Genomic DNA, 72,089 nt, shown 5'->3' on the forward strand with positions numbered 1-72,089 from the left:
GAAAGTCATGCAGATACGGGGAGAGAGTGCAAACTCCACACAGGCAGTCACCCAATGCCGGAATTGAACCAGCAGTGCCAGCCACCGTGCCACCCACAGAGGTTATAAAATAAGGTTTATTTATTGATGCACTATCAATTACGACAGTCAAGAGTAGAGAGTAATCGAGGCTTTATTACACAGAGATGTGTGGCCTACAGCTGCTGCCGATATGGCTGCAGTTCGGAGAGCACACACATTTTTACTCCGCCTACTGGCTGGAGCCAGCAGGCAGGGATCTACCCCCGTACCTGGAGTACAGGGGCCTTACCATAATACCCTCATATGCAGTGCAGTATATACAATATAATACAACAGTGGTGACTACCACATTTATACCACTGTCATCAAAGAAATATGAACCTTCAAGGAAAAGTGTAACTCCAAGAAATAAATTATTTGCAGAGAATATTTGCTGCTGATCCTCCAGATCCCTGTCCCATTCGGGGCCTCGGCTCATCAATGCACTCACCACGGGTGCCCAGGCTTAGTCTGCTACCTAGTGTCTGGCTGCAGTTCTGGTCGATCTCTCGCTCTCTCTCCCTCCCTCTTTCTCGGGCCTCAGGCTTCAAGCTGCCCCAGATGCCTGTCAAACTGCCCCTCACTAGCCCTGAATTAAGTCATTCTGCCTTCTCCCTCACCTCATGGCATCTGCTTCAACCATCAGCTTGTCAGTGAGATTGCTTCCTGCAAGGGGGACACACAGGGGCCAACCAGTTCACCTGCTTCTTGCGCTTCTCCAATACGTCTTCCAGCCATTGCAGCTCTGTGCCTGGAGGGGCTGGAGCTCTGTTGACCAACGTGAGCATAAAATGGCAGTGGGCCTGTCGGAGTCAGTGGGGAAACGTTTCCCATCAACTCTCAGGATGTTGACCAGCGATCGTTTGCAATCCTGAAAATTAAACCAATGACATTCTGAGCCAAACTACTTAACAATTTAAATCATTTTTGATTCTGATGTGCTTTCGAGTTGTAAGCTCAGTTGGCTGGACATCTGGTTCATGAAGCGGAACCATTCCATCTGCAGGGGTTCAATTCCCATACCGGCTGGGTTATCCACAAAGGAACCGCCTTCTCAACCTTGCCCTTGCTTGAGGTGGTGACCCTCTCAAAAATGAGAGAGCAGCCTATGGTCCTTGAGGACTATGGCGACTTTCATTTCATTTTCAGAGTTGATCTGATGACAATATGGCTGCATGTTTACTACCTCATAGAATCATAGAATTTACAGTGGAGAAGGAGGCCATTCGGCCCATTGAGTCTGCACCGGCCCTTGGAAAGAGCACCCGACCCAAGCCCACACCTCCACCCTATCCCTGTAACCCCACCAAACCTTTTTTTGGACACGAAGGGCAATTTATCTTGGTCAATCCACCTAACCTGCACGTCTTTGGACTGTGGGAGGAAACCTGATCACCCAGAGGAAACCCACTTAAACACGGGGAGAACATGCAGACTCCGAACAGACAGTGACCCAAGCCGGGAATCGAACCTGGGACCCTGGAGCTGTGAAGCAATTGTGCTAAACACTGTGCTACCGTGCTGCCCAATGCTACCTGGTTGCAGTGCTTAGTTCTCTCCAATTGTGAAAGTAACAAATGGGTTATTCTTGGCAATTAAGGCTATAGTTTCCTGCTTAATGTAATGCTGCATCTCTTCAATGTCAGCATTTTTTTCATCTTGGGGCAGTACCTCAGGGTTGAGGATGACTTGCTTCCACTCCGGGAGGTGAGTTCTACAGTGGCTAAATAGTACAATCCTGGATCTGCAGCCTCTGCCACAGGTTTTGCAGGTGGTGTTTGATGAGGTGGGTGGGATGCTCTGGATTATTCACTCTCTTTCCACTTGGCCTCCACGTGCTCCCCCCTGTGATGCTCGAGGTGATTGGCGCCATTGCAGACGCTTCTTTTCTAACTTGAGCGTTCTAAGAAAAGTGGTTACAACTTGTCGATGGGAATGTTGCATTTATTTAGGGAGGCTTTCAGAATGCCCTTGTAGGGTTTCCTCTGCCCTCCTAGTGACCAATTGCCATTACGGAGCTTGGGAGTAGAGTAGAGCTCTGAGTCTTGTGTCAGGCATGCGGGCAATGTGGCCCACCCATCGCAACTGGTCAAGCGTGATCAGCGCCTCAATACTGGGGATATAGGCCTGGGAGAGGACGCTCACTTTGGTACATCTATTCTGCCAGTGGATTTGCAGGATTTTGCAAAGGCAACATTGGCGATAACTCTACAGGGATTTGAATTGTCTGCTGTACATTGTTCATGTTTTGGATGCATACAACAGGACGAGAACCACGGTTGCTCTGTAGACCATGAGCTTGGTGCTGCATCTCTCAAATGTCACCATTACTGGCCTTAATAAGAGCCTGCACAAAATGGTGTCAATCACACCAGGGCGGTCGAATGCAAGATATTGCAGGCTCCATGTTATCACTGCTTGCCTTCCTGTTCAATCATGCAAGGTGAATTAGGTCTCCACCAACATGTTATTGCAGTGGAGCCTGAATTGAATGACGCAACTTGGCCACCAGGGGATGGTTACCAGGCAGATGTCGCAGCAATGCATCTGCTTCTCCCTCTCTGGGAATCCTTTATCCAAATTCAGGATAGCCCAATGGACTAGCCATGGTCGGCAATGTTTACATCGACAGAGGTGAACTGGTGAAAACAAAAATGCTACTGCAGGAGGTGTGGACTAAAATGAATGTTAAATTAAAACAAACACAAGCAGCAGGGACTGGTGTGACCGGGTGAGGGGTGGGTGAGAACAGCATTGGTAGCAACGCACAAAGTTCAATTCATAAATACACAGCAATCAGAGTATAAGTCACACTAATAAGACAATATAGCTTTAGGTGGTGGATTTCTTCACAAAGATCTAGCAGGCCTTCGGCACCCATACCTGGGCTCAGAGAATCAAGAGCTGCACTGCACAATATCATCAATTCATGCAACATTTAAAGGACTGATGTACCAGAACGTAGACAAAATTCAGATTCAGAATCTTTTAAAAATCTTCTCACAGAATCAGAAGTTCAGCACCAGGTGACCAAGCCATACTGATCTAATCCCACGGGCTATATATGTTGTTGACAAGGAGTCACTGCCTGAGTGCATCACTGTGAAATCAGCCCCAGAGCCTTTGGAATTCAATGGAAGAGCTTAATTCATTGATCTGGGCCAAGTACTTTGAGTACCTGCAATGGATAGCAATTAATAGATTGCCCAGTCAGCTATTGAAGACGCTAATCCACAGAATGACAGCAATGAGTCTACATTCTGTCATCATTACCATATTAAACCCTCTTGTTTGACAGAAAGCAAAGCACAAATGCATATTAATAGACTTGACCTGCCAGAGTGAAGTGTGTATTCCTGGCCTTCACAGAAAAAGCTAATGGAAATTAGTATTAACCTTGACTCTGAAATTTTGATAAGGGCCAGGGGACGAAGCATGTGTGACTGGAATTGGAGGCAGAATCTGCTTCTGCTCACTTTTTTTCAACTGGTCATTTGGCAGTGGAAGAAGGGGGAATAGATGATTCCTCCATCCGTGCCCCAGCGTTAAAATCTGCGGAGGTTTCTCTTCCCACTCCAGTCTTACAAGATTCAGGCAAACTCTTATCACCTTTGAACTCATGAGAGACCTACTGAGCCCCTAATAAAGGCCCAAAATGCTTACAGAAGAAATGTAATTGATTTTGTTAAGGCAGATTCATGTCCGCACACCCACTTAAACACTCAAAGTGGGAGGTAAATAATTGAACTGAATGGACAGATACAACTCCATCCTCAGTTATGGGAATAGAATTGTTTCAAGAGCAAATCAATCACTCTGGGGGGAAATCTTCCAAGACATTTTCTCTACCTTTAGAGCAACAAGACACACTCCAACATTCCAGTTGGTGGTTCAAGGTGTGAAGTACTGAAATGGCCTTATTGGTGCAATGTGCTAACCTCCCATCTTTAAAAAATTCCATTCCCATAACAGAGGATGGAGTTTGTATCTGTCCACTCAGTTCAATTATGTATCCATTCTGTCAACTTTCTGTTGACAGAATATCCCTGTGGTAAAATTAAGATCCTTTTTTACTACCCTCTATTGTAAAGCGAAATAATTCTTTATTCACACCTCCCACATTGGGTGTTTGAGTGGGTGTGCAGACATGAATCTGCCTTAACGGAAACACACAAAGACATTGGGCAGGATTTCGCTGATTGTCTCGATTTCTGGTTGTGCGGCTGCACATGTAGATGACAGGACTTCTGCAGTCATCTTTCGATATGGAGTCATTTATTGTCATAGCTGCCGGAGGGCAAAGCAAGAAAAGGGTGGAGGATGGAAGCTAATGTCGCCAAGAGCTGAAGTGCACTGTTTTTAAATGTGTATCTGCAGCATTCCTAGTGGTTGCCCAGAGAGAAGACTGCAGAAGTGGAAGCCTGAAATGTAACTCGACACTCCAGTTGTATCTCCCTAAAGTGCTCATGGCAGTAGGTATGGAAAGAGCAATGGTACGGATGATTTCCCAGGAAGAGGGGGCGGGATTCTCCCCCCCCCCCGCCGGGTGGGAGAATCGCCGGGGCGCCGCATGAATCGCGCATCGCCGCCCCGACCCCCACACGTGATTCTCCCCCCGCCCCCCGAAACCAGCGCCGCGCAAAACCAGCGCCGCGCGAATCGCGCCGGGCCACTCAGAGAATCGCCGCAAACGGCAAGCAGCGATCCGCCGGCCCGGATGGGCTGAGCGGCCGGCGAAAAAAAGGACAGTCCCGTCAACGCCGTTCTAACCTGCTGTCGGGCCGACGGGACCTGGGGCCTCAAGGGCCGGGAGCGGCCTGTGGAAGGGGAGGGGGGGAGGGGGGTTCCTACCCCGGGGAGGCCCTTCGGAGTAGTCTGGTACGCGATCGGGACCCACCGGCGGGCCGGCCTCTCTGTCGGCGGGACTCCTTTCTTCCGCCGGTGAGCCTGGATCCCTGTGCCATTTTTGTGCAGGGCGGCCTGGGGTGGACCGCCATCGCTCATGCGCTAGTTGGCGCTGGCCCAACTGCACGTGCGCGGGACCCAAGGCGCCGCATCTTTTACGCGGTGCCAGGTCTCTGATGCCGCACTGAGGCCCCGCCCCTGTAAATCACACGACGCCCCTGCTAGCCCCACGGAGGGTGGAGAATAGGGGTCTACGAACTGGCGCCGATGCCGGAGTAAAACACTCCGGTTTTTACTCCGACGTCGGCACTTAGACTCCCGTTGGGAGAATCCCGCCTCTGATGCCAGCCAGCCTCATGAAGAAGACCTGGCTCGAGGTGGCCGAACTAGCTGCAGGAATGTGGCATGGACATGTATGAAGTGCCAGAAGCATTTCAATGACATAGTGAGAGTTGGCAAGGTGAATGACCTGCATGTATAATATGGTGGCTATGATGCTTGCACAGGACTGAACAGGAGCTACTGTGTACATTAAGACAGAGGGTAAGGTCTGTTGCTAATTGTGTTTCTCCTAATTTGGCTCTGAAGATGGCGGCCAATATGGTTGCCTTCCTTAATTCTAATTACATTTCCTCTAGAGTCACCAGGTATCTCTCTATACCGCCACAAGGTTCAAAACCGAATACTGATCAAAGACTCGATGCACCAGTTAGTAAGTTCAAACTCAATGCTCATTTATTTACACACAGTCAAATATACTCATGCATAGAGCTCTACAAACTAAACTATCACTACTGCTAAAAGTCTATACTTAGCTTCGGGCGCCCACTCAGTCAGAGGAACAATGGCCGTTGTTCAGTTCTGAGGCTGCTGGGGTCGAATTGGTTCGGAATAACAGCTAGGAGCGTCTGACTCGTAGCGTGTGTTGACCTTGGACTTACTTGTTCTGATGTTGCTGTTGGGCAGGTCTCTCCTTGGTGAGGGCCGGGGCCACAAGAGAGCGACTCTCTCTTGGGGATTCTTCTTATACCCAAAAGGGGCATCGTGTGCTTTTGCCGGGCCTTGAACTTGGCCCCAATTAATTGGGCCATTTCCCAATTGTTCCTATCGATTTCCCCCAATAAAGGGATGGGTGCCCTGATGGCTGGGCGTGTCCTAGGTGGCCGTTGCCTGCTTTGTTCTGGTCTCCTCTGGCGCCGGGGTGTCTGTCTTGGTATTGTTTACTTAAATGTTACCTTTTGTCCCCACGGATGGTTCATTAGTATGGTAATGGTTTTGCAGTATCGGTCTTGTCTGGGAGCATCGGCTCCAATCAACAGACAAACTCTGCACCTGCTTGCTTTCTCAGTGCTGTACATTTTCCCTGCAATCTTTGCAAAGTGTCCATTTTGTAATCGGTAAGTGGCCAACCCAGATGGCTACAGGTCACACTAGAGCACCATGACCAATCATTTAGCCTCACTGCAGTGCCCAAGCATGGATGAAAACATGCAACAGACTGCCCAGTGTCACAATGATTGAAAGTGGCACAATTGTATGAGAATCGCAGGGCAAGGTTAACACTATATCTTGGTGTTATTGTACGGGAAGAGATTGCATAATGCTAAGCAGTGGAGATAATGAACAAAGAACAATACAGCACAGGAACAGGCCCTTCGGCCCTCGAAGCCTGCGCCGATCATGTGCCCTAGCTTGACTAACAATATACTCACTTCGAAACTCACACTGTTCATGTGCCTATCCAGATAAGCCTTAAAGGTCGCTAATGTATCTCCCTCAACCACCTCACTTGGCAGTGCATTCCAGGCCACCACCACCCTCTGTGTAAAAACCATTCCCCGCACATCGCCACTGAACCTGTCCCCCCTCACCTTGAACTTGTGGCCCCTTGTAATTGTCATTATCGCCCTGGGATAAAATCTTCAAATGTTCACCCTATCTATACCCCTAATAATTTTATAAACTTCTATCGTGTCGCCTCTCAGCCTCCGTCTCTCTAGGGAGAACAATCCCAGTTTATTCAATCTCTCCTCATAGCTGATACCCTCCATAGCAGGCAACATCCTGGTAAACCTTTTCTGTACTCTCTCCAAAGCCTCCACGTCCTTCTGGTAGTGTAGTGACCAGAATTGGATGCAGTATTCCAAATGTGGCCTAACCAACATTCTATATAACTGTAACATAGTTTTCGAGCTTTTATACTCAATACCCCATCCTCTGAAAGCAAGCATGCATATGCTTTCTTTACCACCATTTCCACTTTGCTGCCACTTATAAGGATCTGTGGATCTGCACGCCCAGATCTCTCTGTGTCTCTATGTTCCTGATGGTTCTGCCATTTATTTTATAGCTCCCACCTATATATTTATATGTTCCTTTTAAACCAATAAGACAAATCAACTAATTAACTAGTTGCAATCCCTTTAAGGGGCCACTGTAACAAAAACACAAAACATAAAAGAAAATCATCAAATTAAATTAAAATGTTGTCCCCTATTTATGTTCTATTCTTAAAACAAAAATCAATAAACAAAAAATTTATAAATGAGGGGGGTGCCAGCTCCTGGTGGGGCACTGTAACAAAAATCAAAACACCCGGGAGAGAAGGAATTTTCATACTTCTCAAAAGTACACAAGGTATTCACTTCTTTGCAGTGAGGAAATCGGTGCTTCCAGGGATTACGGGGACAGAGTACTCCGCGATCCTTATCTCTGACCATGCTCCACACTAGAGGATGTGAGGTTGGAGACAGGCCGGGCCCAGCGCCCCACGTGGAGGCTGGACATGTACCTCCTGGCCGACAAGGTCTTCTGTCAAAAGACATCGCGGGCCATAGGCGATTACGTGAGTAACAACCAAAACGGGGCGGTCTCACCCTCCACGTTCGGAGGCACTGAAGGCCGTGATTAGAGGAGGGATCATAGCCTACAAGGCAAGCAGAGATAGGGAAGAGAGGGTGGCCAGGCAACAACTGGTGGACTCCATCCTGGAAGTCGACAGAAAATACTCCGAGGCCCCGACTGTAAAGCTGCAGGCGGAGAGAAAAAAGTTGCAAATGGACTTTAACCTGCTATCCACTAGGAAAGCAGTGTACCAACTCCGCCAGACACGGGGGACCTTCTACGAACACGGACACAAGGCTGGCCACCTATTGGCTGACCAGCTGAGAAAGCAGGCAGCCACAAGGGAAATAGCGCAGGTAAAGGATAGCAGAGGCAGACTGGTAACAGAACCAAAGGAGGTCAATCAGGCATTTGAGACCTTCTACCGAGGACTGTACATCTCCGAGCCCCCCAACGGGGACGCGGGGATGAAACTGTTCCGAGACGGACTGGAACTACCAGTTGTGGGGGAAGACAGACGGGTGGAGCTGGAAGCACCGATAGACCTGGGAGAAATCATGGAGAGCATCAGCTCCATGCAGGCGGGGAAGGCACCGGGACCCGATGGGTTCCTGGCGGACGTCTACAAAACATTTGCACCAGTCCTGGCCCCACACCTCAGGGACATGTTTGCGGACTCATTGGCAAGGGGCACCCTGCCCCCCGCGCTAGCGCAGGCCACAATTTCACTGATACACAGAAAAGATAAAGACCTGACAGAATGTGGATCGTACAGATCCATTTCACTGCTGAACATGGATGCGAAAAAAGGACCTGGCCAAAAGGCTGGAGGACTGTGTACCAGAGGTGGTCACAGTGGACCAAACGGGCTTTGTAAAGGGTAGGCAGCTCACAGCAAACATCAGGCGGCTGCTGAACGTAATAATGACCCCCTCCGGGAGAGAACACCAGAGGTGATCGTCTCCCTGGACGCAGAAAAGGCCTTCGACAGAGTCGAATGGAAATACCTCCTCGAGGTACTGGAATGGTTTGGGCTAGGAGCGGGATTCACTGCCTGGGTGAGACTCCTGTAGAACGCTCCCAAAGCGAGCGTCCGAACTAACTCCACCAGCACTAAATACTTCCAGCTGCAGAGAGGAACAAGACAGGGCTGCCCCCTGTCACCACTCTTGTTCGCGCGAGCCATCGAACCCCTGGCAATAGCCCTGCGGGACGCGAAAAGCTGGAAGGGAATCCAGAGAGGAGACAGAGAGCACAGAGTCTCACTCTATGCAGATGACCTGCTCCTCTATGTCTCGAAGCCACAGGAGGGACTGAAGGCAATACTGCAAATACTGAAAGAGTTTGGAACCTTCTCAGGCTACAAACCTAACCTGGGCAAAAGCGACGCCTTCCCAGTGAACCCAAACGGGGGAGGGAGAGAGCTGGAGGGGCTCCCGTTCAAAACAGCCCAGAACAGATTCCGCTACCTGGGGATCTAGATAGCCAGAGACTTGTCACAGATCCACAAGTGGAAACTGACCAGCCTGGTGGAGGAAGTAAGAAGAGACCTTCAAAGGTGGGGCTCACTCCCACTCTCCCTGGCGGGGAGAGTGCAGACGATCAAGGTGAACGTACTGCCAAGGTTCCTCTTCCTGTTTAGATCCATTCCGATCTTCATCCCCAAGGCCTTTTTCCAAAACGTAGACAGTCTAATCATGGCATTTGTGTGTGTGTGTGGGGGGGGGTGGGGGGGGGTGAGAACCCGAGAATCCCAGAACAGACACTGCAAAGAAGGAAAATCAAAGTGAGTTTGGCTTTACCAAACCTACAGTACTACCACTGGGCAGCAACGGCAGAAAGAGTGAGGGGCTGGGTACAAGAACCTGACACAGATTGGGTACAAATGGAGGAGGCATCCTGTAAAGGAACGACCCTTCGGGCCCTGGCTACAGCAGCACTCCCATCCTCCTCAACAAGGTACACAGCAAGCCCAGTGGTAGCGGCCACACTGAGAATATGGACCCGGCTCAGACAACACTTCGGGATAACTAAAATGTCCCCCATGGCCCCCACCTGCGGCAATCACAGATTCCCCCCAGCCATGCTAGATACCACCTTCAAAAGATGGAGGCGGGACGGGGGCACATTGAAGGTCGGGGACTTCTACGTAGGGCACAGACTGGTGACACTAGACGAACTGACGAGGAAGTGGAGGCTAGCAAAAGGACAGGAAATGAGACACCTCCAAATAAAACACTTCCTCTGCAAAGAGACAGTGGGGTACCCAGGGGCCACAGAAAGCACACTACTAGAGGATCTGATAGTCAAAGCAACGAGAAGGGGGGGCTATGTTGGAAAATATACAGACAGCCACTGGACAGAGCCCGGACTCCACTGGACGAGACCAGACATAAATGGGAGGACGAACTGGGGACAGAGGTAGGGTGGGGACTCTGGAGTGAAGCACTGAGCAGGGTGAACTCCACCTCCTCCTGCGCAAGGCTGAGCCTTATGCAGCTCAAAGTAGTGCACAGAGCGCACCTGACCAGAACCCAAATGAGCAGGTTGAAATGAAAATGAAATGAAAATCGCTTATTGTCACAAGTAGACTTCAAATGAAGTTACTGTGAAAAGCCCCTATTCGCCGCATTCCGGCGCCTGTTCGGGGAGGCTGGTACGGGAATTGAACCATGCTGCTGGCCTGCGTTGGTCTGCTTTCAAAGCCAGCGATTTAGCCCTGTGCTAAACAGGTTCTTCCCGGAGGTGGAGGACAAATGTGAGCGGTGACAGAGGGGCCCGGCCAACCACACTGTGATGAACGGTTACTGTATTACTGTACCCTTATCATCATGTAAGGTGATATCCCCTTTAAGACCGGGCTTGGAACCCTGGGGGACTCCGCCTCCGGCCACCCGGGAGCCGTATATAAGGGGCCGCATTGTGGGCAGCACCCAGTAAGCACCCGTCTCGGCACCAGGCTAGTTCTTAACTTATTAAAGCCTTCTTTACCGTTTTACTCTCTAAGCGTCGTTATTGAGGGTACAACAATTTAATAAGCTAAACTACATCAGGATGGACGCAGGCCTAAAACCAGAGAAGCTCAATCTGGAAGCACGGACACCGGAGGCAAAGGAAATTTTTAAATACTGGCTCCGATGCTTCAAGGCCTATCTGGACTCCTAGAGACTCCCATCCTGGGGCCACGCAAGCTGCACCTACTCCACGCCCGGGTGAGTCACAGAATCTCCGCCATGCTCGAAAAGGCAACTACCTACTAAGAGGTGGTCGAGTTACTATGCAAGCGGTTTGTCAAACCCATCAACGAGGTACATGCCCCGCATCTACTCCCTACCTGCCGGCAGCAGGGGAATCGATAGACAAATTTGTCAAAAAACTCACCGCGCTCGCCAGGGACTGTGACCATCAGGATGTGACAGGGGAAATCCATATGAACCTGCACATCAGAGACACTTTTGTGTCTGGCATCCGCTCGACCTACATCTGGCAGCAGCTACTCGAAAACGGGGCAAAAGATCTCCAGGACACGCTAACGCTCGCCTCCTTGCTGGAAGTGGCCCGACATAATTTGGGCACGTACCCCGTGGACCCTGCGAGCCCCCCTCGGACTTCCCCAGACTCGGCCACGTTACGGGCCTGTGCCACACGGCAACCCACCCAGACCGGGGAGCACACCATGCTACTTCTGTGGGCAGGGCCAGCATCCACACCCACGCTGCCCAGCCCGCTCCGCCATCTGCAGCGACTGCGGGAAAATGGGGCATTTTGCGAGGGTCTGCCTGGCCAGGCCCAAGGCCCAGAAACACAAAGAACAGCAGGCCCGAAAATCAGGCTCGCAGGCCCGCAGGCCTCGCAATGCAGCTGCGCATCGACCCGACACGCCCCCTTCTGACGCGTCATCCGCCTCGTGCGAATCATGGGGGCGGCCAACTTCTCGACCCGACACGTGCGATCGACGGTGGCGGCCATTTTATGAATCCGACTCGGCTGAGCACTCGGACTACCCGCAGCTTGGAGCGATCACCCTCGACCAGACGCGGCCAAAACATCTGCAGAACTCTATGTTGAAAGTCCGCTTAACAGGCGCGACACTCCTTGCCTTTTCGACTCCGGGAGCACGGAGAGCTTTATTCATCGTGAAACGGTAAGGCGCTGCTCCTTGCACACCCATCCCGTGTCCCAAACCATAGCCCTCACATCCGGGTCCCACTCGGTCCAAATCAAGGGGTATTGTATTGCGGATCTCTCGATCCAGGGCGCCGAACACACCCGTTTCAAACTGTATATCCTCCCTCACCTCTGTGCCCCCCTGCTGCTCGGACTGGATTTCCAGTGCAGCCACCGAAGCCTGACACTGAAGTTCGGCGGACCCTTGCCCTCCCCCCACGGTATGCAGCCTTGCGACACTGAAAGTTTCACCCCCCTCTCTATTCGCGAACCTCACTCCCGACTGTAAGCCAGTCGCCACCAGGAGCCGGCGGTACAGCGCCAAAGACATGACTTTTATCAAGTCAGAGGTCCAGCGTTTACTGGGAGAGGGGGTCATCAAGGCTAGCAACAGATCTTGGAGAGCACAAGTGGTGGTAGTCCGGTCCAGGGAAAAGAAACGGATGGTCGTGGATTATAGCCAGACCATAAACCGCTTCACGCAGCTCGATGCATACCCCCTTCCTCGCATAGCAGAAATGGTAAATCGAATTGTCCAATACCGGGTATTTTCCATGGTCGATCTCAAATCCACCTACCACCAGCTCCCCATCCAACCGAAAGACCGCCCCTATACTGCCTTCGAAGCAGCCGGCCAGCTCTTCCACTTCCTCAGGGTCCCCTTCGGCGTCACAAATGGGGCCTCCGTCTTCCAAAGGGCAATGGACCAAATGGTGGACCAGTGCGGTTTGCGGGCTACATACCCGGACTTGGACAATGTCACCATCTGTGGCCATGGTCAGCAGGATCATGACGCATTCCTCGAAAAGTTCCTCCAGACCGCCCGAGCCCTCAACCTGACCTATAACAAGGAAAAATGTGTTTTCCACACAACCCGGCTAGCCATCCTCGGCTATGTCGTGGAAAACGGTGTCCTAGATCCTGACCCCGACCACCCCGTTAAGGAAAGGAACTTCCCCTCCCCCGCAGCATCAAGGCCCTCAAACGGTGCTTGGGGCTTTTCTCCTATTACGCCCAGTGGATCCCCAGATATGCGGACAAAGCCCGCCCACTCATAATGACCACGATATTTCCCCTGTCGGCTGAGGCCCGATCAGCCTTCAGCCGCATCAAGGCCGACATCGTCAAGGCCGCAAATCACGCGGTGGACAAAACTATCCACTTCCAGGTAGAGAGTGATGCGTCAGACATTGCCCTGGCTGCTACCCTCAACCAGGCAGGCAGACCAATAGCGTTCTTCTCCCGGACCCTCACCGCCTCCGAGATTCGGCACTCTGCAGTCGAGAAGGAAGCATAAGCCATTGTGAAGGCTGAGCATCACTGGAGGCACTCCCTAGCCGGTAGGAGGTTCACCCTCGTCACCGACCAACGGTCGGTAGCCTTTATGTTCAATAACGCACAATGGGGCAAAATAAAAAAACGATAACATTTTGAGGTGGAGGATCGAACTCTCCACCTACTCGTACGATATCAAGTATCGTCCAGGGTAGCTCAAGAGCCCCCAGATGCCCTGTCCCGCGGCATATGCGCCACCACGAAGGAGGACCGCCTGCAAGCCATCCACAATGACCTCTGTCATCTGGGGGTTACCCAGCTCATCCACTTTATCAAGTCCCGCAACCTACCTTACTCAACTAAGGAGGTCAAGGCCATGACCAGGACTTGCCAGATCTGCGCGGAGTGCAAACCGCACTTCTACCGGCCAGACAAGGCTCATCTCGGGAAGGCCTCGGGCCCCTTTGAGTGACTAAGTGTGGACTTCAAGGGCCCCCTCCAGTCCACCAATTGTAATGCTATTTCCTCACCATCATCGACGAGTTCCCCCGCTTCCCATTCACCATCCCCTGCCCCGACATGACCTCAGCCACCGTGATAAAGGCACCGTACAGCATCTCCACCCTGTTTGGTTTCCCCGCTTATATCCACAGCGACCGGGGTACATCATTCATGAGCGATAAACTGCGTCAGTATCTGCTCAGCAAAGGCATCGTCTCGAGCATAACGACCAGTTATAACCTGCGGGGAAACGGGCAGGTGGAGAGGGAGAACACGACAGTTTGGAAGGCTGTCCTTCTGGCCTTACAGTCGAGAAATCTCCCAACAACCGGCTGGCAGGAGGTCCTACCTGACGCCCTATACTCCATTAGGTCGCTCCTCTGCAGGGCCACGAATGAGACCCCTCACAACTGATTGTTTGTCTTCCCCAGGAAATCCACCTCCAGGGTCTCGCTTCCACCCTGGCTGACGGCTCCGGGACCTGTTCTTCGCCGGAGACACGCGAGGAGCCATAAAACGGACCCCCTGGTCGAGAGGGTCCGATTACTACACACGAACCCCAGATACACCTACATCGAGTACCCCGACGGCAGGCAAGATACGGTTTCCCTTCAGGATCTGACATCCACTGGTTCCCCCACTACAGACGCCACCTCCCTCACAGCTCCCCTGCGGGATCCGGCACCCACAACAACCCCCCCCCTCAGTCCCACTCCCCGTCGGTGGGCACCGACCGCGCGCGCCCGCTAGCGCCCCCCTCTACACACCCCGCCGGCACCGCTACCCCCAGCCCCAGCTATTTCCCCTGCGCCCCGATCCCCTACCCCAACCCGGATCAAGGCTCCGACCACCGTGCTCCCGGACGTACCCTCAACTAAGACGTCCGTGTCCACCGCACCACCGCCAGAGCTGAGGAGGTCGATGTGGACGATCAGGCCGCTGAAACGAATGGACTTGTGAAGGCACTTCACCCCCGCCGGACTTTTCTTTTAAACAGGGGGTGAATGTGATGAACGGTTACTGTATTACTGTACCCTTATCATCATGTAAGGTGATGTGCCCTTTAAGGCCGGGCTTGGAACCCTGGGGGACTCCGCCTCTGGCTCTGCCCACCTGGGAGCCGTATATAAGAGGCTGCCTTGTGGCCGGCACCCAGTAAGCACCCGCCTCGGCACCAGGCTAGTTCTTAGCTTATTAAAGCCTTCCTTACCGTTTTATTCTCTAAGCGTCGTTATTGAGGGTACAACACACACCCACATGTTTTGGGCTTGCCCCAAGCTTGCTGGGTTCTGGGCAGCCTTCTCCGAGGCAATGTCCAAGGTTGTGGGGGTGAGGGTGAAGCCATGCCCAACAGTGGCAATCTTCGGGGTATCGGAGCAGCCAGAGTTACACATGGGGAAGGGGGCCAATGCCCTTGCTTTCGCTTCCCTAACCGCACGCCGGAGAATCCTGCTCGGCTGGCGATCGGCAGCACCACCCACAGCTGCAGACTGGCTCGCTGACCTCTCAGAATTTCTCCACCTGGAGAAGATTAAGTACGCCACCCGAGGGTCAGAGGAAGGCTTCCAGGATACTTGGGGCAGTTTGTCGGTCTGTTCCAAAACCTGTTCAAGGTCAGCAACAAATAAGAATTATTTTTTAAAACACCAAGATAGATGGGGTACCAAAAGACTGCAACCTTGGGGGGTGTGGGGGGGGGGGGGGGGGTGGTAGGAAGGTGGGGAAACCACGAGAGATGAGGGGGGGGCTACTCCGCCCTTTCTTTTTTTTTTCTCTCCACTCTGTCCGGAAAATAAAAGAAAAGTACAGCCGAAGTCAGGTGGTTGTCATGATATCCACATTAACATATCATGGTGCAATCACACACACACTGATGGACAGGTAGTTGGACCAACCAACACACACACAACATCGCAGCCAATCACCAGAGAGAGCACACGCATTATAAAACAGGGAACACCACAGTTCCCGCTCATTCTACCAGGAGATAGCTCAGAGCACAGAGCTCACAGCGTGCCACTCAGACATACACCATGTGGCGAGTGCCTCACTAAGATAGTGCTAGGGCTGGGTCCACAGGTTAGCTGGTGAAGTACGAACCACAGCCAGAAGTTAATAGTTATTATTGTACAGAATAATAAAACAGAGTTGTACCATCTACAATCGTGTTGGTTCGTTAATGTATCGGAACACCCAACATGACGGGGGGGGGGTGAGAGGGGGGGGGGTGAGGGGGGGGTGAGGGGGGGGGTGCAACGGGGAAGGGGAGGAACCATAGATCAATCCAGAGGACAACAAAATGCACATAGGGTCAGTTAAACGACGGACAAGCTAAACCTCTCTGTATAATAAAGGAAATTAGCGCGGGCGAGAAAAATGTGATGAGTATATATACAACTGTTTATAAATATGAGAAATGCCAATAAAAAGATTTTTTTTTTTTTTTAAACGGCAAAGGAATTTTAACTAATTAAACCAAATATCATTCCTTGGGTGACAATGCAACCCCTTGTTCATACCCTCCAAAACAAAAAGATCAATAAATTAAACCAAAATGAGAAGGGTTGACTATAAACAAAAAAAACCTAAAACAAAACATCAAAGAAATTTCACTAACTAGACCACAATATCATTTCCGGCAGTGAAACTGCACCCTAGCCCTTGCAGCGGCCACTGGTCCAGGAAATGTCCCCCATTTATATATACTGAAAGGCAATTAATACCCATCACCTGTTTCCCTTAACTTTAACAAAGTAAATGAGATTACAAACCGTACCAATGTAATTGACAAGAAATCTTCCAGATCCTCTCACTTGATGGGGCCTGCAGCAGTGTTAGACCGGTGGCACCAGCAGGTGAGCATGGCATGCACACGCAAGAGCAGATCACAGAGGCAGTGACTGTTGTGGTCAGTTCCCATTGGAGGATTAAGGACAGAGCCAACAATTTACAACTTCACACAGGTGCTGCGATTCAGGGTCAACATTGAAATGGGCGCATATAAAGTAGCACAGGGAAATGTATAGACATCTGTCTGAGTTTCCAGAGGCTGTTCATTCCCATATACATATGACAGAGGAGATGCAGCACATTTTTTGAATCTCTCCCTCTAACTCTCTTATCCTCTGATGCTCCCATTCCCCCTCAACCCGTCCCTCCACCTCTGCTGCTGATGTCACCAGTAAGCTGTCTGCCCAACGAGCTGAGATCACATAATCTTAGTCTAGGCTTCTATAGCAGCACTCAAACATTGGGTTGCGTCTGCTTGTGGTGCAATGGAAGCTGAGATATCTGGAATCAGATGCTGCCTTACAGCATGTGCTGTCATGGAGTTGGTTACTGTTTGCATGATAGAAAGAAGGGGTCCATCTCTTATTAAATGCCCTTTGCAGAGTTAGAACTGAATTACTCCATGCTCCTTGAGGCATAGCCTCAAAATAAGGGGAAGTAGATTTAGGACGGAGTTTAGGAGGAACTTCTTCACCCAAAGGGTTGTGAATCTATGGAATTCCTTGCCCAGTGAAGCAGTAGAGGCTCCTTCATTAAATGTTTTTAAGATAAAGATAGATAGTTTTTTGTAGAATAAAGGTATTAAGAGTTATGGTGTTCGGGCCGGAAAGTGGAGCTGAGTCCACAAAAGATCAGCCATGATCTCATTGAATGGCGGAGCAGGCTCAAGGGGCCAGATGGCCTACTCCTGCTCCTCGTTCTTATGTTCTTATGTTGACAGTAGCAGCAGGCTCACTGGTAGGCCAACAATGCATTTAACATCTCCTTGTGCGTGCCCCATTAGCTTTTTTCTGTTGCACCTAATCAAAGTCCTCATCTGAGTCCTCTGCAGCAAAACGTGTCTGCGAGCTTGGCCTCGGGAAGTTGGTACATGCACTATGCCTTCCCACAAGCCACTTGTGCTCATTGATTCACCATGTGCTGATCCGGTCTTTATACTACCTTCTGAAGTATGCACAATGGCAGTATCTAAGCTGGTGATTGCGAGTGTCTGAAAAAGTGACGTGTGCTTCTTGTCCTTCATCACAAAACTGCCCTGGTTGGCCAGAGGGCAGTTGTTGCCTATCTGAAAGTAGAAATGCAGAAGGGGAGGATCAGGGTGAGGGTAGGTGGCTGGGTGAAGTGGGGCAATTGAAATAATTTGATAGTAATAGCTTTAAAGTAGGAAAATGTAGTCATGAGTGTTAACAGCTTTAAAATAAGTTACTAGAACCCCTCTTCAGCTTGCTGGTATGGGAAAGTAGCAATCTCAAACATAATTACCTTAATGGTAAGCATAAGTGTGATAAGAAGCACAGACATGAGCCCTCAGTTAGTTAAATTACAGCTGCAGCCAGTATAATGCTGCTCATTAGGAGTTATAGTGTAAGGGTGATAACTAAAAGATGTAAATATATTACACGTGTTGGTACCAGTCAGACATTTTGTAGGAGCAGTGCTATGCCTCTCAAATATGTTTCTGAATAAAGTTTCAGTTACTGTAACTTACAGACTTGAGCAGTTTTAATCTTTGGCCACAACCATTTGGGAAAAACAAGATGTGTATGATCACACCATCTGCATCTAATACCTTGTATCAGGTGAGAGGTTAGATAAGGCAGTAACATATTGTCATCCTGGATGGTTTCACCGAAGCTGGTTTCAACAGCATTTGTTGCACTGCTGTGCCAATTATTTGGTGCCATTAGAACATACAGTGCAGAAGGAGGCCATTCGGCCCATTGAGTCTACACCAATCCACTTAACCCCTCACTTCCACCCTATCCCTGTAACCCAATAACCCCTCCTAACCTTTTTTGGACACTAAGGGCAATTTAGCATGACAAATCCACCTAACCTGCACGTCTTTGGACTGTAGGAGGAAACCGGAGCACCCAGAGGAGACCCACGCAGACACGGGGAGAATGTGCAGACTCCGCACAGACAGTGACCCAGCGGGGAATTGAACCTGGGTCCCTGGCGCTGTGAAGCCACAATGCTATCCATTTGTGCTACCGTGCTGCATCTCCTGCAAGTCTTTAGGAGAGAGAGGTGTGCTTGTCCTCGGCCGATTCTCTTCTGCTCCTTCCTGTCATGTGTGGCCTTGTCCAGTAGAGAGACGGAAGAATGTAAGTGAGTGTGTTGCAATGTGTTTGGGTCTAGCTGTCATAGCTGAATTTCTGAGGCTGTCAGTGTCAGTAAGTGGGTGAGGTCCTTGTGGAGCATTTGAAAATTAGGCATGGGTCGCAATTGCTGGAAATTGCTGATGGATTAATCATGAGGTATCATGCATTGAGCTGTGTGAGAGGTTAATGGTGCAGAGGGTCAAAGATGGCATTGAAGATGCAGTCACAGACCTTCACCATCCACACAAGCTCATAGAACTTTTTGCAGCACTGTAATCTGGCCCTTGGGGCCAGATTCTTCGCCTTGATCTCCATAGCTACCAACTCCCATTCCCTTCACAAAATGTCCCTGCACAAATATAAGCCTTCTCCTCCTTTCGATCTCCTGGACTAAGATGTCCAGCATGGCACCAGAGAACCAGAAATCCTCCCTCTGCCCTGCTACTCCACTGTTACTCTTCATTCCCTGTGAGAGACTGTTCCGCAACTGTTGCAATACTTGCTGCTGCGAGAATCCACTTCCCATTTAATAGGGGTGTTTGGGAACTGGCTATAGCTAATTTACAGCCCATTTTTATTTATTAATAATAATAATCTTTATTGTCACAAGTAGGCTTACATTAACACTGCAATGGAGTTACTGTGAAAAGCCGCAAGTCGCCACATTCCGGCGCCTGTTCGGATATACAGAGGGGTAATTCAGAATGTCCAAATTACCTAACAGCATGTCTTTTGGGATTTGTGGGAGGAAACCGGAGCACCAGGAGGAAACCCACACAGACACGGGGAGAATGTGCAGACTCTGCAGTGACCCAGCCAGGAATTGAACCTAGGATCCTGGCGCTGTGATACCACAGTGCTAACCACTGTGCGACCGTGCTGCCTGGTAAATAGACCAAATTATTAACTAACATGTTTTCCCCACCTCGCATACTCTGCTAAACTTACTCTTGGTAAGTTAAAGCACTAAAGGAGCCACAATCCTGAAATTGCGAGCAGCTCCCCCCATCAGTGTAAGTGTGACAGAATGGAGTATCTGCCTGCCCTAGTGGCAATTTAGAGACTCCATCCAAAATCCTGTGGATAAGATCATTTGCACAATAATGGTGGCCCGTCTGTCCACAAAAACAAAACCAGTGGTGACATCCTCAACTCAACCAGATCTGCCCTAAGTGACACTTGGCAATCCTGCTGAAATCTCTTTGAGCCCCACTCGACCAAATAAATATATTTTCGTTAGTGAATCATTGACCACTGGCACCACTCTGATGGGAGAAGGTAATCAATCCCTTCCAGGGTTAATTATCTCATTCCAATAGAAGTTTGGGAGCTTGGGAGCACCTCAAAAGGAGACTCCAATTGGCATGAATTCAATTGAGGTCTTACAGGACGGTAAAGGAAGGAATTTCCCTGCAAAGCCGAGGAACTTGTCCACATACAGGTATAGGCAGAAAATCTTACCCCAAACTCATAACGGGAATTAAAATCTAAATGGAATGTATTCCCATGGGATCTGAGTTCTCTCCCATATTCCTTGTTCCCTCTGAGCAGAAAACAAACTTACTCCCTCTCCTAATGTAAGAATTTTAGGGACTGCATTCTTTTTCAGTGAAGAAGTTATAAGGACAAACCTGTCACACTGCAAAATTGCATTTTAATTATGAGTAGCAAATATATTTTAACTTGTACATTTTCTAGATTAAGACAATGCTTGCTTGAACTCTGCCATTAATACATTTTTAGGATATTAATTTTAGGATTCTTAAAGATAGCCTAAGGTTGCTAATTAGAGACAAAATTAATTTGGTTCAGTAAGTACATTTTATTGAAAACTAATACATTTTAAATAGACTTTATGAATCAGTAAATCATTTTCGCTCTATTGCAGGTGACCTTTACGAGCAAAAAAAAATATGATTAAGTCCTTTATAAATGTTGGAGGCTTACAGTGTCAAATCACCATACACTATTCATTCTAAATGTTAGCAACAGTCTGCAGCGAACTATGGGGAAAATCTACTCATTGGGGGGGAGAGGATCCACTTTTTAAAAATTAGGATGGTTTAAAAGTTGGTAATAATTCCTTTTTTGTGTTTCAGTCAGCAAATCATTCAACAATAATTGAGAGCTGAAAATATCCTTGTGCATTTGGGTTACAGTATGCACACACACCCTTGATCTTTCCCATCTAAAGTAGCAAATAATTAAAAAATACTCATCGCAAATTGTACAATCAGCAGACGGAATAAGATTGATATAGTAGAAAGCTTTCAGTTAAAAAAAACAATAAAAGTGCACAGAACAGGCTAACATAAGAAATATGAGCAGAAGCAGGCCTTTCACACCTGCTCTCTCATTCAATATGATCATGGCTGACTTCTATTTCAACTCAATTATCCTGCTTAATCCCAATATCCCTGATTCCCTTAGTGCCCCAAAAATTGTTATCTCAGTCTCTAATATACTTATCAACTGAACATACCCAGCCTTCTGGGTTGAAAAATCCAAAAGTTTTCAGTCCTCCAAATTAAGACATTGGGCGAAATTCTCCCGAAACAGTGCGATGTCCGCCGACTGGCGCCCAAAACGGCGCCAATCAGACGGGCATCGCGCCGCCCCAAAGGTGCGGAATGCTCCGCATCTTTGGGGGCCGAGCCCCAACATTGAGGGGCTAGGCCGACGCTGTAGGAATTTCCGCCCCGCCAGCTGGCGGAAACGGCCTTTGTTGCCCTGCCAGCTGGCGCGGAAATGACATCTCGGGGCGGCGCATGCGCGGGAGCGTCAGCGGCCGCTGACAGTTTCCCACACATGCGCATTGGAGGGAGTCTCTTCCGCCTCCGCCATGGTGGAGACCGTGGCAGAGGCGGAAGGGAAAGAGTGCCCCCACGGCACAGGCCCGCCCGCGGATCGGTGGGCCCCGATCGCGGGCCAGGCCACCATGGGGGCACCCCCCTGGGGCCAGATCGCCCCGCACACCCCCCAGGACCCCGGAGCCCGCCCACGCCGCCTTGTCCCGCCGTTCAAAAGGTGGTTTAATCCACGCCGGTGGGATAGGCAATTTATCGGCGGGACTTCGGCCCATTCGGGCCGGAGAATCCAGCGGGGGGGGCCCGCCAACCAGCGCGGCCCGATTCCCGCCCCCGCCGAATATCCGGTACCGGCAACTTCGGCAACCTGCGGGGGCGGGATTCACGGCAGCCCCCGGCGATTCTCCAACCCGGCGGTGGGTCGGAAAATGACGCCCCTGATTCTTCAACTCAGTCATAAATAGTTGCCCCTTACCCTGAGATTTTACCCCTCAATTCTAAACTCTGCAGCTGGGGGGAAAACAGCCTCTCATCATTTACCCTGTCAAGCCCTTATGCATTTTAAGAATATTACCTCTCCTAAGCTGAAGAGAGTACAGGCTCATTCTACTCAATCTCCCCTCATAGGACAGCACATTGCTCCATTGAATCAACCTAGGAAACATTTGTTCAAGACAAGAGAAGTGTATCTTTCCTTAGGAAAAGAGAACAAAACTACACTCCAGATGTCGCCTCATCAAAATATAATTACAGCAAGACTATTATTTTGATACCCCCATCTTCTTGCAATAAAGGCTGCATTTGTCTGCACAAATGTTTGTTGTACCCACAACTATCAGTGACCATGGAAGGTTTTGATCAATATTTATACCCTTTTTGGTGTTAATTTTCTCATTCCATCCCAAGTAAAGTAGATTTTGTTTGGAGATAATTGGACAAACACAAATCACAGAATCACAGAATTGTTATGGTGCAGAACGAGGCCATTTGGCCCATTGTGTCTGTATCAGCTCTGCAAACGAGCATCATGACTTAGCGTCATTCTCCTGCCTTTCCCCATACATCTGTACATTGTTTCTATTCAAGTAATCATCTAATATCCTCTTGATTGCCTCAATGGAACCTACCTCCACCGTTCCACCGTACACACCGCTAATGCATTCCAGACCCGAACCACTTGTGTGAAAACGTTTCTCAAATCGTATTTGCTTCTTTTGCAAATTACTTCAAATCTGTGCCCTCTTGTTCTCAATCCTTTTATGAGTGAGCACAGTGTCTCCCTATCTACTCTGTCCCTCCCCCTCATGATTTTGAACATCTTTATCAAAGGTCCTCTTCGCCTTCTTCTCTCCAAGGTGAACAGTCCCAAACTTTCCAAATTATCCTTATAATAGTTTCTAAATCCTGGAACCATTGCTGTAAACCTCTTCTGCACTCTCTCAAATGTGTTCACATTCTTCCTACTGTGCAGTCCCAGAACTGTACACAATGTTCCAGCTGAGGTCTAACTAGTATCTTGTATACATTCAGCGTAACCTCCTTGTTCTTATACTTTATGCCCCGATTAATAAAGCCCAGAATTCTATATGCTTTATTAACTGTTCTCTCCCCTTTCCTGCCACCTTAAATGATCCATGCACATATACACCCAGGTCCCTCTGTTCCTTCACCCGTTTAAGATTTTATCCCTTGTTTTATATTGTCGCTCATGTTCTTCCTACCAAAAACCTCACCGTTTGCAGTGGTGGGATTTGACCACAGGTCCCCGTGGTTTCCTGGATTGGTTGCCTAGTGACAATACCATGCATGACACCATCACCACCTCACTGTAAGGAGGTCAGGAGCTGAGTGGCCTTGGTAGAACCAAACTGAGCATCTTGTCCAACAAGCCAGAGGCATAGGTCATATAACCTTACTTCTCCACGATATTTTCAACAAATGATGTTTATCCAGTATTTGGAAATTGCCGTGTTCCAGGTTGATAATGTCTTAGCCAGTATGGGTTAAAAGGAATGTTTGAGAGGCCATTGTCTTAGTAGATGCTCTCTCCCTGGCCAGCCTGGGTTGTCAAATACAAATTACCTTGATGTCGCTCCCTTTGAAGCTGGGTTGTGCAGTCCGCAGGTTGTCATAGTGTCTCCTCAGAGATACCAAGGTGGGAATTTCTCTGAAACTGCTCCGTGGCTAATTTTGTTCAAGTACCATGGTTCAGGGCAGCATGGTGGCACAGTGGCTAGCACTGCTGTCTCACAGCGCCAAGGATTCCGACCTCGGGTGTCTGCATGGATTTCCTCCCGGTACTCCGGTTTCCTCCCACAGTCCAAAGATGTGCAGGTTAAGTGGATTGGCCATGCTAAATGTCCCAATTAGTGTCCAAAGGTTAGGTGGGATTATGGGGTTACAGGATAGAGGACCAAGGCAGGGTGCTCTTTTGGAGGGTCGCTGCAGACTTGATAGGCCGAATGGCCTTCTTCTTAGCCAATTTCCCATTTGCTGGGTAGATGCCAGTGTTGTATTTATACTGGAACAGCCTGTCTAGGGGCATGGCATGTTTTGGAGCACAAATACTATTACTGGAATGTCAGGGCCCATAGCCTTTGCAGTATCCAGTGCCTTCAGTTATTTTGTGATATCACATGGAGTGGACTGAACTGAACTAGCTGAAGTCTGGAATCTGTGATGATGGAGACCTCCGGAGGAAGCCAAGATGGGTCATCCACTCAGCATTGCTGGCTAATGATTGTTGCAAGTGCTTCAGTCTTGTCTTTTGCACTGATGTACTGGGCTACCCCATCATTGAGGATGTGGGGCAGCCTCCTCCTGTTAAGTTGTTTAATTATCCACCACCATTCACAACTGGATGTGGCAGTACTGCAGAGCTTAGATCTGATCTGTTGGTGATGGGCTGTCTTAGCACTATCGCATGCTGCTTCCACTGTTTTGCGTGCAAGTGGTCCTATGTTGTAGCTTCACCAGGTTGAGAGCTCAGTTTTAAATATGTTTGGTGCTGCTCCAGGCATGCCCTCCTGTACTTTCCATTGAACCATGGTTAATCCCCTGTTTGATGGCAATGATAGAGTGGGGGATATGCTGGGACATGAGGTTACAGATTGAGGCTGAGTACAATTCTGCTGCTGCTGGTGGCACACAGCGATTCATCAGTGCCCCGGTTTTCGGTTGCTAGATCTGTTCAAAATCTATCCCATGTAGTACGGTGGTGGTACCACACAACACAATAGATGGAATCCTTAATGTGAAGATGAGACCTAATCGCCATATGAACTGAAAGATGGTTACTTCTGCCAATACTGCCAATACTGTCATGGACAGATGCATCTGCAACAAATAGATTGGTGCGGATGAGGTAAAGTAGTTTTTTCCTTCTTGTTGGTTCCCACACTACCTACAGCAGATCCATTCTAGCAGCTATGTCTTTAGGACTCAGCCAACAGGATGGTGATGGTGGTGGCCAGGACATCTGTAAGGTATGATTCCATGAGTATGAATGTGTCAGGCTGTTGCTTGACTAGCCTGTGGGACGGCTTTCCCAATTTTGGCACAAGCCTGCAAATGTTAGTAAGGAGGCCTTTGCAGGGTCAACAAGAGCTGTGTTTGCTTTTGTCATTTTTGGTGCTGAGTTCAATGTTGGGCGATCCATTGAGTAAATGTGCTAATCCTTCTCAGCTGCACAAGAACTAACCTCCTCCCCCAATTTAGGATACTTAAAGAGATAAAAATCTAGCTTACAGATTTAATGCTTCTGCCTTTGTAAAATCGTTGATTTATCCATTTACTTATTTACATACAGATGGCTAATGGAATATTGTTAATGTTTAGGATATTCCCTGGGGTGTAGATAATTTAGGAGGGATTGTTTTTCGTCCTTGCTAAGCAGGTCATGGAACATCTTAATGGGAGGAGACTGGGAAATGTCTTATGCTTGGGATACAGATGATATAATTAATGGGAGGAACCAGGTCTGCCTGTAGTTTTGCAGTCTGCTATTGGATTTTAAGTTGAACAGTAGCATCTGACAAGAAGAAGTCTCTTCTGGTTGTTCCTGAAAGGGTCTCTCCAAAGGTCTGCTCAGAGAAGCAAGTAACCTTGATTGTTAACTTTATTGATAAGTGGCATTTTAACTGTATTTGATTGCTTAATTGGAATATACAGTGGCAGATGTAGATTGTGCATTAAAGTTTTTTTCCTTTTAGATAAAAACTGTTGTAATTGTTAGTTATAACCAAATTTCTTAGTTGCTAATATGGTTTAAATTAAAGTTCAAATTAAAATTTGTTCTATCATAAAAGATACATTTTGGTCAGTGTTTTCACTCCTGTGGTTTAGTAGTCTTCACAGTCTTACAAATGCAAATTGGTGGGATTCTCATATGGGATCCTCACAAATGCATTTGAACTTTGTTCTAATAAGCTGGTGCATCTGTGCACGAAAGACAGCAGATTTGGTCACCTATCCATACCAATTTTGCACCAGGTATGGGGGTATGCCTCTTGGTCTGCAACAAGAGAGACAAATGGAGAAGAGGCTGAAAAACGGAGAAGCTCGGCAGAGAGTTAGGAGAAAGAAAGATATCTAGCTGACATTTTGCAAGATTGACATGTCTATCACTTTCCTGAGCATAAGTTTATCCTCTTTGAGTCGGCTTTCTCTTACCTGAGAAGCCTCATATGCCTAAGAGTGTTCTATTTTAATCAGATCATCTTTCACATGATTCAGCAAGCTGTGTTTTGAAGTCACATAATCATCTGTGGATTCTGTTTCACCTTGAGTTCTAGTATTAAATCCAAAGCATTCATAAGTAACATTCAATTGGGGTTCTAAGTATTCGTTCAAGGTTTTCAAAATCTTTACTGTTTTCCTTATTTGGTCAGTTATATGTAGGGTGGTGTATAATATGTAGCAGTCCCCCCCAGCAGTGTTGGAAGTGTAGCTACCCTTAGTGGTTCTGGCCTGTTAATTAAGTCTGTTGAAAGCTTGTAGTTTTCCCATTGCCAGTGGAAAAACTGCCAGTTGCCACATATCACCTTTCATTTCTACTGGAGCTGGGATTGGAAAGTTTAGCGTAATGTTCACTTATCGAGTCTTTCACTTTACATGCAGCCTTTAGTATGTGTTTGCTTTTCTTTATCCTTTTTTAGCAGCTTTGAACATTTTTAAAAATTTTTTAGAGTACCCAATTTATTTTCCCAATCAAGGGTCTACTGTGTGGCACAGTGGCTTCTACACACAGTAGCACAGTGGCTAGCACCATTGCTTCACAGCTCCAGGGTCAGGATGTGGGGGTGGACTTGGACATGGGTGGAGGTTTTCAAAAATGGGGGTTGGGGGGGGGAGGTTTAGACATTCAGGGGAGGTTCTGACATCGGGGGTTTCTAAACATAATGGGCACGATTCGGAAATCTGGGTGGGGGGGAGGCAGGCGTGGTGGTGTGGGGATTCGGGTATCGGGGAAGGTTGTGTGGGCAGGGGCACGTGGTCAGGCTGGGTTGTGGTTGTTTGGGTCGGTGGGAGGGTGATCAGGCCCAATCGGATCCAATGGGTGGGAGGGGTAGGCCAAGTGGACTGGGGAGGGGTGTGGAGAATCCCGTGCGGGTGAAAAGGAGGGGGGGGGGGAATACCATGGGGTGTGGGGTGTTTAGTTGGGGGCTGTAGAGTCCCTAGGGGAGTCAGGGTGTGGACATGACCCATGTGGGGCTCGGTCTAGCTCTTTAAAATAGTTACTCCAATGTTAGAAGTATTATTTTGTCTGCATACTCTTTCAGACTAACTATTAGTGTGAAACTAGCAGAACTATAGGATGTTATCGGAAGTTAGCAAGGTAGCACAGTGGAGAGCACTGTTGCTTCACAGCGCCAGGGTCCCAGGTTCGATTCCCGGCTTGGGTCACTGTCTGTGCGGAGTCTGCACGTTCTCCCCCTGTCTGCGTGGTTTTCCTCCGGGTATTCCGATTTCCTCCCACAAGTCACGAAAGACGTGCTGTTAGGTAATTTGGACATTCTGAATTCTCCGTCTGGAAACCCGAACAGGCGCCAGAATGTAGCGACTCGGGGCTTTTCACAGTAACTTCATTGCAGTGTTAATGTAAGCCTAGAGAGAAATTGCTGGAAAATTTCAGCAGGTCAGGCAGCATCTGTAAGAGAGAGAAAAAAGCTAACGTTCTGAGTTCAGATGACCCTTTGTCAAAGCTAAAAGACAGAGAAAGTGGGAGATATTTATACTGTGGAGGAGTGAGAATCAAATAATGTAAGCTTACTTGTGACAATAAAGATTATTATTTATTATTATTATTAAATGAAATTGTCAGATGGTTCCCAGTGCAGCGCTTCTGGACAATTGCCGGGTAAACCTACTTACTTGGAAATCTCTGAGAGGGATTCCCCCATGCATCTTTGAGGTACCTCCCAAATCCAACACTGAGGAGGCAGGAAGTTATATTGTGATTTGTGTTTAAAAATGAAGTGCTTTCTCATTGTAAAGACATTATTGCACTGATTGTAAGATGGCAGCTTATAGAAATTCCCGCATGGCTGTGGCCATACTACTACAACAAGCCAGAGCATCTGTTTCACGTCAAAACCTAAGCACTTAGGTCGGAATTCTCCAGCCAATCGCTGGCGGCGGGATTCTCTGGTCACACCGGCAGCGTACCCTGCCCGCGGGTTTCCTGGCGGTGTGGGATGGCTTCAATGGGAATTCCCATTAACAGCAGTGGGAATAGAGAATCCCGCCACCTCCCGCGACCGCAAAACACACAGCTGGGAAGCCGGAGAATCCACTGTTAGTATGTGATCCTGAGGCAAAGAGAATTATCTTCCCTGAATATGCGAGTCTGAAGAAAACAGCTGCGAAGCTCTTTGGAGGTTTCCAAAACTAATCACAAGGGCAAATGGAAACCAGTCAGAGACTAATCAATTGCTTTCCCAAATAATTAAAGCCTGACAAATCAGGCAATTAAAAAAGTCTTCAGAAGGAAGTTATTAAATATGGGCAAATGGACGGAGGTAGTTTCACTGTTTGATAACAGGCCTGGAGGGTCATAAGTGAAACACACAGCTCCCAAATGATAGTTTAAAAAAGTAAAGTAAAGTCGCTGTGGTCGCAGATAACCATAGGCTGCTTTCCCCTCTAAAGAGGAGTGCTGACTGGTGGTGGTTTAACATGAGGATCAGCCACTTCCGGGTGCGGCTATGCAGAGCAAGGTCGCATGTTCGGTAGCTCCCGCTTGGAACGGACTTTTGGGCTCTCTACAGGGCCCCACGGCATTTGTTCAACATTTCCCGGTGTGGGAAGAAGACTGCAACATTCCCCCGACAGTGTCCCCCAGGAATGGTATGTCTCTTGGTTACCAGACCCGGCAGAAACAGTAAAAGATTTGGCTATAACTGCAGGATAAACAAAGCCTCTTCCAGCATGCAGGCGGGGGAAGGGCAAGCTTAAAGGCTGCAAGCTGACTTGAGGGCCTTTATTAAAGGTGAATTCTAGCAGCAGAGGGAACACTGTGAAAAGATCTACCAAGGCCATTGAAGAAGCGGGGACGAGGCTTCCGGTGGCGGCCATTGAGGAGTAGGTCGCGCATTTGGCAGCTCCCGTCTGGAACGGACTCTCAGACCTTTTTCAGGAGTTTCCACAGACTTTTGGGGGCAGATTGGTGAAGCGAACACTGCCAAAAGTATTCCCTCTCGAGACTTCCGGTTGCGGCTATGCGGGGCTAAGTCGCACATTCGGCGTCTCCCGCAAAAATGGACTTTTGGGCTCTTTTCAGGGCACCCAAGGGTACTTTGTCGAAGTTTCCCGGTGTGGGAAGGAGTTAATAATAGCTCCCCGTCAGTATTTGGCTTTAACTAGGAGCGGGGTGACAAAAAAGGTGGCGGTGGACCTGAAGAAGGCGGGCAGAGACCAGGCAGCGTGGAGGCAGTGGGCGGAGAGGCAACAGGAGGGTATCCAGCGCTGCATCAGAGAGATTAAAACTGACCTGCTAGAGCCAATGAAGGCTTCTATTGATAAGTTGCTGGAGACACAGACGGCCCAGGGGGTAGCGATCCGAGAGGCTCGACAAAAGATCTCTGACAATGAGGACGAGATCCTAGGCCTGGTGGTAAAGGTGGAGGCGCACGAGGTGCTCCACAAGAAATGGCAGGAGCGGTTCGAGGAGATGGAGAATCGGTCGAAGCGGAAGAATCTGTGGATTCTGGGCCTCCCGGAGGGGCTGGAGGGGCCGGACGTGGGGGCCGATGTGGTCACCATGTTGAAGTGGCTGATGGGAGTGTGTTCCTTCCAGGGGCCCCTGGAGCTGGAAGGGGCCCATAGAGTGTTGGCGAGGAGGCCCAAGGCTAACGAGCCTCCGCGGGCGGTGCTGGTGCGGTTCCATCGGTTCGTCGATCGGGAGTGGGTGCTCAGGTGGGCCAAGAAGGAGAGGAGCAGCAGGTGGGAGAACGCGGAGGTTCGGATATACCAGGACTGGAGTGCGGAGGTGGCGAAGAGGAGGGCCGGGTACAATCGAGCGAAGGCGGTGCTGCACAGGAAGGGGGTGAAGTTTGGCATGTTGCACCCGGCGCGACTGTGGGTTACCTACAAGGATCGGCACCATTAATCTGAGTCTCCGGAGGAGGTGTGGGCCATTGTTCAGGCCGAGAAGATGGACACAGACTGAGGGTCGGGATGGGCGATTGGGGACTGCGGTGGATATGTTATGCCTATTTTTGGTTCGGGGGGGGGGGCCTTTGCATTGTTTTGGGTTTCTTTTTCTCTGTGTTTTTCTCTTTCGGGTTGGGGAAGGTGGATGGGGCGGGTTGGGCACTGTTTTGGTTGGTGGCGGGGCCTGGTAGGTGGAGAGCGCAGGCTTTTTCCCGCGCCGAAGACTGGGGGGGGCGGGGCTGGGGCAGCGAAGCGAGAATTGTTTCCCACGCTTAGAACGGAGGGGGGAGGGGGAGAGCCTGTGGATAGGGAGCGGGAGAGGAGGGTGTGCCACACGATGGGAGGAGTCGAAGGGGAGGCGGGAGTGGCCGGGGTCAGCAGGAGTCAGCTGACTTGCGGAAGTGCAATGGGGGGAGTAAACCAGCTAGGATGGGTCCTAGCCGGGGGGGGGGGAGGGAGAGGGGTGGGGGGTGGGGGGGTAGGTGGGGGGGAATCAAGTTGCTGCTGCTAAGGCCAAGGAGGAGCTGGAGCGAGTGGGGGGGGGGGTCGAGACGGGGTATGCCGCTGTGGGGAACGGGCCGGGTGTGGGGTGCGGGCGCGTGGCTACCCGAGGAGGGGTCATGGCTAGTCGGCGGGGATGGGGGCCGGTAGCCCCCTGATCCGGCTGATGACCTGGAATGTAAGGGGACTGAATGGGCCGGTTAAGCGGGCCCGCGTGTTCGCGCACCTGAAGGGGCTCAAGGCGGATGTGGTTATGCTCCAGGAGACACACCCGAAGGTGGCAGACCAGGTAAGACTGAGGAAAAGGTGGGTAGGTCAGGTGTTTCACTCGGGGCTAGGTGCCAAAATACGAGGGGTGGCGATCTTGGTGGGAAAGAAGGTGTCATTCGAGGCGTCGAGCATTGTGGCAGATAATGGCGGTAGGTACATAATGGTAAGTGGTAAGTTGCAGGGAGAGAGGGTGGTACTGGTCAATGTGTATGCTCCGAACTGGGACGATGCGGGTTTTATGCGGCGTATGTTGGGTCGGATCCCAGACATGGAAGTGGGGGGCCTGATACTGGGGGGAGACTTTAACACGGTGTTGGATCCGGCACTGGATCACTACAGGTCTAGGACGGGTAGGAAGCCGGCGGCGGCTAGAGTGTTGAGGGGATTTATGGACCAAATGGGAGAGGTGGACCCTTGGAGATTTGCAAGGCCGGGGGCTAGGGAATTTTCATTCTTCTCACATGTCCATAAGGCTTATTCTCGAATCGACTTTTTCATTTTGAGTAGGGCGCTGATAGCGAGAGTAGAGGATACCGAGTATTCGGCAATAGCCATTTTGGACCACGCCCCGCATTGGGTGGACTTGGAGATGGGGGAGGAGAGGGACCAACGCCCGCTGTGGCACTTGGAGGTGGGGCTGTTGGCGGATGAGGAGGTGAGCAAGCGGGTCCGAGGAAGTATAGAGAGGTACTTCGAGACCAATGTCAACGGGGAAGTCCGAGTGGGAATGGTATGGGAGGCACTGAAGGCGGTGGTGAGGGGAGAGCTGATCTCAATTAGGGCCCACAAGGAGCGGAGGGAGCGGGGGGAGAGGGAGAGGCTGGTGGGGGAGATGATGAGGGTAGACAGGAGATATGCGGAAGAGCCTGAGGAAGGATTGTGAAGGAAGAGGCACAGCCTCCAGGCCGAATTCGACCTGGTGACCACCATGAAGGCGGAGGTGCAGTGGAGGAAGGCCCAGGGGGCGGTCTATGAGTATGGGGAAAAGGCAAGCCGGATGCTGGCGCATCAGCTTCGGAAGCGGGACGCAGCTAGGGAGATCGGGGGAATTAAGGATAGGGGAGGGAGCGTGGTGCGGAGTGGGGTTGGCATTAATGGAGTCTTCAGGGACATCTACGAGGAATTGTACCGATCCGAGCCCCCACGGGAGGAGGGAGGGCTGTTTCCTGGACCAATTGAGGTTTCCAAAGGTGGAAGAGGGACTGGTGGTGGGACTGGGTCCCCGATTGGGCTGGAGGAGCTGATCAAAGGGATAGGAAGCATGCAGGCGGGGAAGGCACCGGGGCCGGATGGTTTCCCGGTCGAGTTCTATAAAAAATATATGGATCTGTTGGGCCCGCTGTTAGTTAGGACCTTTAATGTGGCAAGGGAGGGGGGGGCTTTACCCCCGACGATGTCCCGGGCACTGATCTCCTTGATCCTGAAGCTTGACAAGGATCCCCTGCAATGTGAGTCTTACAGACCGATTTCCTTGCTAAATGTAGATGCCAAGGTGCTGGCGAAGGTCTTAGCCACGAGGATTGAGGATTGTGTGCCGCAGATCATCCATGAAAACCAGACGGGGTTTGTGAAGGGGAGACAGTTGAACGCAAATGTGCGGAGGCTTTTGAACGTTATCATGATGCCGGCGAGGGAGTGGGAGGCGGAGATAGTGGTGGCGATGGACGCTGAGAAAGCCTTCGATAGGGTAGAGTGGGGGTACCTGTGGGAGGTGCTGAAGAGGTTCGGGTTTGGGGAGGGGTTTGTCAGGTGGGTTAGGCTGTTGTATGAGGTCCCGATGGCGAGTGTGGCCACAAATAGGAGGAGGTCCGAGTACTTTCGATTGCACCGAGGGACGAGACAGGGGTGTCCCCTGTCCCACCTGCTCTTCGCACTGGCGATTGAACCCCTGCCTATGGCACTGAGAGAGTCGAGGAACTGGAGGGGGTTGGTGCGGGGTGGGGAGGAGCATAGGGTGTCGCTTTATGCGGACGACTTGCTGCTATATGTGGCTGACCCGGTGGGAGGAATGTCGGAGGTAATGAGGATCCTTAGGTAATTCGGGGACTTTTCGGGGTACAAGCTCAATATGGGGAAGAGCGAGCTGTTCGTAGTTCAGCTGGGGGACCAGGAGAGGGGGATTGGCGAGCTCCCGCTAAAAAGGGCGGAGAGGAGCTTCAGATATTTGGGGGTCCAGGTGGCCAGGAGCTGGGGGGCCCTGCATAGGCTTAACCTTACAAGGCTGGTGGAGCAAATGGAGGAGAAGTTCAAGAGGTGGGACGCGTTGCCGCTGTCCTTGGCGGGTAGGGTGCAGTCAATCAAAATTACGGTGCTCCCAAGGTTATTGTTCCTGTTCCAGTGCCTCCCCGTGTTTATCCCGAAGGCTTTTTTCAGGCGGGTCAACAGGAGTATAATGGGGTTTGTGTGGGCGCGAGGGACCCCAAGGGTGAGAAGGGTGTTCCCGGAGCGGAATAGAGATAGGGGGGGCTGGCGCTGCCCAACCTCTGTGGGTACTACTGGGCCGCCAATGTGACGATGGTGCGCAAGTGGGTGATGGAGGGGGAGGGGGCTGCATGGAAGAGGCTGGAGGCAGCGTCCTGTGTGGGTACGAGTCTGGGGGCGCTGGCAACGGCGCCGCTGCCGCTCCCTCCAAGGAGGTATACCACGAGCCCGGTGGTGGTGGCGGCCCTCAGAATTTGGGCGCAGTGGAGGCGGCATAGGGGGGAAGTTGCGGCCTCGGCGTGGACCACCGGTTCACCGCAGGAAGAACAGGTGGAGGGTTTTCGGGGTGGCACAGGGCAGGGATACGAAAGTTGGGGGATCTGTTTGTGGACGGGAAGTTCGCAAGCTTGGGTGAGCTGGAGTAGAAGTACGGGCTACCCCCGGGGAACACTTTCAGGTACTTACAGGTAAGGGCATTTGCCAGACGGCAGGTTGTGGAATTCCCACGGCTACTGCCACACACAGTACAGGACAGGGTGCTCTCGGGGGGGGGGGGGGGGGTGGGAGTGGGGAAGACCTCGGAAACTTACCAGGTGATGCAGGAGGAGGAGGAGGCCTCGGTGGTGGAGTTGAAAGGTAAGTGGGAGGAGGAGTTGGGAGAGGAGATCGAAGAGCGGACGTGGGCAGATGCCCTAGGGAGGGTGAATTCTTCCTCTTCGTGCGCGAGGCTCAGCCTCATACAGTTTAAGGTGCTGCACAGGGCACACATGACCGGGACAAGGATGAGCCGGTTCTTTGTGGGTGAGGACAGGTGTGTTAGGTGCTCAGTGAGCCCAGCAAATCACACCCATATGTTCTGGGCATGCCCCGCCCTGGAGGAATTTTGGAAGGGCGTAGCGAGGACGGTGCCAAGGGTGGTAGGATCCAGGGTCAAACCGGGCTGGGGGCTCGCAATATTTGGGGTGGCAGAGGAGCCGGGAGTGCAGGAGGCGAAAGAAGCCAGAACTCTGGCCTTTGCGTCCCTGGTAGCCCGGCGAAGGATTCTCCTTCAGTGGAAAGATGCGAGGCCCCCAAGCGTGGAATCCTGGATCAGCGATATGGCAGGGTTCATTAAATTGGAAAGGGTGAAATTCGCCTTGAGAGGGTCGGTACAAGGGTTCTTTAGGCGGTGGCAACCGTTCTTAGACTTTCTGGCAGAACAATAGACATTGGTCAATGGCAGCAGCAGCTCGGGGGGGGGGGGGGGGGGGGGGGGGGGTTACTTTATTTTTGTTTATGTTATTTACACTGGAGGGTCTGAGGGGGTGTATACACCTGTTGTCTTAAGTCGGGGTGTTAATGTCAATTTATTATTTATGTACAGGGGGGGAGGGTTTTGGGGGGTTGCTTTTTTAGATTGTGTTTTGTACTTAACCCTGTTGGGTTCTTTTTTCTTTCTCATTTTGCTGTTGATATTTTATGAAAACCTTTAATAAAAATTATTTTAAAAAAACAAAACATGAGGATCAGCACACCTCAGGTGAGGGGCAAGGTTGAGAAGGTGGGCCTTCATGAACAACTTCAGCTGGTACGCGAATTAGATCCACGCTTTTGGCCTTGTTCTGCAACACAAACTACACTGAGCTAAACAGTCCCTCAAACGATAGTCCTTCTTTGAATTGCAGGAACTGCAGTTGACTAATTAGATCACCAAGTGTCAACTTAGTACCACTTTCATCTCTGAGTCAGAAAGTGGTAGGTATTAGTACCACTGCAGAATTGAGCACATAAAAACTAGGCTGACACTTCAATGTATTCCTGAGAAAGTCCTGTATTACTCTCTGAGTGAGATGGTAAACCAAAGCACTACTTGTCTGCTTAGCTGGACATAAATGTTAAAAAGATCCTGCAACACTCCCTGATGAAGTGCAAGCTTAGAACCAGTCAATATTTATCCCTTAACTAATGCCACCAAAGGGGTTAGCTCGTCATTTACCACAATGATTTTAGTAAAAATGTTGCTGTGCACGAGTTGACCGATCCATCTGCCCACAATGCAACAGTGATTACTCTTCATCAGTTTGATGTGGAGTTCTTTGAACATTCAAAAGATATGCCGGGCATTAAATAAATGCAAATTATTTCTAATCTGTCAAATGGTGATTCATGTTCATGATGAAGTCTCCCCTACAACGGGGAGACATAACATAGATTGTGTGACCACTTTGTGGAACATCTCCATTCACACCACAAGCGTCTGGACCCGGGGCTTCTTATCACCTATCATTTTAATTCTGAATCTTGTTAACACTCTGGTCTCTCTGACCTTGGCCTCCAGCAATGTTCCAATGAAGTTTAATGTGAACCCGAGGAAGAGCACCTCATTGTTTGATTGGCCAGTTAATTAACAGCCTTCCAAACAATAATTTCAGATCATAGATTGTACCTCATTTATTGCTTTTTTCATCCCTGGTTTTGATTTTTCTATCTTCTTTTCCTTTTATTTTCCTTTTAACAGCTGTTCATCATTCAGCGATTCACACCTCCTCAGGTCACACCTTTTGGGCAGATTCCCAGTTGGCTGACCCCAAATCTGGAAAAAGGATTGGGCGGGAAACGTTCCGACACTAAAATCACGACGCCAAATTGCTGGCTGACCCCAAATCTGGAAAAAGGATTGGGCGGGAAACGTTCCGACGCTAAAATCACGACGCCAAATTGCAATTCTCCGTCACTTCGACAGCGGCGTCAAAAGCAGTCTAGAATGCACATAAAGTAAACACCATTTGCATGTCATTAGCGGTCCTGACCCGGGATTCTCTGGTGCCTCTGCGATTCTCTGCCTCCGATGGGCTGAGTTCCTGATGGCGCGCTTCAGTTCTGCTTTTAGAAATCGTGAAACCTGTGTCATGGCTGTTGAGGGAGAGAGAGCGGGTACAGACAGTGTCCAACATTGCCATAGTTTGCTGACAGTTGTGCCACTGGCTGGGAGCTTCTGGCAGGGAGTGGCCAGGAGGTGGGCTGTGGGGTCGAGGTGGACGGGCACAGCACACCATTGCCGTAGCTGGAAAGGCAGCCATGCAGCTGCACACACCGTTGACAGCCCACTGTGAACTTAGGACCACAGGTAGCATAGGTGTCCTCCCAAGTCACTCCCCTAGGTACCCTCTGGTTCCAGCCAACCCATCAGCGGGATGGACGTGCTCCAGCACAACCAGTGCCACCTTGTTGACTGGGTTGGCGTGTGTGGGGAGTGTAATGTGTTTATGCTCCTGCAGCTTGTCAGCCTCCCGAGTGTCAATCACGGACCCAGCGAATTCCACAGCATTTTTCATTGCAATCTATGGTGTTCCACATGGTGCCGGTGGTAGCCCCTCCAAGGTCCAGGTTCGGCAACAGTTTTGCTGTCGGGAATGTCTACAATTCCCGCCCCGGCATCAACACTTAGGGCTGGATTCTCCAATTCTGTGGCTATGTCCGGAGTATGTGTCTTGTATACGACCAAAATGTCGGCGGCGCCTCCGCACCGATACTCCGCCCAGTGGGGGACTAGCAACTGCGTCACTTAAAACCCCCGGCTTTCCCTGCAAATACAGACGAGAATTGCCAAGAACATGGCCGCGCATGCGCACTGCGGTGACCAGCAGCGGTCGTGCTGTAGAACATGGTGCCAGCCGCGGGCAGACCCAATCTCCCAGATAGTGCCCTCCGTAACCTCCCTCGCCATCCCCGGACCACCGCCCACCAGTCCCCCCAGCCCCCGCGTGGCGCTGGACATGCAAGGTTGACAAAACCTCAGACCACAAGTTATCCATGCCATCGGGAAGTCAACCTATCGGGGGCGGAGCACCGGGGGAGGGCCTTCAGGTGATGTCCTGAGGCCGTCCTGATGGCATGTGGTGAACTCACCGATGATGCTGTTTTGGATGGGGCATCTGAAAACAGGCGCAACCCGATTTCACCATCAAAAGGGACTCTACGCCTGATCGCAGGTCTTGTAGATATAAGTATTTTATCTGTGAGTCTCTGTTGTTTGTCTGTGACCATTTTGCTGGTCAGTTAAAATTGGTGGGTGCCTTTCCAATGCGTGTGCTGAGCTCTTTGTTGAGACAGGCTGTTTGAGACAGTCTGGTCACAGGCAGAGACATAACATTGTGTCACGTAACTACTGTTTTTATGACAGTGATAGTGAAGGAGAATGTGACAGCATGGGACAGATGATCCATGAGCCTTTGGAGCTGATCTTCTGCTCAGACAGTCTGTACATTATCAGCAGACAGACCTTCTCAGATCAGGACATGCATCACTTATGTCTTGCATTTCAGTCTTGATAAGTTGAGCAGTTTCTCATCTGATCATATGTGGAGGTACACTGGGGTGAATTCTCTGTCAGTGGGACTCTGTGTTCCACCGGCAACACACCCCAGCCCCCATGGGTTTCCCAATGGCGTGGGGTGGCTACAATGGGAAATCCCATTGGCCAGCGGCGGGAAAAGAGGATCCCGCTGCCAATGACAGCTGGGGAAGCGGAGAACTTACCCAATTTTGTTTTTGTGCAGATATATGCAAATGTCAATTATATTTATTAACTCAGTGTGGGCAATGCGAAAGAATCATTTACTAGTAGCAAATCAAAATATCGATTTTGATCAAGTAAACAGAGGATAATTTGTTGTTATGTTTTATGCCTTAACTCTCTTGATGGGATTTCCTTCAAAAGGAAAAAGGACAAAAGGAGAAAATTGTACCTTTTCCCACCACATTGATGAATCATAACATTACATTTTCCATTAGCTTGGATACATTTATTTCCAGTCAGGTTCACAGGGATAAAAGTGTGGGGATAATTAAAGTAGATGCAATTTGCCAGCTGCAATTTGTGGAAAAAGGAAGAAAGTGCTTTTTCAGAACCACAGCATACTGGTACCTGCTGAGTCGAGAGCTGGCTGAATGGCAAAAGGTGGCTGCAATATACTGTCTCAGAAATCAAATAAGAGGTTGTCTGGTTAAATGGACAAAAGGGGATAAGGTCAATTACTTTATTTCATGTGCAAAATGCTCAAATGTTAGATATATAATGAATAATTAGCAGCCAAAACCAGAGTGGTTAGATTACATTTAATTCAAAACACAATAATGGAGAGTGAATTTTGTTTCCTTTCAGTATACTGATTGTGGTAGTATGTATTGGGGGTCATGTGGGACTGGAAGCCCTAATGTCATTGGCTGACAGATCCCGGGTCCTGGTTGGCCGTTGACCTCAAGCTCCGCCCTGAAGGCGAAGTATAAGAAGCCGGTGTCTTCCCCCGCAGGCCAGTTTACTATCGGGCTGCTGGGGAACAGACACACTTAATAAAGCCTCATCGACTTCACTATATTCGTCTCACGGAGTCTTTGTGCGCCACAATTTATTAAGCGTGCCTAAAAAGGACTATGGAGCTCAGGATCATTCCAGAATGCCTGAGGATCAGCCCCCACGCAGTGAATGCGGCAGCAGCCTTCAAACACTGGCAGACTTGCTTCGAGGCCTACATCAGATCGACCACCGGCCGGGTCTCAGACGAACAAAAACTGCAGGTCCTGCACTCGAGGGTGAGCACGGAGATTTTCACCCTCATTGAAGACACCGACGATTTCCAGACGGCGTTCACAGCACTCAGAAGTCTCTACGTTCGCCCAGTTAACCAAATCTACGCTCGCTACCAGCTCGCGACAAGACGGCAAGCTCCCGGAGAATCGATGGACGAGTTCTACACCGCGCTGCTGATTTTGGGACGAGCCTGCACCTGCCCGTCGGTGAATGCAAACGAACACACGGACATGTTAATGCGCGACGCTTTTGTGGCAGGTATGCAATCCTCCCAAATCCGCCAAAGACTTCTAGAAAAAGAGTCGCTAGGACTCTCAGAGGCACGGGCCCTAGCAGCCTCCCTAGACATGGCCGCGCGTAATACCCGCGCCTACGGCCCCGACCGCACGGCAGGCCATTGGGCCCCGTACGTACCCGTCGCGGCAAACCCCCCCCCCCGGACACCCCACAGGCTTGCACAGTCCAAACGCCGAGTCGCACCGGGGGCGCCCGCTGTTATTTCTGCGGCCAGGCGAAACACCCCCGACAGCGCTGTCCGGCCCGCGCAGCCATCTGCAAAAGCTGCGGGAAAAAGGGCCATTATGCGGTGGTGTGCCGATCCCGCGAGGTCGCCGCCGTCCCGGGGCCACAGGGAGCCCTACAAGCAGTCTATGCGTCCCAACCCCCCCAGCACACCATGTGCGACCCGCAGGCGCAGCCGCTCTGGGTCCCGACCACCGCGGTCCCGGGAGAACTGGGAGCCCTGCACGCCGCCTACGCTCCCCAACCCCCCTCCCCGCAGCCCATGTACGACCCGCCGCCGGCGCTACCGCTTTGGGTCCCGGCCAACACTCTCCACGGAGAGGAGGGGGTTTTTTGTGTCCCTAACGCCACCCTCACCCCCGTCCCGCGCCCCACGCCTGACCCGCCGGCGCCACCTACTTGGACCCCGACCACCGCTGTCCCCGGTGAGGGAGCTCCTCGCGCTCCTTGCGCTCGCAGCCCCACGCCTGACCCGCCGGCGCCGCCTACTTGGGCCCCGACCACCGCTGTCCCCGGTGAGGGAGCTCCGCGCGGTCCTAGCGCTCGCGGTCCTAGCGCTCGCGGTGAGGGAGCTCCGCGCGGTCCTATCGCTCGCGGTCCTAGCGCTCCCCAGATCCCCCAGCACACCATGTGCGACCCACAGACGCCGCCATTTTGGGTCCCGACCAACACGAGGGGAGGAGGGGCGCCGTTGTGCGACCCGCAGACGCCGCCATTTTGGGTCCCGACCACCACGAGGGGAGGAGGGGCGCCGCCATCTTGGACCGCCCCCGACCTGTACGACGCATGGGGGCGGCCATTTTGTCCACCCCCGCCGCCATCTTGTGACCCCCCAGCCTCGTGCGATGTATGGGGGCGGCCATTTTGTCCACCCCCGACGCCATCTTGGACGGCAACAACGGACCCCACCCCACTACTACAACCACGGCTCGCTTCGGTTACGCTCGATCAGGCTCGGCCCCGGACACTCCAGACGACGACGACAACGGTCCTAATTAACGGCCACGAGACGCCATGCCTAGTCGACTCCGGGAGCACGGAAAGCTTTATACACCCCGACACGGTAAGACGCTGTTCCTTGACCACCTATCCCAGCGCACACAAGATTTGCCTAGCTGCAGGATCCCACTCCGTACAGATCCAGGGATTCTGCATAGTTACCCTAACGGTGCAGGGGAGGGAGTTCAAAAACTACAAACTTAACGTCCTTCCCCAACTCTGTGCCCCCACCTTGCTGGGATTAGATTTCCAATGTAATCTACAGAGCCTTACGTTTAAATTCGGCGGCCCCATACCCCCACTTACTATCTGCGGCCTCGCTACCCTCAAGGTGCAACCCCCGTCCTTGTTTGCGAACCTCACCCCGGTTTGCAAACCTGTCGCCACTAGGAGCAGACGGTACAGCGCCCAGGACCGGACCTTCATTCGGTCCGAAGTCCAGCGGCTACTAAAGGAGGGCATAATCCAGGCCAGCAATAGTCCCTGGAGAGCGCAGGTGGTAGTAGTGAAGACAGGGGAGAAACAAAGGATGGTCATTGACTATAGCCAGACCATCAACAGGTACACACAACTAGACGCGTACCCTCTCCCCCGCATATCCGACATGGTCAATCGGATTGCCCAGTATAAAGTCTTCTCCACCGTGGACCTCAAGTCCGCCTACCATCAGCTCCCCATCCGCCCAAGTGACCGCAAGTACACAGCCTTCGAGGCAGGCGGGTGATTATACCATTTCCTAAGGGTCCCTTTTGGCGTCACAAACGGGGTCTCGGTCTTCCAACGGGAGATGGACCGGATGGTTGATCAACATGGGTTACGGGCCACGTTCCCGTATCTCGACAATGTAACCATCTGCGGCCACGATCAGCAGGACCACGACGCCAACCTCCAAAAATTCCTCCAGACCGCCAAAGCCTTGAACCTCACGTACAACGAGGACAAGTGCGTTTTTAGCACCGACCGGCTAGCCATTCTGGGCTACATAGTACGCAATGGGATAATAGGCCCCGACCCCGAACGTATGCGCGCACTCATGGAATTTCCCCTCCCGCACTGCCCAAAAGCCCTGAAACGCTGCCTGGGGTTCTTTTCGTACTACGCCCAGTGGGTCCCCAGTACGCAGACAAGGCCCGCCCCCTAATACAGACCACGACCTTCCCTCTGTCGACAGAGGCTTGCCAGGCCTTCAGCCACATAAGGCGGACCCGTTGGTCGAAAGGGTTCACCTCCTCCACGCAAACCCCCAGTACGCCTACGTGGAGTACCCCGACGGCCGACAGGACATGGTCTCCCTGCGGGATCTGGTGCCTGCCGGCACCACGTACACCCCCCCCGACACCATCAACCCAACCGCCCCCCTTCCTGCCACCGCCGCACCCCGTGACCGCCCCCTTCCCAGGAGGATCAGTCCCCCTCCCCTTTGCACCGACAGCTGAAACCGTACGGCTCCTGGAGGCGACAACACTGGTACAAGCACCACCACCACCGCCGGGGCCGAGGCGATCGACACGGACGACCAGACTACCCGACCGACTCGTGGCGTCGATGTAAAACAAAGATGGACTGTTCAAAGAACATTTTGTTTTCTTTCCTATACCCTCTGTAAATAGTTGCAACAGGACGAAACTGTCCAATACTGTACTACCATGTGAATGTTCTATCCTCCCAGGACCAGCCCTGTAAACCCTTACCACCATACGAAGCATCACCCCGCCAGGTTCATTTTTGACAAGGGGTGAATGTGGTAGTATGTATTGGGGGTCATGTGGGACTGGAAGCCCTAATGTCATTGGCTGACAGATCCCGGGTCCTGGTTGGCCGTTGACCTCAAGCTCCGCCCTGAAGGCGGAGTATAAGAAGCCGGTGTCTTCCCCGCAGGCCAGTTTACTATCGAGCTGCTGGGGAACAGACACGCTTAATAAAGCCTCATCGACTTCACTCTATTCGTCTCACGGAGTCTTTGTGCGCTACATTGATCCACTTTTGAAAATACATCTTTATCTTAATAGTTGTTTCGTCAACGGGTCTGCTGTGAAAATAACCCTGATATTGTCACGGCATGCTATCAAGGAACACAGCCACAGCATTGCATAATATGTGATCCTGGCTGACTTTAATGGTCAACCACCATTTAACTAAAATGTCTTCCTTCGGACATAGCATGAGTGGTTTGTGATGCCCACCTGCATGATGTTAAAGACTCAGTCCATCTCTACACGAGAGGCTGAGAAAGAACTGTGGAGGCAATGAAGAAACATTAACAATTGTTAAGGAGCCAACTTGCTTGGGTCACTGTCTGTGCGGAGTCTGCACGTTCTCCCTGTCTGCGTGGGTTTCCTCCGGGTGCTCCGGTTTCCTCCCACAAGTCCCGAAAGATGTGCTGTTAGGTGAATTGGGCATTCTGAATTCGCCCTCCGTGTACCCGAACAGGCGCCGGAGTGTGGCGACTAGGGGATTTTCACAGTAACTTCATTGCAGTGTTAATGTAAGCCTACTTGTGACAATAAAGATTATTATTATTATTATTATTGTGACATGACTAAAGATTATTATTATTAGGAGGCTTTCAGGTTCAGCGGTTCTTATTTGGAGATAATGCTGGGTGCACTGAGGGCAAGGTGAGATGACTGTCCCCCACAAGTGGGAGAGTTCCAGAATTCCATGTGTGTGAAAAAGTGCTTCCTGATTGCACTCCTAAATGTGGTGGTGATGCAATTTTTAAGATTATTCCTCCTATTCTGAATTTCCCGACAAAAGTATCTCTGTGGATACCCTATCAAGGACTTTTATAATTTTAAAGACTTCAGTTAAATCATCCCTGAACTGTCTAAACTCGAGGAAATGCAAACCAGATTTATGCAACCACTTCTCATAATTTAACCCTTGCTGTGATTCTGATGAATATACCCACTCCTAGACCAGTATATCAGTCCTGAGATGAATTACTTCAAACTGAACCCAAATGGGATCTGTCCAGTGCTCTGTGCCGTTTCCTCACTTTTACATTCTAACTCTCTTGAGATAAAAAACAACATTCCAATAGCCTGTATGTTTTTCTTTGTGCCTTTGCACTTGGCTTTTGTGATTTGTGTATAATAGACACCTAAACATCTTTGCTCCTCTATTTCACATGTTTCCTCAACATTAAAAATATTTCCAAAGTATCCCATTTGTCTTTCTCTGAGTTCACCTGACGTATCATTAGTCTGTTTATGTCAATATATAACTTCCTATTCATAGAATCATAGATCATAGAATCCCTACAGTGCAGAAAAGGCCATTCAGCCCATCGGGTCTGCACCGACCCTTCTGACAGTCAGAATTCTCCCGCTGGTTCCGATGATGGCAAACCCCACTTCGTAACTATACAACTTACCATAATCTCCTCACTTATTTTCCTCATCTATTCCTTGTCTATTTCATTATCCAAATCAATAATATATATGGTTAAAAAGCTGAGACACCAGTACAGATCCCTGGGGAAAACCACTTGTCATGCCATGCTAGTTGGAGAGTGTGCTCTTTATGGTTACATTCCATCTCCTACCTGCCAAACAATTACCAACACTATCACGAATTTTTACCCAATCACCAGTTCCTATTAACTTCAATGTCAGGCCCAATATTGGTCAAGAGGTAATCACCTTTACTGAAATGAGGTAGACCTGCTCATCCAGCATTCATCCAACATAGTGGGTGAAAATTTCACCGCATCACCAACCTACCAGGTCTGTACACAGGTAATTGAAAAATCAGAATGACCAATTCTGAACCTTGCATTTAATGCTGAAGTAGAATAGCATTGAATATAGAAAAACAGAGGCAGGTGGGTAAAGTGGTGAGCCACAGGAAGGTCAAGATCATACTTGCAAACAAAAGATATTCACCAATGTGGTTTCCCAATTTGCAATCGATTTACTCTAAGAAGAGAAGATCATTTTGTGAGCAAGTAAGTTAAATTGGAGGAAGACCTGCACAGTCTCACATAGGAATGTTTGAGAGCTATTCCCACTCCAGCACCAGAATTTTACCAGAAGTGTAATGGAAACTGTGCTTTCACATGTAAGTGGGGTTTCTGCTGCACATCTTCCCAAGTTATGCTGGCAGACCAGGAACAGCCTCCAAGGATTTTCACAATCATTATGTTGATGGAAGTGTTGTTTCTGAATGCTGTGCTATAATGTTTCATTAATGGTACCCATACTGGTATAGTTGATCATCTATTGTTCAGAAGTACCTAGACATTGTACAAAAATTGAAGGACTAAATTATTCACTGAATTGATTAATTTAAATTAATTATAGCAGGTCCTCCTCTGAATAGGAGAATGAACTGAGGCATGAAATAATGGGCGAGATTTGAACTCACTCGAAACCCTATCCACTTACATAACAGTAAAGTAAGGCCAATCATTTTTCACCTTGGCAAAATTTAACGTGTCAGAATTGAGAAAGAACCAGGCTTTGAAATGTTTAAGTGGTTTCTGGGGTGCCTTCATCAATAAATATACATTTTTAAAAATAACAGATCGTTGCTTTGAAGGCAGGAAGAGTAGATCTTCATTATGTGGCGAACGCACCCAACCCCTGTACAGATCCACACACTCAACTCCATGTCCTGCCCAGGATATTATTTTAGGCCTGCTTTCAGTGGATGAGCTGTTTATGACAGGCTCTGGCAGCTCACCCAGTCACCAACACTGTCACTGACCACATCTCCTGTCGAGATATTCCAGCCACGCCCTCAAACCTCATAGTCCCCCAACCATGCACAGTCCACTTCTATCTCGTTTTCAAGCTGCATGGACAGGTCTACCTGCAAGACCCATTGTTGCAGCATATTCCTGCCCTGTGCACTGATTTCTTCCTCGTGCTAATTTATTTTCTTTCTCCTTGCCAATTTCTTCCCACTTAAATCCATGACTCCTCAAATCCTCTGTCACTTTGACAGTTTCCAATTTTCCGGCCCTAGCTAGCTCCTTTTCAAAATAGGAATCTAACCACTGTAGATCTACAGTGATGTAGGAGTAACTGCCTTTGACTTCAAGGCAGCATTTGACCGCGTACGGAATCAAGGAACCCTAGTAAAACTGGAGCCAAAGGGAATTAGGGGAACTCTTTCTGCAAATTGGAGTCATACCTGGCACAAAGGAAGATGGTTGTGGTGATTGGGGGTCAATCATTTCAGTGTTAGGACATCGCTGCAGGAGTTCATCAGGGTGATGTCCTAGGCCCAACCACCTTCAGCTGCTTCATCAATGGCCTTCCTTCCTTCATAAGGTCAGAAGTGGGGATGATGATTGCACAATGTTCAGCACTATTTGTGACTCCTCAGATACTGAAGCAGTCCATGTGTAAATGCAGCAAAACCTGGATAATATCAAGGCTTGGGCTAACAAGTCGCAAGTAACATTCGTGTCACACAAGTGCCAGGCAATGGCCATCTCCAGCAAGAGAGAATCTAACCATTGGCCCTTGATATTCAATGGCATTACCATTGCTGAATCCCCTCCTACCAACAATCCATTGACCAGAAACTGAACTGAACTAGCCATATAAATACTGTGGCTACAAGATCAGGTTAGAAGCTAGAAATCCTGCAATGAGTATCTTACCCCCAGCTCCCAAAATCTTGTCCACTAGCTACAAGCATATGTAAGGGTGTGATGGAATACCCCCCACTTACTTGGTTGAGTGCACCTTCAACAACACTCAAGAAGCTCAGCAATATCCAGGACAAAGCAATCTGCTTGATTGACACCCCATCCACAAACATTCACCCTCTCTAATTGACGCACAGTAGCTGCAGTGTTGTGTCATCTACAAAATGCACTACAGAACTCAGTTCTCCTTAGACAGCACCTCCTTAGGCAGCACCTTCGAAACCCATGATCACTACCATCTAGAAGGAAAAGGGCAGCAGACATATAGGAACAGCACCACCTGGAAGTTCTCCTCCAAGTCACTCACCGCCCTTATCACCATTCCTTCACTGTTGCTGGGTCAAAATCCTGGAACTCCCTCACTAAGAGCTCTGTGGGTGTACTGAAACCTCATGGGCTGCAGAGGTTCAAGAAGACAGCTCACCACCACCTTGTCATAAGGTCAGAAGTGGGGCTGATGATTGCACAATGTTCAGCACTATTTGTGACTCCTCAGATACTGAGGCAGTCCATGTGTAAATGCAGCAAAACCTGGATAATATCAAGGCTTGGGCTAACAAGTGGCAAGTAACATTCGTGTCACACAAGTGCCAGGCAATGGCCATCTCCAGCAAGAGAGAAATTACGGTTGGAAAATAAATGTTGGCCCAGTCAATGATGGACCACTCTGGCAGAGCTCTCCAAAATGCATCTCAAAGAGTCTTGAGGATAGTGGTCTGCTTTGTGCTGCACAACCTCACACAATAGAGGGAGAAGGAGTTGCCAGCTAAAGGCATAGAGAAACCACATTCCTCGTCAAACGAGGATAGTGTATCAGAGCAGGAATGTCTGCATGTTCAGGCTTCAGGATTAGATACCAGTAGACTGGAGGGACAAGTGAAGGAGGGCCGTGAATCGCTCATTCTGAAAACGTTTCAGCAGGCATGACGCCTTTGAAAACCAATTGGCTCTATGCTTAACACCCCTGCATATCCAACTAACATCAAATCACCAATGAACAAGCCACACCATCCTTGTCATCCCAGTGTCTCCTGTTACCATCAATGGGGAAGAGTACATACCACCAATCCTAGACAGCTAGGAGGAGAACCTGCACGGAGGCATCGCTAAACCATGGGATCAGCGTTGTCTGACCTGAGATGTTTGCCAGGTGAGTCAAAGGGATCTGTGATAAAGAGGGAGGGAGGCTGAGGTATAGGTGATGCTCCTGGGATTGCTATCAGCCTCTGTCACATCTATGTAACTGACTTGTAAGGACTGGCATTGTTTTAAAAATGTTATCCAGACCTCCAGCCCTCTCAGCTTCAGCAAGTCTAGCAGCACCCTGCTTGCCCCCACAGCACAGTTGACCAGGCTTTGCATATTTAATAGACTGGTCGCTGCATCATCACAGTCAGGAGTCGCCGCAAGCTGAGGTTCCGCCCACATCTGGGTCTGTCGTTCAGAAGGACAAAGTTCCACCCTCTGTGACAGAGACCATCCTCCTCCCTGGCCATTTTCTTAGGCTGAAACAGCTGTTCGCAATCTCAGTATCCTTAGCTGAAGTGTCAGCTATGGCTTTGTTGTTCATATACAGCTCTGTGTCATAAGTTGGAGAGTTGACATCCCACTCCAGAGCCTTGAACGCGAAGCCCATGCTGATACTACAGCTGAGAGAATGCTGCACTGTTGCGGGTCCGTTGTTTCAAATGGAATGTCAAACCAAGGCCCCACCTGCCATCTCAGGTGGCTGTAAAAGAACCCAAGTCAATACTTTGAAGAGAAGATGTGTTCTCCTGGGTGTGCTGGCCAGCATTATCCCTCAACCAACATCATGAAAACAGATTATTTGATCATTATTATATTGTTGTTTGTGAGATATTGGGCCGGATTCTCCGTTTTTGAGACTGTCCCCACACCAGAGTGAAAGCGGTGGTGTTTTACGCCAGGAAAACTGATGCAAAACGGCACCGATTGCCCGTTTTTCTGAGGGCTAGCAGTGAGGCAGCGTAGAGCTCCCAGCTCTAGCTGCCGAAATGGACCGCAGCATTTTCGGGCCTGTTGCCACGCCGTGCTTCATGGCGGACTCAGCCCGCGGACCTGGACCGCAAAATAGTTCCCCCCTTCGGCTGCTCGCGCGACCCGGACCGACCCCACAGTGCCCCCAGCTCCGAGTGAAGTCCCCCCTGCCCGCGGATGGGCCCTTCCCCAACTTTGGCGGTGCCATACTGAGTCCGCAGCCACCATGCTAAGTTCACAACAGGTGAGACCACACGTGTCCCACGCCGCTGGGAATTCAGCCAGTCGGGGACGGAGCATTGCGGGGCAGGCCTCAGGCAATGGCCTGAGGCCGTGGATACATGGCGCGGCATACTCCTAGAGTATGCCGTTTTTGAGGCGGCGGAGAATCCAAAAACCGCACCGCTCCGATTTCGGCGTCAAAACGGATTCCCTGCTTCGTCGCCGAACGCGATTTTGGTGGCAGGGATGGAAGAATCCAGCTCATTGCTGTGCACAAATTGGCTGACACCATTCAAAGAGAGGCCACATTTTAAAAATACTTAATTGGCTGTAAAGCACTTTGGGCCATGGAGGGTGCTATATAAATGCATGTCTTTCATGAGTTTCTGAGTCCATCTCCTTCATAAAGACCACCTTCTGCCACCTATCTAATATCAAACGCCTCTGCCCATCTGCTACTGAAGTCTTCATTAATGACTTTGTCTTCTCCAGATTAAACTATTTTAATACTGTCTTCTCCACCTTCCATACTTCATTAAGCAGCTCACTCTAATCTCTATTGACCAAACCATATCCTGTACAAAATCCCATCACCACTGTCCTCGAAGACATACATTGATTCTGATTGCCCCCAAAATCTCGAATTTGAATTTCTTGTTTACAAACCTGTCATGGCTATGTACCCCCTGTTCCCTCTAACTCCCGATAGCCCTGCAACATCCTATCACCTTGAACTGATACTGACTCTTGCGTATCCCTCCCTTTACCCCACCATTGGCAGCCTTGCCTTGAGCCTCCTGGATCCTATGCTCTGTAAATTCTCCCATTAACCTCTCTGTGTGCAGCTCCCTGTGCTTCTTTAAGATAAACATTAAACCCATCTTCGACCAAGCTTTTGACTATCCCCCTAACAGGGCGTTCTTTCATTCAGCATCCATTTTGATTGCTCCTCTGTGGATCACCTTGGGACAATTTCCTGTAAAGAACCATGGAAAAGATACAGCAGAGAAGGGGGCTATTCAGCCCATCATGTCCATGCCAACCCAAAGACACCCAGGTGCCCTTTCTCATCCCACCTTCCTGCACTCAGTCCACAGCCCTGCAGCTTACAGCACTTAAGGTGCAGATCCAGGTACTTTTTATAAGAGTTGAGGGTCACTGCCTCCACCACCTAACTCCAGACTCCCACCACCCTCTACGTAAAAACGTTTCCTCATGTCCTCTCTAATCCTTTTGCCACTTATCTTGAATTTATGACCCCTGGTTTTGAAGTCTCTGCATGGGAAACTGGTTCCTCATGTCTACCTTATCTTTACCCCATTTGCATTCCTCAATCATGTCACCCTTCAGCCTTCGCTATTCAAAGGCAAACAACCCCAATCTATCCCATCTATCCTCGTAGCCACACATTTCTAGCTCTGGCAACATTCAGTAAATCTTCTCTGCACTCTCTCCAGAGCAATTACATTCTTCCTGTAATGTGGTAACCAGAACTGCAGACAATACTCCAGTTGTGGCTTCACTACAGTCCCATCATTATAACCCTAATTGTATTGAAGGCATCATGAAAATGTAATAGTTCCTTCCTAATGTAATGTATTTTTCAGCAGCAGCCAAACTAAATGTTTATAACTTGACATAAAGTTAACTGGATCTTGTGCTGGCTACTGAATCGTCCTGACTTCCTGACATTCCCGTTGTAAATATGACACTTTTAAAAATTAATTCTCAGGATGTGTGAAACAGGCAAGGTCAAATTTATTGTCCTTCCCTGGTTATCTTGAGAAGGTGATGGTTAGACATTTTACTTGTATCTCTTCTAATGGGGAAAGATGCCTCAGGAAGACATTCTCAAAAACAGAGGCAAGCTGGTCCTTAAACTGACGTTGAACAACAAATGAGTGATGAAAATTCCATTACACACTGAGTAAAAATATGGATGTGCGCTTGATCTATTTCATCTCAGGTCTCAGATAGAATTGAAATGTGAGTCATATATTGCACAAGCAACAGGCTGAAGCAGAGCAGTCACAGGAGAGTGAATTTCATTAAAAAACACAACAATAGAGAGTCAATTTTCCTCTTTCAAATATGTCAGAGATAAGTATCAGTTACTGCAGAAGGATTTGTATAAATACTAGTTAGTCACATACTGTTGTGTTAACCCTTCCATCTCCTGTTGAATTGAGCTTGAGTGTTTGACTGCTGATACTATGGATATTGTGATAGGATGCTCAGACCTGCTCCCCTTATTTTTACATTTCGACTGTGATAAAACCCAATTGTATTTCTCTGCCATTTATTATTCACTCTGTAAAGATCGAACTGTGTGGACAGTGATTGCCACTTGCCCTGCATTCTACCCAGGTGTCTGCACCCATTCCGTAATGATAATATTCACAAATGCTGACTCTCTTTAAAGAACTCTTTCCACCCACCAGCTCTTTATGCTAGGCAAACAATGTGCATTCAGACAATGTTAGGGTTGACAAGGCAATATTGTTAGTACTCCCTGCAAATAGTACACATTTTCTTTCACCCAGTTACAACACTTAGAGAAAACAAAGGTTCATGAATGGTATAGACTGTTCATGGAGAAATGTGCTTTATCTTGGCTAACCTTGTGATGTCATTAAATTTCTTCCTGCGCTGTGTAGCAAGTCTTGACGTGGCAACTGTTGCACTGGATATCCCAGCAATTCCAAATTATATATTTTTTACATTCATTCACGGGATTTGGGGATTGCTGCTAAGGCTAACATTGATTACTCATTCCCTATTGTGGGCAGGAACCCACAATAGTCACTGCATTGTTGTGGAAGCCCAACTGGTTCGCTAATGTCTTGCAGAGAAGGAAAGCTGCACCCACTGTCTGGCCTGATAAAAAGACTAGTTAAAGGGATATGGGGAACAGGTGGGGAGGTGGGTTTGAGACCAGGAGGAGGTCAGCCATGATCTGATTGAATGGCGAAGCAGGCTCGTAGGACTGAATTGCCTACTTCTGCTCCTAATTCCTACGTTCCTATGTCTGTCCATGGGCATTGGCATGGGAGTAAAAAGGATGCCATCAGCTCGTGATCACAGTACAGACGTGCACAAACAGGTAACGGAGACAATCACAGATGAAAATACTCCCCATCACTCAGATGTCGAGCCCCAGGAATCACCATCATCAAAGTGACAGCTCCTGGATTAGCAGTGTGAAATATGCAGACATCTGTCAGAATTCCCAGAAGCTGTTTCCTACCATGCACACACTATGGAAGTGCCTCCAAGACACCAGCGTGTGAATACTTGGCTTCCCTATTAAGAGAGTGATGACCTTCATGGACAGACAAATGCAGCATACCACCCAGAGGATTCATGAGGTACATGCACTCGGCCTAGGTGAGCATAGGTGAGTTGCACCTGACACGTTTGGACTCATTATCAGAAGTTCAACCATTCCTGCTGGGCAAAAGAGGGAAGATTGGTCTTGAAAGTGTTGAGGAGCAGCAGCCTGAAGCTTATGGGGCCTCTTTTCAATACAGTATGCTGCTTGCATGGATGACAGCCCCTCTTCCTCTTTGATGGTGACATGAACATTTCATGAAGCCCCATGAAGAAGTACTCTTAAACATATTCAGGTAGCCCCACCAGATAAGAAAATAAGAAATGAGAACAAGAAAAGACCATATGGCCCAGCCAGCCTTCTCCACCATTCAAAATGGTGAAAGCTGATCTCGGGCTTCAATTCCACTTTCCCACTCACTCCCCATATCCCTTGATTCCTCAAGCGACCAAAGATCTGTCTATCTCAGATTTAAAATACATTTAACAGTGGAGCATCCACAGCCCTTTGGGGTGGAGAATTACAAATATTCACAACCCTTTGAGTTAAGTAATTTTTCCTCATATCAATCCTAAATGATCGGCTCCTTATCCTAAAACTATGGGTCCTTGTTTTAGATTCCCCAACCAGAAGAAAGGTGTCTGAGTATCTACCTTGTCAGGCCCCTTCATAAACTTAAATGTTTCCTTGAGGTTATCTCTCATTAATGTAAACTCCAAAGAATATCCCAATGTGCCAGACCCTTCGAGGACTTAGGCCCTTTTGTAAAATCATTGAATCCTTGCAGTGCAGAAGGAGGCCATTCCGCCCATCAAGTCTGCACCGACCCTTCGAATGAGCCCTCTACCCATTTACACTCCCCATCCACCCCACCCTAGCCCGGAACCCAGAACATGGACATTAAGGGACATTTTATCAATTTAAAGATGTAACCTATACATCTTTAGACTGTGGGAGGAAACCGGAGCATATGGAGGAAACCCAATAGACACGGGGAGAATGAACAAACTCCACTCAGACAGAGGTCGGAATTGAACCTGGGACCCTGGCACTGTGAGGCAGCAGTGCTAACCACTGTGCCACCGTTCTGCCCCTTTTTTTCATGCACCAGAGCAGGGAAGGCAACTTCAATTGCAGGTACTAGGAGAGCACAATGCAAGAACATGGGAAGATTTTGTATAAAGCATGAGTGACCATGATACAGTAGAATTCTTTATCAAGGTGAATAGTGAAGTACTTGATTCTGAGACCAGGGGCGGGATTCTCCGACCCCCCGCCAGGTCGGAGAATCACCGGGGGCTGGCGTGAATCCCGCCCCCGCCGGTTGCCGAATTCTCCGGCACCGGATATTCGGCGGGGGTGGGAATCGCACCGCGCCAGTTGGCGGGCCCCCCCCGGCGATTCTCCGGCCCGCGATGGGCCGAAGTCCCGCTGCTGGAATGCCTGTCCCACCGGCGAGAATCAAACCACCTTTGTTACCAGCGGGACAAGGTGGCGCGGGCGGGCTCCGGGGTCCTGGGGGGCGCGGGGCGATCTGGCCCCGGGGGTGCCTCCACGGTGGCCTGGCCCATGATCGGGGCCCACCGATCCGCAGGCGGGCCTGTGCCGTGGGGGCACTCTTTTCCTTCCGCCTTCGCCATGGTCTCCACTATGTCGGAGGCGGAAGAGACCCCCTCCACTGCGCATGCATGGGGATGCCGTGAGCGGCCGCTGATGCTCCCACGCATGCGCCGCACGGCAAAGTCATTTCCGCGCCAGCTGGCGGGGCACCAAAGGCCTTTCCCGCCAGCTGGCGGGGTTGAAATCAGTCCGGCGTGGGCCTAGCCCCTCAAGGTGAGGGCTCGGCCCCTCAAGATGCGGAGAATTCCGCACCTTTGGGGGAGCCGCGATGCCGGACTGATTTGTGCCGTTTTCGGCGCCGGTCGGCGGACATCGCACCGATTGCGGAGAATCCCGCCCCTTGTTCCTGAATCTCAATAAAGGTAACTATGATGATGTGAGGCATGAGCTGGCTATGATGGACTGGGAAACATTACTGAAAGGAAGCACAGTGGACAGGCAATGGCAGGCATTCAAGGAATGAATAGGTGAACTCCAAAAGTTGTTTATTCGTATTTGGCGCAAGAGCAGAAAGGGAACTGTGACCAAATCATGGCTTACAAGGGAAATTAGAGATAGTATAGATTCAAAGAAGAGGCATATAAGTTAGCAAGAAAAACAATAGACCTGAGGATTGGGAACAGTTCAAAACTCAGCAAAGGCAAACCAAGGGATTGATTGAGAAGGGGAAGACATAATTTGAAAGTAAACTAGCGGGGAACATAAAAACTGACTGGAAAAGTTTCTATAGGTATGTAAAGAGAATGAGATTGATAAAAACTAATGTCGGCCCTTTACAGTCAGAAACAGGGTAATTCATAACAGGGAACAAAGAAATGGCTGATGAACTAAGTTCATACTTTGCTTCTATCTTCACCAAGGAAAACATGAATAATGTTTTCTGGAAAAACTGGAAATTCTGAGAAGTACAGGTTTTAGTGAGGAGCTGAAGGAAATTAGTATTAGTAAAGAAATGATTTGGGGAAATTAATGGGATTGAAGGCAAATAAATCTCCAGGGCCTGATAATCTTCATCCCAGAGTATTTAAGGAAGTGGTCCTAGAAATAGATCCATTGGTGGTAATTTTCCAAAATTCTTTGTGTTCTGGAATGGTTCCTACAGATTGGGGGGTAGCGAATGTAACCCCGCGATTCATAAAGGGAGGTAGAGAGAAAACAAGGAACTATAGACCAGTGAGACTAGCGTCGGTAGTAGGGAAGTTGCTGGAGTCCATTATCAAGGATTTTGTAGCGCAGCATTTGGAAAGCTGTGATATAATAAGACAAAGTCAGAATAGATTTACAAAAGGAAAATCATGCTTGACAAATCTACCAGAATTCTTTGAAGATGTAGAGTTGACCAAGGAGACCGGGTGGATGTGGTCTATTTAGACTTTCAGAAGGCTTTTGACAAGGTCTCAGTTAGCAGATTAATATGTAAAGTTAAAACACATGGAACTACGAGTAATGGCTTGAGATGGATATAAAGCTGGTTAGCAGACAGGAAACAAAAAGTTGAAAGTTTTTCTGATTGGCAGGCAGTGACTAGTGGGGTACCGCAGGGATCTGTGTGAGGATCCCAACTGTTCACATTATATATTCATGATTTGGACAAGGGAACTAAATGTATTGTCTCCAAATTTGCAGGTGATACACAGTTGGGTGAGAGGACTGAGTTGTGAGGAGAATGCAGAGATGCTTCAGAGGGAATTAGACAGGCTGAGTGAGTGGGCACATGCATGGCAGAAGCAGTATAATGTGGATAAATGTGAGGTTATCCGATTTGGTGGCAAAAAAAGGAAAGCAGATTATTATTTGAATGGGTGTAAATTGAGAGAGGTGGATACGCAGCGAGACTTGGTGTCCTTGTGCATCAGTCGCTGAAAGTAAGCGCGCAGGTACAGCAGGCAGTAAAGAAGACAAATGGTGTGTTGGCCTTCGTAGCGAGAGGATTTGAGTATAGGAATCGAGATGTTTTATTGCAATTGTATAGGGCATTGGTGAGGCCACATCAGGAGTATTGTGTGCAATTTTGGTGTCCTTATCTGAGGAAGGATGTTCTTGCTATGGAGGGAGTGCAGCAAAGGTTCACCAGGTTGATTCCTGGGATGACGGGACTGTCATATAAGGAGAGACTAAATCGGTTAAGACTATATTCATTGGAGTTCAGAAGAGTGAGAGGGGATTTCATAGAAACTTACAAAATTCTAACAGGATTCCACAGGGTAGAGTCAGAAAGAACTAGGGGTCATAGTTTGAGGATAAGAGGTAAATCTTTGAGGACTGAGGTGAGGAGAAATTTCTTTATCCAGAGAGTGGTGAATCTGTGGAATTCTCTATCACAGAAAGTAGTTGAGACCAAAACCTTGTATAATTTCAAGAAGGAATTAGATATAGTTCTTGGGGCTAAAGGGATCAAGGGATATGGGGGAAGGCGGGATCAGGTTATTGAACGTGATGATCAGCCACGCTCATAATGAATGGTGGAGCAGGCTTGAAGGGCCGAATGGCCTCCTCCTGCTTATTTCAATGTTTAAATCCACCTAATTCCACTTGGAATTTTACTGGGTGTTAGCTTTATACTAAATGGCAAAGAATTAGATGTATGTAACACTTTAAAGTCCCTTTAATGCACCACATATTGGTTTGTCTGTTCACTTCTGCACCAGGGGGCCATCGTTTGAGATGGAAGGCATGAAAAGGTATGCACAGACTGAGGGCAATGGTAAATGTAGCTCCTAGAACAATGTAACGACAGTGCAAGTGAGATTGCATTCAATGAAATGCTACAAAGGCTACATCAGAGAGAAGACTGATTCACCTCCAGGGGTGTCTAACAGTCTCTCAGAAAAAACAAAAGCTAACGAGTGAGTCCTGTCTCCCTGACATGCATGTCAATGTCCCTTGACATTGGTCCCATGTTTATATTTCAATTTCCTGGTTTCGGCCCCTCCTCCCACTCTTCCTCCTCAGAGGATGAGGTGGCACACAGTGTTCTCCAATGCTACTCCCCTCTGGAGTAACAGGTTAAGTAGAGCACAATAGACTAAAAGATATGTGAGACCCTTGATGCAGGGTATTCAGAAATTTGGATGGCATTTGGATTTGTTTATTGTCACGTGTACCGAGGTACAGTGAAAACTATTTTTCTGCGAGCAGCTCAAACAGATCATTTAGTATATGAAAATAAAATAAAATACATAATAGGGCAAAACAAGGTATGCAATGTAAATACATAGACACAGGCATCGGGTGAAGCATACAGGGGTGCAGTATTAATCAAGTCAGTCCATAAGAGGGTCGGTTAGGAGTCTGGTAACACCGGGGAAGAAGCTGTTTTTGAGTCTGTTCGTGCGTGTTCTCAGACTTTTGTATCGCCTGCCCGATGGAAGAAGTTGGAAGAGTGAATAAGCTATTATCACAAAGCTATATCAAGTTGCTGGTGGTCCTCCATGTTGCTTTTCCGGTGCTGGCGCAGTGCATCTTCTCGTTCAACAATTGAGGAGGTTGATTAAAAGTAAAAATAAGCCAGGTGGGAGGGGTCTTTGATTATGCTGCCCGCTTTCCCCAGGCAGCGGGAGCTGTAGACAGAGTCAATGGATGAGAGGCAGCTTGTGTGATGGACTGGGCGATGTTCTGAAGTTTCTTGCGGTCTTGAGCTGAGCAGTTGCCATACCAGGCTGTGATGCAACTGAATAATGCAGAAGGAGGCCATTCGGCCCATCAAGTCGACACCGCCCACATTCCGCCCCATCCCCGCAACCCCAAGTAACCTGCACATATTTGTACACTAAGGGGCAATTGAGCATTGACACTCCACCTAAGCTGCACATCTTTGGACTGTGGGAGGAAACCCACGCACACACGGGGAGAAAGTGCAAACTCCACACAGACAGTCACCCGAAGCTGGAATCAAACCCAGGTAACTGGTGCTGTAAGGCAGCAGTGCTAACTACTGTGCCAACATGCAACCACCCACTCCCCCATATCCCTTGATTCGCTAAGTGTCCCGGGGTGAGATTCTCCGTCCAGCGATGCCGGAATCATGAATCGCGATTGGACGGCCAATCACCCGTCAGCAGAAAATTGAGGCTGGTGCCGGATGCCCAATGGAATGCAATGCGCCGGTGCCTCGATAGCGGTGTGAAGGCATTCCATCCTGCACGCTGGCATGGGCATCCAAATTGTACAGTAAAGGCCATTGACACATCATTAACGGGCCCAACAGCATTCTCCAGGCCTCCAGCGATGTTCTAGCGGCAATGGCAAGGTTTCCTGAGGAAACAGGAGAGCCGAGACAGCAGAGGGAGAGAGAAAGGAGGTAAGATATGTTCCCAAAGATGAAGCTGTGGGCTGCCAACCCTGCGGGAATGGGGGGGAAACATGCAGGTTGGGGCTGCAATGCAGGCTGGGACCACCATGTATGCCACCAGACATTGTTTGGCACAGGGTACTTGCCATCTGAACATGTCTGCTCTTTACCACTGCAGAGAGTGGATTTTGGTATGCATCCAGTAGTGGTCGGCATCTGCCTGGCCGTTGCAGCTTGGTGGACGCAATGAGAGTGTCAGAGCAGGAGTTGCTCAGGGGGCCCTGAAACAGTGGAGCTGCACCAGAGGAACTGGAGCCAGCAGGTGAGGATGGAGTGCTGGTGTCCCAATAGGCTGAGGAGGAGGTGGGTAGGCAGTGCCACATCAAGCTTTGTGTGTATCGGCAGCGCCTGCCATTCGAGATCCTGCTGGGCCGGGCAGGTTTTCGAAGACTCCGGCTGATCAGGGAGGCCATGTGGCATATCTGATGCACCATGGTGCATCTGGAACCGCTGGGGTATGGGGGAGGACACCCGTCCCTGGTGACCATCACAGGTTCTTCCAGGCGCCGAGTGGGCACCAATCGGGGATCTCACAGACCTCGGTGCACAGGCGCATTAGTGCCATAACGGAGGCCCCGTATGCCCGGGCGGTGCAATACATCAAGTTGAAAATGGACCGAGCCCACCAAGTTGCTCATCAGCAAAGTTTGCCGCCATCGCTGGGATGTCCCAGGTCCAGGGGGTGATTGATGAGGCACATGATCCTCTGCGAGCACTGCCACATGAGGGGGTGCACTTCATGAACAACAAGGATACCACTCCATATACGTGTAGTTGGTGTCTGATCATGAGCTACCCATCTCATGATGCCCAGGCAGCGTGCATAATGCCTTCATCCTGACGCACTCGACGCCTTCGAGGCGCTCCCCCAGGTGAAGGGTTGGCTACTGGTTGTCAACGGTTATCCGCTGTGGCCATGGCTGATGATGCCTATCTGGAGCCCACAGACCCACGACATCCATGCCACAACCAGGAGCGTAATCGAGCAGTGCATCAAGTCCTGAAAATATGGGGCTGGATTCTCCCAAAATGGGGCTATGGACCCACGCAGGCATAAAAACGCTGGCATTTCACTCCGAAGATTCCTGAAGAAAGTTTGAGCCAATGCAATACCCTGAAGGGGGCTAGCAGGGACCCAGGGTGATTCACGCAGCTTTCGCTGCGGATATGGGCACCCGCATTTCCGGTTTCGAGCCCACGCATGCGCACAGCGGCGGCCTCCAGCGGCTGCACTGAGTGCCATGACGGACTCGGACCACGGAGGCAGTTGCAAGATGTAGGCTGCTGACTGGCCACGTGCCCGAAGATCCGACCAGCCCGATCTGTCCCCAGGTCCCCAACAGGGCGGCCGCGGACTGAGTCTGCAGCGACACGTGATCATCCCGAACGGCAATAGGTGGTTAGAACCACGCCGTCGGGAACTCGGCCGGTTGGGAGCGGAGGATCACTGGGGGGGCCACTGGCAATGGCCCCCCCAGCCATGCCAAATGCGATTTCGGCACGGGGCTGTGGAGAATCCAGCCCATGGTTCAGGTGTCTGGACCACTCTGGAGGGTCGCTCCAGTGTAGCCCCAGGAGAGTCCTCCACAACATTGCACAGCAGCAGGGCGATTGCTGGAGGAGGAAGATGAACGGCAGACCTCACCCAACAAAGAAGATGTGCAGGATGGCCAGAATGGGCCAGGCATGGGGCCCGGGCAGCCAAAAGAGGCCGCACAACACCACAATCTAATTGCCACCAGGTTCACTGTCAAGGGAGTCTGGTTGGCGTCAGCCCAAACGTCCTGGTCCACAGGACGGAGAATGATGACAACCCACTTAGCGAGGAGCTTTGGTGTTTACTGAGATACTGAGGTGGTAAGATGGATACAGAACTGGCTCGATCACAGAAAGCAAAGGGTAGCAGTAGAAGGGTGTTGTCCTGAATGGAAGGTTGTGACTAGTGGAGTTCCACAGGGATCTATGTTGGGGCCTCTGTTGTTCTATAATCTTTTTTTTTTTTAATAATTTTTATTAAAGCTTTTCATAAAATATCAATAACAAAATAAGAAACAAAAAAGAACCCAACAGGGTTAAGTACAAAACACAATCTAAAAAAGCAACCCCCCAAACCCCTCCCCCCCTGTACATAAATAATAAATTAACATTAACACCCCGACATAATACAACAGGTGTATACACCCCCTCAGACCCTCCAGTGTAAATAACATAAACAAAAATAAAGTAAACCTCACCACCCCCCACCGAGTTGCTGCTGCCATTGACCAATGTCTATCGTTCTGCCAGAAAGTCTAAGAACGGTTGCCACCACCTAAAGAACCCTTGTACCGACCCTCACAAGGCGAATTTCACCCTCTCCAATTTAATGAACCCTGCCATATCGCTGATCCAGGATTCCACGCTTGGGGGCCTCGCATCTTTCCATTGAAGGAGAATCCTTCACCGGGCTACCAGGGAAGCAAAGGCCAGAATTCCGGCCTCTTTTGCCTCCTGCACTCCCGGCTCCTCTGCCACCCCAAATATTGCGAGCCCCCAGCCCGGTTTGACCCTGGATCCAACCACCCTTGACACCGTCCTCGCTACGCCCTTCCAAAATTCCTCCAACGCTGGGCATGCCCGGAACATATGGATGTGATTTGCTGGGCTCCCTGAGCACCTAACACACCTGTCCTCACCCCCAAAGAACCGGCTCATCCTTGTCCCGGTCATGTGTGCCCTGTGCAGCATCTTAACCTGGAGGATGTGCCTCGCGCACGATGAGGAAGAGTTCACCCTCCCTAGGGCATCTGCCCATGTCCCCTCTTCGATCTCCTCTCCCAACTCCTCCTCCCACTTACCTTTCAACTCCTCCACTGAGGCCTCCTCCTCCTCCTGCATCACCTGGTAAGTTTCCAAGATCTTCCCCACTCCCACCCACCCCCCCGAGAGCACCCTGTCCTGTACTGTGTGTGGCAGTAGCCGCGGGAATTCCACCACCTGCCGTCTGGCAAACGCCCTTACCTGTAAGTACCTGAAGGTGTTCCCCGGGGGGAGCCCGTACTTCTCCTCCAGCTCACCCAAGCTCGCGAACTTCCCGTCCACAAACAGGTCACCCAACTTTCGTATCCCTGCCCTGTGCCACCCCGAAAACCCTCCACCTGTTCTTCCTGGGGTGAACCAGTGGTTCCCCCATAATGGGGTCCACGCCAAGGCCACAACTTCCCCCCTATGCCGCCTCCACTGCCCCCAAATTTTGAGGGCCGCCACCACCACCGGGCTCGTGGTATACCTCCTTGGAGGGAGCGGCAGCAGCGCCATTGCCAGCGCCCCCAGACTCGTACCCACACAGGACGCCGTCTCCAGCCTCTTCCATGTAGGCCCCTCCCCCTCCATCACCCACTTGCGCACCATCGTCGCATTGGCGGCCCAGTAGTACCCACAAAGGTTGGGCAGCGCCAGCCCCCCCCTATCTCTACTCGACTCCAGGAACACCCTTCTTACCCTCGGAGTCCCTCGCGCCCACACAAACCTCATTATACTCCTGTTAACCCGCCTGAAAAAAGCCTTCGGGATAAACATGGGGAGGCACTGGAACAGGAACAAAAACCTTGGGAACACCGTCATTTTGATTGACTGCACCCTACCCGCCAAGGACAGCGGCAACACGTCCCACCTCTTGAACTGCTCCTCCATTTGCTCCACCAGCCTTGTAAAGTTAAGCCTATGCAGGGCCCCCCAGCTCCTGGCCACCTGGACCCCCAAATATCTGAAGCTCCTCTCCGCCCTTTTTAGTGGGAGCTCACCAATCCCCCTCTCCTGGTCCCCTAGCTGAACTACGAACAGCTCGCTCTTCCCCATATTGAGCTTGTACCCTGAAAAGTCCCCAAATTCCCGAAGAATCCTCATTACCTCTGGTATTCCTCCCACCGGGTCCGCCACATACAGCAGCAGGTCGTCCGCATAAAGCGACACCCTATGCTCCTCCCCACCCTGCACCAACCCCCTCCAGTTCCTTGACTCCCTCAGTGCCATAGCCAGGGGTTCAATCGCCAGTGCGAAGAGCAAGGGGGACAGGGGACACCCCTGTCTCGTCCCTCGGTGCAACCGAAAGTACTCGGACTTCCTCCTATTTATGGCCACACTCGCCATCAGGACGTCATACAACAGCCTAACCCACCTGACAAACCCCTCCCCAAACCCGAACCTCTTCAGCACCTCCCACAGGTAACCCCACTCTACCCTATCAAAGGCTTTCTCAGCGTCCATCGCCACCACTATCTCCGCCTCCCCCTCCCCTCGCCGGCATCATAACGTTCAAAAGCCTTCGCACATTCGCGTTCAACTGTCTCCCCTTCACAAACCCCGTCTGGTCTTCATGGATGATCAGCGGCACACAATCCTCAATCCTCGTGGCTAAGACCTTCGCCAGCACCTTGGCATCTACATTTAGCAAGGAAATCGGTCTGTAAGACCCACATTGCAGGGAATCCTTGTCCCGCTTCAGGATCAAGGAGCTCAGTGCCCGGGACATCGTCGAGGGTAAAGCCCCCCCCTCCCTTGCCTCATTGAAGGTCCTAACTAACAGCGGGCCCAACAGGTCCATATATTTTTTATAGAACTCGACTGGGAAACCGTCTGGCCCCGGTGCCTTCCCCACCTGCATGCTTCCTATCCCTTTGATCAGCTCCTCCAGCCCAATCGGGGCCCCCAGTCCCTCTTCCACCTTTGGAAACCTCAATTGGTCCAGGAAACGGCCCATCCCTCCCTCCTCCCGTGGGGGCTCGGATCGGTACAGTTCCTCGTAGAAGTCCCTGAAGACCTCATTGATGCCAACCCCACTCCGCACCACGCTCCCTCCCCTGTCCTTAACTCCCCCGATCTCCCTAGCTGCGTCCCGCTTCCGAAGCTGATGCGCCAGCATCCGGCTTGCCTTTTCCCCATACTCGTAGATCGCCCCCTGGGCCTTCCTCCACTTCACCGCCGCCTTCCTGGTGGTCACCAGGTTGAATTCGGCTTGGAGACTGCACATCTTCCTCAACAATCCTTCCTCAGGCTCTTCCGCATATCTCCTGTCTACCCTCACCATCTCCCCCACCAGCCTCTCCCTCTCCCCCCCGCTCCCTCCGCTCCTTGTGGGCCCTAATGGAGATCAGCTCTCCCATCACCACCGCCTTCAGCGCCTCCCATACCATCCCCACTCGGACCTCCCCGTTGTCGTTGGTCTCCAAGTACCTCTCTATACTTCCTCGGACCCGCTCCCTCACCTCCTCATCCGCCAACAGCTCCACCTCCAAGCGCCACAGTGGGCGCTGGTCCCTCTCCTCCCCCATCTCCAAGTCCACCCAAGCGGGGCGTGGTCCAAAATGGCTATCGCCGAATACTCGGTATCCTCTACTCTCGCTATCAGCACCCTACTCAAAATGAAAAAGTCAATTCGAGAATAAGCCTTATGGACATGTGAGAAGAATGAAAATTCCATAAATCCCCTCAACACTCTAGCCACCGCCGGCTTCCTACACGTCCTTGACCTGGAGTGATCCAGTGCCGGATCCAACACCGTGTTAAAGTCTCCCCCATTATAAGGCCCCCCACTTCCAAGTCTGGGATCCGACCCAACATACGCCACTTAAAACCCGCATCGTCCCAGTTCGGAGCATACACATTGACCAGTACCACCCTCTCTCCCTGCAACTTACCACTTACCATTATGTACCTACCGCCATTATCTGCCACAATGCTCGACGCCTTGAATGACACCCACTTTCCCACCAAGATCGCCACCCCTCGATTTTTGGCATCTAGCCTCGAGTGAAACACCTGACCTACCCACCCTTTCCTCAGTCTTACCTGGTCTGCCACCTTCAGGTGTGTCTCCTGGAGCATAACCACATCCGCCTTAAGCCCCTTCAGGTGCGGGAACACGCGGCCCGCTTGACCGGCCCATTCAGTCCCCTTACATTCCAGGTTATCAGCCGGATCAGGGGGCTACCCGCCCCCCCTCCCCCGCTGACTAGCCATGACCCCTCCTCGGCCAGCCACGCGCCCGCACCCGACACCCGGCCCGCCGTTCCCCACAGCGGCCTGTCCCCATCTCGACAGCCCCCCCCCCCCCCCCCCACTCGCTCCAGCTCCTCCTTGACCTTAGCAGCAGTAACTCGATTTCCCCCCCCCCCCCGCCCCCCCGACTGGGACCCATCCTAGCTGGTTTACTCCCCCCATTGCACTTCCGCAAGTCAGCTGACTCCTGCTGACCCCGGCCACTCCCACCTCACCTTCGACTCCTCCCATTGTGTGGCACACCCTCCTCTCCCGCTCCCCATCCACAGGCTCTCCCCCTTCCCCCTCCGTTCCAAGCACGGGAAACAATCCTCGCTACCCCGCCCCGGTCCCGCTCCCCCCAGTCTTCGGCACGGGAAAAAAGCCCGCGCTCTCCACCTACCAGGCGCTGCCACCAACCAAAACAGTGCCCAAACCGCTCCATCCACCCTCCCCAACCCAAAAGAGCAAAACACAGAGAAAAAGAAACCCAAAACAATGCAAAGGCCGCCCCCCCCCCGCCGAACAAAAAATAGGCATAACATATCCACTGCAGTCCCCAATCACCCATCCCGACCCTCAGTCTGTGTCCAGCTTCTCGGCCTGAACAAAGGCCCACGCCTCCTCCGGAGACTCAAAATAATGGTGCCTGTCCTTGTAGGTAACCCACAGTCGCATCGGGTGCAACATGCCAAACTTCACCCCCTTCCTGTGCAGCACCGCCTTCACTCGATTGTACCCAGCCCTCCTCTTCGCCATCTCCGCACTCAAGTCCTGGTATATTCGAACCTCTGCGTTCTCCCACCTGCTGCTCCTCTCCTTCTTGACCCACCTGAGCACACACTCTCGATCGACGAACCGATGGAACCGCACCAGCACCGCCCGCGGAGGCTCGTTAGCCTTGGGCCTCCTCGCCAACACTCCATGGGCCCCTTCCAGCTCCAAGGGCCCCTGGAAGGACCCCGCTCCCATCAGCGAGTTCAACATGGTGACCACATAGGCCCCCACGTCTCGTGCGCCTCCACCTTTACCGCCAGGCCTAAGATCTCGTCCTCATTGTCAGAGATCTTTTGTCGAGCCTCTCGGATCGCCACCCACTGGGACGTCTGTGTCTCCAGCAGCTTATCAATGGAATCCTTCATTGGCTCTAGCAGGTCCGTTTTCATCTCTCTGAGGCAGCGCTGGATACCCTCCTGTTGCTCCTCCGCCCACTGCCTCCACGTTGCCTGGTTTCCGCCCGCCGCCATTTTGTCCTTCTTCCCTCCCTTCATCGGGTCCACCACCACCATTTTGTCGCCCCGCTCCTAGTTAAAGCCATATACTGACGGGGAGCTGTTATTAACTCCTTCCCACACCGGGAAACTTCGAAAAGGTGCCCTTGGGGGCCCTGAAAGAGCCCAAAAGTCCGTTTTTGCGGGAGCTGCCGAATGTGCGACTTAGCTCCGCATAGCCGCAACCGGAAGTCTCGAGAGGGAATACTTTTGGCAGTGTTCGCTTCACCAATCTGCCCCAAAAAGTCTGTGGAAAGTTCTGAAAAAGGTCTGAGCGTCCGTTCCAGATGGGAGCTGCCGAATGCGCGACCTACCCCTCCATGGCCGCCACCGGAAGCCTGGTCCCCGCTTCTTCAATGGGCTTGGTGAGATATTTTTACAGTTGTTCCCTCTGCTGCTAGAATTCACCTTTAATAAAGGCCCTCAAGTCAGCTTGAAGCCTTTAAGCGTGCCCTTCCCCAGCCTGCATGCTGGAAGAGGCTTTTGTCTTTCCTGCAACTCCAGCCAAATCTTTTACTGTTTCTGCCAGGTCTGGTAACCAAGAGACATACCATTCCTGGGGGACACTGTTGGGGGAATGTTGCAGTCTTCTTCCCACACCGGGAAATGTCAAATAAATTCCGTTGGGGCCCTGTAAAGAGCCCAAAAGTCCGTTCCAAGCGGGAGCTGCTGAACATGCGACTTAGCTCTGCATAGCCGCACCCGGAAGTCCTATAATCTTTTTTTAAATAATCTTTATTGTCACAAGTAGGCTTACATTTACACTGCAATGAAGTTACTGTGAAATGCCCCTAGTCGCCACATTCCGGTGCATGTTCGAGTACACAGAAGGAGAATTCAGGATATCCAGTTCACCTGACAGCACGTCTTTCGGGACTTGTGGGAGGAAACTGGAGCACCCGGAGGAAACCCACACAGACACAGGGAGAACGTGCTTCTCTCTCTTGGAAATATTGTGCCCAGTTTGCAAAGTATGCCCTCAGGAGAGTAATCGACTGTGAACCAAGACCTTTTCAGAACAAAATGTGGAAATATGCTTTTACAACTACACCCAGAAAGACAGCTGAACAAAACAACCACAACATGGCATCACCACATTGATCCAACCAAGGAACAGGTAATAATATATTCTATTTTATTTTTGCATGTATTGTAAGAATCCTATCAGCTTGTCCTCTTACTCTGGTGTATCTATACTTGTGTGTGGGTCCAGATGAATGTGTGTGACGATATGAATGGTGGCTTCGATTTACAAAGATACATGGAAGATAGGAGCAGGAGGAGGCCTTTTGGCCCTTCAAACCTGCTCCGCCATTCATCACGATCATGGCTGATCATCTAACTCAATATCCTAATCCTGCTTTCTCCCCATAGCCTTTGATCCCACTCTCCACAAGTGCTATATCCAGCCGCCTCTTGAATATATTCAAAGTTTTAGCATCCACGACTTCCTGTGGTAATGAATTCTACAGGCTCTCCGCTCTGTGTGAAGAAATGTCTCTTTATCTCTGTCCGAAATGGTTTACCCTTAATCCTCAGACTGTGACCCCTGGTTCTGGACACACCCATCATTGGTAACATCTACCCTGTCTAGTACTGTTAGAATTTTATAAGTTTCTATGAGATCCCCCCTCATTCTTCTCAACCAGCAAGAACAATCCCAACCTAGTCAATTTCTCCTCATATGACAGTCCCGCTATCCCTGGAATCAGTCTGGTAAACCTTTGCTGCACTCCCTCGAGAACAAGAACATCCTTCCTCAGAGAAGGAGACCAAAACTGCACACAATGCTCCAAGTTTGGCCTCACCAAGGCCCTGTACAATTGCAGCAACACATCCCTGCTTCTCTCCTCAAAACCTCTCGCAATGAAGGCCAACATACCATTAGCCTTCTTTACCGCCTGCTGCACCTGCATGCTTACCTTCAGCGAATGGTGCACAAGGACACCCAGGTTCCACTGCACACTCCCCTCTCCCAATTTACAACCATTCAGGTAGTAATCTGCCTTGCTGTTTTTGCTTCCAAAATAAATATCCAAATTATACTGCATCTGCCATTGATTTGCCCACTCGCCCAACCTGTCCAAATCTTGCTGTAGGATCCCTGCATCCTCGTCACAATTCACCCTCCCACCTAATTTGGTATCATCTGCAAACATTGAGATGTTACATTTTGTTCCCTCATCCAAATATTAATATATATTGTGAGTAGCTGGGGTCCCAGCACCGATCCAGTGGTACCCCACTAGTTACTGCCTACCAATTTGAAAAGGACCCATTAATCCCTATTCTTTGGTTCCTTTCTGCCAACCAGTTTTCTATCCACCCCAATAATCTCTTTTGCGGGACTTTGTCAAACGCCTTCTGAAAGTCCAAATATACCACATCGACTGGCTCCCCCTTGTCAACTGTACTGGTTACCTCTTCAAAGAATTCCAACAGATTTGTCAAGCAGGATTTTCCCTTCATAAATCCATGCTGACTCTGACTGATCCTGCCACTACTTTCTAAATGTTCCGCTATAAAGTCTTTGATAATGGATTCAGGCATTTTCCCCACTACCGATGTTAGGCTTACTGGTCTATAATTCCCTGCTTTCTCTCGACCTCCCTTTTTGAATATTGGAGTGACGTGAGCTACCCTCTAATCTGCAGGGACATTCCCAGAGTCTATAGAATCCCAGAAGATGACCACCAATGCATCCATTATTTCCAGATCCACCTCCTTAAGAACACTGGGATGCCGATTCTCAGGCCCTGGGGATTTATCTGCCTTCAATCCCATCAATTTTCCCAGCACCATTTCTCTACTAATATTGATCTCCCTCAGATCTTCCCTCTCACTAAACCTTTCATTCTCCAGCATTTCGGGGATCTGATTTGTGTCTTCTTTTGTGAAGACAGAACCAAAGTATGTATTCAATTGCTCAGCCATTGTCCCATATTATGCATTCCCCTGTTTCTGTCTGTAGGGGGGCCTACATTTCTCTTTACCAATCTCTTTCTCTTCACATATCTATAGAAACTCTTAGTGTCAGTCTTTATGTTCCCTGCAAGCTTCCTTTCGTACTGTACTTTCCCCTTCTTCATCAATCCTTCTGTCCTTCTTTGCTGAATTCTAAACTATTCCCAATCCTCAGACCTATTATTTTTCTTGGACAATCTGTATGCTTCTTCCTTGTATCGGATTATATTTCTAAGCCATGGATTGGCCCTCTTACCCTCTTTGCTTTTGTGCTAGACAGGAATGAACAGTTGCTGTAGTTCTCCCATGCGTTACTTGAATGTTTGCCATTGTCTATCCCCTTTAAGTCACTCTCCCCAATCTATCATTCTACCTTGTTATTTTTTATTTTGAGAGATAGTTTTAATAAACCTACCCAAACTTCTTTATTTAGCCTATAAAAACCTGTCTGACCAGTTCTTTACAACAAAACAGCATAAATAGTGGTACTCTTGCAGAATTGGCAAAGCACATCCTCTCCAAATTGACATGAAACCCTGTGATGTTCAAACCTTGAACCGGAGAACATAGAACATACAGTACAGGAGGCCATTCGGACCATCGAGGCTGCACTAACCCACTTAAGCCCTCACTTCCACCCTATACCCGTAACCCAATAACCCCTCCTAACCTTTTTTTTTTTTGGTCACTCAGGGCAATTTTTATAATGGCCAATCCACCTAACCTACACGTCTTTGGACTGTGGGAGGAAACCAGAGCAGCCGGAGGAAACCCACGCAGACACGGGGAGAACATGCAGACACCACACAGACAGTGACCCAGCAGGGAATCAAACCTGGGACCCTGGCGCTGTGAAGCTACGGTGCTATCCACTTGTGCTACCATGCTGCCATGCTAGAGGAGTCATTTCACCCCTCCTTAAGTGGTCACAACAGGCATCATGCCAATTTTGTTAATTCGTTCATGGGATATGGGAATCACTGGCTGGGTCAGCATTTATTGCCCATCCCTGAGGGCATTAAGAATCAACCACATTGCTGTGGGTCTGGAATCACACGTAGGCCAGACCAGGTAAGGATGACAGATTTTCTTTCCTAAAGGACATTAGTGAACCAGATGGGTTTTTACAACAATTGATAATGGTTTCATGGTCATCATTAGATTTACTTCCAGATTTTTATTGAATTCAAATTCCATCATCGGCCCAGGTTGAATTCGGACCCATATCCACGGAGTATTACCCTGAGGCCACGATCTTCCTAAAAGGGAACAAAGTTCCCTAGCGAGCGCGTTTAGCCGCGTGTTTCCCAGCACTCGCAGTGCCGAGAAATGCATGACTATTCAACGCTACTTGTTTTGAATAAGGCATCTAAACGGAAAACGTGCGGCTAGGGCCGCACATAGCCCCATTTTTTTACAACGGGGAGGTCCGCTCTCTGGAATTCCTCATTGTAGAGAAAGGTCAGGATGCCATTTAAAAATGGCATCCTGAACTCCGTGACCCCCAAAACAAAATCCCGACCTACCCCCAAGCCCGAACGCAACGTGAGAGGGTCTACAGGCCCCCCCTTCACACACCCCAACACCCACAGTGGGCAACCCCACCCCGATCACACCCCACAATAAGTGCCAGTGCGGCACCTTGGCAGGGCCAACCTGACACCATGACAGTGCCCCTGCCAGCCAGCAGTGCCACCCGGGCATTGTGGCAGTGCCAGGGTACCCAGGTGGCACCAGCAGTCCTAGGGCACCACTCTGTCAAAACGGCATGCACCTGGGGGCCTCCGATCCCCTTGGGGACCCCCACCAGTGCCATTTCGCCTGGTTCCAATTTGTGGAGACCAGCACCAAATGGCAGTCACCCGAGGTCCCCAAGGCGAAGGGATTGAGTCCCAAATCCTCAGGTACCTTGGAAATCTGCACATTAGAGTAAGGCTTACTGCCTCACTCTGATATGCAGAATTGCTAAAACGTGATCCTGCCCATTGTGTGTGGGATTCTCCTTGCAACGTCTCGCGAGATTGGTTGAATCTCGCGAGGCTGTGCGAGCTGGGTGGATCCCGGGAGCGGGGCCTCCTGGCTTTCACCGGCCACGTTGCACCTCAGCGAGATGCTTTTCCGGCGCAAGGTGGTCGGAAGGTCGCCCGCTGTGTCTCTGGATTACCAGTGCAGTGACAATACCACTTCGCCACTGCCTTCCCACAGTGCAACGCCAGGTACACTACATCTACTGGGTCCCCTTTAACACCCTGTTATTTATATCCTCAGCAAATTCTAATTAATTTGGCAAATATGATTTCCCTCTCATTAAACCGCGTTGACATCGTCTGATCATGCAATGATTTTCTCAGTTCATTAATAAGACTTGCATTATAATAGATTCCTGCGCTTTACCGATGACTGATGAGAGACTAACTGAGAACAGCAGGCTAACAGCAGGAAAGCTCAGATCTGAAATTCTGAGTGGCCTCAAGAGATTAACACATCCATACACCAGCAATCACAGACTTCCTCTCCATGTTCATGGGGGAATCAATGGCTCTATAAGTCAGCCATTAAGCAGTTTTCAATGAATAAAGAACACATAGTGAAAGCACAAACACAGTTTAATCAGACATAAGCAGCAATTTATTGCAGCAAAGATTGAGATAGCTATAATAAAAACAATGGGCGGGATTCTCTCAGCCCACGCCGGTTCGGAGAATCGCCAGGCCGGGCGCACTTCGCGCGGCGCCGCCCCGATGCTGGTCCGCCGATTCTCCGGTGACCGGAGAATTGGCGCCATTGGTGCCGGCGTGGTCGGTGCGGTGCCAGTCAAGCGGCCCCCCCGGCAATTCTCCACCCGGGATGGGCCGAATGGCCGCCAAGAAAACCCGAATCGCGCTGGCGCCGTTCACATCTGGTCTTACCCGGCGGGACCTCGCCGTCCATCATGTCGGGGGCAGCTTGGTTGGGGGGGGGGGTCCGACCCCCGGGTGGGGGCCTCCACCATGGCTTGGCCCGCGATCAGGGCCTACCAATCAACGTGCCGGCCTCTCCTGGTGGGGGCCTCTTTTACTCCTCGCCCCTATAGCCCTAAGCCATGCATCCGCAGATCGGCGCCGCCCGTTTGACCGGTATCGGCAGCTGGAGTGGCGTGGGTTACTCCAGTGCCATGCTGGTCTCCTGTAGGGCAGAGGATCGCTACACTTAGCAGTCCGATGACGCCATCATTAAACTCTCCAGTTTTTATGACAGCGTCGACACTCTGCCGTCAGAAGGAAGAATCCCGCCCAGAGAATTTTGGAAAAACTAAGCATGTCTAGCAGTATCCATGGAGAGAGAACAGAGTTAATATTTTGAATCCAAGATGACTTCTTTGGAACCCACAGATTACCATGCCGACTTGACATGTCCAACTGCTCAATTTAATGTCTTTCATTTTGCTGTGAAGAGATGCATCACCAGCCTCTGCAGCTGAGGTGGAGGCAGGTTGCTGATTTCCATGCCCAGTGATCTATTGTATCAGCTGTCCTCTGGATGCCCAGGCCTGCAGGACCTTGACATATTGAAAGGTTCTTGCACCAGTGCAGATGCCTCTTATATGTCCTCTTTTGCTTGAGGCATTCAGGTCACTGTCAGAGGGTTGGGGAGTTCCTTTCCACACTCAGAGCACCTGGAGAGGTGCCCCAGATGTGGCAGATCTGCCTGCCTCTGGGTGAGTAATGGCACCTCCCTGTTTCCAATAGATGGAGGTGTACCAGGCAGCGATGCCCAGGTGCATCTCTCACTGGCCCACTGCTACAGTGAGCCCATGGTCAAAGTTATGGTCTGCAGGTTAGTGCTCACATACCAAGCATCCACTGCATAGTCTGCTGTATCTGGCTTACCATGGGCGGCACGGTGGCACAGTGGTTAGCACTGCTTCCTCAACGCTCCAGAGACCCGGATTCAATTCCGGCTTCAGTTAACTGCCAGTGTGGAGTTTGCACTTCCTCCCCTTGCCTACGTGGGTGTCTTCTGGGTGCTCGGGTTTCCTCCCACAGTCCAAAGATGTGCAGGTTAGATG

The sequence above is a fragment of the Scyliorhinus torazame genome, chromosome 4 (assembly GCF_047496885.1).
Source record: "Scyliorhinus torazame isolate Kashiwa2021f chromosome 4, sScyTor2.1, whole genome shotgun sequence".
Classification (NCBI taxonomy): domain Eukaryota; kingdom Metazoa; phylum Chordata; class Chondrichthyes; order Carcharhiniformes; family Scyliorhinidae; genus Scyliorhinus; species Scyliorhinus torazame.